This window comes from Triticum aestivum, chromosome 5A (genome assembly GCF_018294505.1).
Source record: "Triticum aestivum cultivar Chinese Spring chromosome 5A, IWGSC CS RefSeq v2.1, whole genome shotgun sequence".
NCBI lineage: Eukaryota > Viridiplantae > Streptophyta > Magnoliopsida > Poales > Poaceae > Triticum > Triticum aestivum.
The window spans coordinates 382,932,957-383,004,642 of NC_057806.1; the positions used below are offsets into that span (position 1 = coordinate 382,932,957).

Here is a 71,686-nt window from a genome sequence, read left to right on the forward strand (position 1 = left end):
CGACAGTGGCTATGAAGTGGGCGGTGGGTGGGAAGCGAAATTCTCCGTCATCAGCATCCAGTTTGAACCGGATATAATTCCGCTGTGAGCCCCCCGCTAAGGATAGTGCTCTTAATGAGTTTAACACGTTGCCCAAAGGCGAGTGTCGGAAGATGTCCGCGGAGCTGAATTCGACGATCGATGTCCGATCAAGCTCGACATGCACGGACGCACAAGATTCAGAACCTATAGCCGGAGATGAGTCCATGGTTCCAGTGACACAGATGTCACTTGAACTTAGGTCTGTGTGCGGCTCCAACGCCGCTGAGTCTGCGGCTTCCGCGACGGGGTTGAACTTCCTGTCCTCAGATGGCGCGATCTGCTCTGGATCTGAGGCCAGAGCAGCTATAGGTACTATCTCTTGGGTAGGGTTCGATGATAGATTTACGTCGTGTTCATCGTGGTGGTAGGGAGCAGCTATCGTGGTCTCGAATCCGTCGAAGATCAAGTCTCCGTGGATTTCCGCAACGTAATTCAAGCTTCCAAATCTGACCCGATGGCCAGGGGCGTAGCTTTCGATCTGCTCCAGATGTCCAAGCGAGCTGGCCCACAGTGCGAAGCTGCCAAATACGAAGATCTATCCGGGGAGGAAGACTTCCCCTTGGACATTGTTGTTGGAGATGGTCGAAAGTGCCATCAAACCTTTTGACGATGTCACAGTGGAACTCTTAATGAAAGCACCAATGTCGGTGTCAAAACCGGCAGATCTTGGGTAGGGGGTCCCGAACTGTGCGTCTAAGGTCGATGGAACAGGAGACAAGGGACAGGGGACACAATGTTTACCCAGGTTCGGGCCCTCTCTATGGAGGTAATACCCTACTTCCTGCTTGATTGATCTTGATGAATATGAGAATTACAAAAGTTGATCTACCACGAGATCATAATGGCTAAACCCTAAAAGTCTAGCCTATCTGACTATGATTATGAGGATCTCTGTCTATGGACCTAGCCCTCCAGTTTATATAGACACTGGAGGGATCTAGGGTTACATAAGGTTGGTTACAAAGAAAGAAACCTTCATATTTGGACGCCAAGCTTCCCTTCCACGCCAAGGAGAGTCTCATCCGGACACGGGTAGAGTCTTCGGTCTTTGTATCTTCACAACCCATCAGTCCGGCCCATGTCTAATAGGTCGGACGCCCGAGGACCCCTTAGTCCAGGACTCTCTCAGCTACGCCGCTCGTGGGCAGCAAGGCCCTGCCCCCGGGCCCAGCGGCGCGCAGCTCATCGTCTCGGGTACGCACGATGCTGCTCACCTAGCTCTGATTGCTAGAGTGTCGTGGATGCTCGTGGGCCATGCCTCCGCCACCATCCACGACCGCTCTATCGTCCGCCCGCACTGGGACGGGTGGTTCGGCCCCAAATGAGCCGATCGCCATGATCGCCTTCTTCTTGGGAGCCATCGCGGCGAAGGTGTCGATGAGTTGACTTTAAAACCGGATTTTCACAGCCTCAGCACCCCCTACCTGGTGCGCCAAAGATGTCGGGGCTCAGGAACGACACCTATGGGATCCCTCGAGGAGTCCCTGCTACGGTTGGCGGGGCGTGGGGCTGCGCAAAGAGCGGGTCTAGAAGACCAATACGGGGGGAATTTTACCCAGGTTTGGGCCACAAACAATGCGTAAAACCCTAGTCCTGCTTTGTGTGTATTTAGTGTTCTTGAGCTCTTGAACTAGTTGCGGTGCATGCCTAGTCCAAAAAGTCTGAATCCGTCCTTAGTACGTCTCGGGCCTTCTTTTATATGTCAAAGGGGTTGCCACAGTGGCACACAGGAGGTGGAAAGCATGTACAATGTATAAGTCTATTGCTTGGCACCATAGGACAAACGCATTTAATGCACTGCCGACGTGCCCTCTTGCTTTATCGGGGATGGCAAAGAAGCTCGTCCCGTCCGTCGCCGCCTCGCCTCGCTCTGACGCGCGTCTAAGCTGACACGGCATGCAGCGCCACGCTGGCTAGCTGGCTGCTGAGCTGGTGCAGTGGCAGGGTCTTCACGAAGATCGGCATGCCACCACGCAGGTGCTTGACTAGTTGGCCTAGAAGCCACATGCTGCCACGCAGGCGCTCGCCTAGTTGGCGGGTTGGCTGCCACGTCGGAACGGGCGCGGGGCAGCGAAACTCTGGCAAGTGCGGGCCTGATCTTGGCTCCGTAGATGCTCCCGGCAAGGGTCTTGTCGGGGTCTCATGGCCGTCCCTGGCAAGGGCCTTGCCGGGGGGGTCTTCGTCTGCCCCCGGCAAGGATCTTGCCGGGGGCCTTCGTCTTCTAGTTTCTATCTAGATTTGCATGCCTTCAGGCTTCACAAAGATCTGCATGCCACCATGCAGGCGCTCCCGAGCCTTGGTCTTGACATTGTCGATGGCGCCATAACTCTCAGGCTCAAGGGTGGCGGTCTTGTTGGTGTTGGGCAAGTTGCCCCGGCAAGGCTCTTGCCGGGGCCATGTAGGCCGTCCCAACAAGGGTCTTGCCGGGGGAAGTCCATCTTGCCCCTTTGCTCTTTGCGCCTCTGGCTTGAGTACTGCCATTGGCAGTCTTGTACCTTCGCTTCCTCTGCCCCGCCCAGCATGGCCGCAGGTGTGGCTACGACTTCCCGTGCACAAGTAAAGGGGTACATAAGGGCCCCTACTTTTGTACACCGACATTCTTAAAGGAAATATTCATAATTTAACATATAACTTGTTGTTTAACCAAACATCTGTTGCGCACACATATTTGCTTGCGCCTACTCTTTTTGATTATCACAGCAAGGGAAGATATTCGAGCCCACAACTTTGCCATCGAGGCGGCGGCAGGCCGAGGCATCCGCACCAAGAGCCTCCGTGAGCTACCACTCCGACTACTATCCAGACTACTGATCGGTTACCAAGCTAGGCCAAAAGCCTAAGCTTGGGGGAGTATGTGTTTCTCACCGACATTACATTCATGTTCACACATCTCATTCCAGTTGTCGGTATTTACACTTTTTCATTATATCATCCATGCTTAATTTTATTTTCTTACTTTCTTCTTGTGTGTTTGAGAAACCTTAGAAAAACCAAAAAAAATAGTTGTAGTTAATTTAGTTTCTATGCATGCTTAGTTGTAGAATTAAAAAGAAAACCCAAAAAGATTTCCTTGTTCTTCTTTTGCTTGTTGTGAGCTTTCCCGTGTAAATAGTTTTTCTCGTTTTTGCTTTCCCTTTTATTAGCCTATTCAAGAAAACCAAAAACTCCAAAAATATTTCAGTGTGTTTCTCTGAATTTCTTTTCTTTTTATTCGAGTCTTACCGAGGAGAAGACCACGATGAAAATGTTGAGTGGCTCTCATATGAATAATTGTTGATCTACTAAAGAGCCCATTTTACCTTGTCTTGTCCTGTGGAATAAAATGTTTGCAGATTCCAGCTTAGTCCATGACACTCTTGCACTATTATTATTTTCACATCATTCGGTCATGCAAGTGAAAGGCAATAATGACGATATTCGATGAACTGGCCGTGGTAGAGAGAAACTGGTATGAACTCGACTTGTTCTGTTTGTGTAAATATATTTAACCAAGTATCCATGATTCAGTCCATTATGATTAAACATGTTTGCAATGACAATTAGATATTATAGTTTCTCATGCCATGCATAAGTAGCTAGGAGTGGACAATGATTTATCTTGGATATCAACATTGCATTAAAATGATTGTGACGTAGTATGATGATATGGTATCCTCCTCTGAATGTTCGAGTGGCTTGACTTGGCACATGTTCATGCATATAGTTGAATAAAAACCAACATAGCCTCTATGATATTTATGTTCATGGTATTCATATCCTACTCATGCTAGTGTCTAATGTTACTTATGCATAATGCTTATTCATGACCGTTGTTGCTCTCTAGGTGGCCGCTTCTCAATCTAATTGCTAGCCTTCGCCTATACTAAGTGGGAATTCTACTTGTACATCAAAAGCCTTGAACCCAAGTTATTCCAGATGAGTCCACCATACCTACCTATATGCGGTATCACCCTGCCGTCCTAAGTAAATTTGCATGTGCCACCTCTAAAAACTTCTAATAAATATCCTTTTTGTGTGTCTGGATCATTCATGGAACGACAGGAGGTGGTCGGTATCTTCCATGCTAAGCGGGCTATTCTTAGGTCAAGTGTTTTTCACTCGCCATCGCACGAGAAAAGGGCGGTAATAGGGATGCCCAGTCCCAAACCGCAAATAGGAAAAACTTACAAATAATCAAACAAAAACTCCCAATGGAGTCAAAACCTTTAGTTTTATCGCCTAGGAACCGCCACTAGCGTGCTTAGCATGGAAGATATTGACAACTGATGGTCATGAAGTAAATGAGAAGGGTGCATGTCTCAAAATACCATTTACCTCTATTTTAAAACTTGAGCTCTGGCACCTCTGCAAATCACTACTTCCCTCTGCGAAGGGACTATCTATTTACTTTTATGTTGTGTCATCACCTTCTAAAATAAGCGCCAGAACCGGAGAGCATTGTTGTCATGATTATGCATTGTGTGTAGCTAATGTTGGGTGCATCATGACTGGATCTTTTCTACCATGAATTACAATGTTTAGTCGCTGCTTGAACTTTTGACGTGTTCTGCATTTAGGTTTTGCGGTCTCAAAAAGGGCTAGCGAGATACCACTATTGTCATATTATATCATAGTTGTTTTGACAACGTGTTGCCGTTTGAGATATCTTATCATTGCTCATTAGCTGATTATGTCATTGATATGAGTTAATATAATTTTTAAGAGTTATGGTCAGCATGGTTAGTTATAATGTTGGCTGAAAAACCCGGGTGTTGTTTAAGCTTATTTATGCAAACAAGAGCAAAAGAGTTTGTAAAAGTTTTTCTTTTTCACTTTCAGTTTATCAACTGAATTGCTTGAGGACAAGTAAAGGTTTAAGCTTGGGGGGAGTTGATACGTCTCCAACGTATCTACTTTTCGTAACGCTTTTCCTCTTGTTTTGGACTCTAATTTGCATGATTTGAATGAAACTAACCCCAGACTGACGCTGTTTTCAGCAGAACTACCATGGTGTTGTTTTTGTGCAGAAATAAAAGTTCTCGGAATGGAATGAAACTTTGCAAGGAATTTTCATATAAATAAAGAGAATTTCTGGAGCCAAGATCCACCGGAGGGGGACACCTGGGTGGGCACAAGCCACCAGCGCGCGCCCCCTGGCACGCCCAGGTGGGTTGTCCCCACCTGGTGGCCCTGCAGACCTCAAGACTAATACTATAAAATCACATATTTGGAGAGAAAAATGAGGGACAAAGAATTATCATGATCCACGAGATGGAGCCGCCGTCACCTCCTGTTCTTCATCAGGAGGCCAGATTTGGAGTCCGTTTGGGGCTCCGGAGAGGGGGATCTTCGTTCTTCGTCATCACCAACCCTTCTCCATCGCCAATTCCATGATGCTCCCCACCGGGAGTGAGTAATTCCTTCATAGGCTCGCTGGTCGGTGAGGAGTTGGATGAGATTCATCATGTAATCTAGTTAGTTTTGTTAGGGCTTGATCCCTAGTATCCACTATGTTCTAAGATTGATGTTGTTATGACTTTGACATGCTTAATGCTTGTCACTTTGGCCCGGATGCCATGATTTCAGATTTGAACCATTTATGTTATCACCATTATATCCATGTTCTAGATCTGATCTTGCAAGTTATAGTCACCTACTATGTGTTATGATCCGGCAACCCTGGAGTGACAATAGTCGGGACCACTCCCGGTGATGACCGTAGTTTGAGGAGTTCATGTATTCACCGTGTGTTAATGCTTTGTTCCGGTTCTCTATTAAAAGGAGGCCTTAATATCCCTTAGTTTCCAATTGGACCCCACTTCCACGGGAGGGTAGGACAAAAGATGCCATGCAAGTTCTTTCCATAAGCACGTATGACTATTTATGGAATACATGCCTACATTATATTGATGAACTGGAGCTAGTGCCATATCGCACTAGGTTATAACTGTCTCATGATGAATATCATCCAACAAGTCACCGATCCAATGCCTACGAATTTATCTTATATTGTTCTTGCTAAGTTACTACTACTATCGTTACTATTGCACTTGTTACAGAACTATTGCTATCACTATTACTGTTACCATTGCTACTGTCACTACTATCACAACTATCATATTACTTTGCTACTGATCACGTTGCTGCAGATAATTAATATCCAGGTGTGGTTGAATTGACAACTCAGCTGCTAATACCTTCAAATATTCTTTGGCTCCCCTTGTGTCGAATCTATAAATTTGGGTTGAATACTCTACCCTCGAAAACTGTTATGATCCCCTATACCTGTGGGTTATCAGCCTTCCACGACCACCTTCAATCATTTGCAAGGTTTAGTTACCCAGGGATTCCTTCCTGAGCAACGCGATCTCTCATGGCTCGCTGCGCAACCATCAGATAAGATTCTGAGGCCTTTGAACTGGAACCTAGTCGTCCATACATCCATCATCTATAGCGGCATGTCTCTACCACTACATCGCTTCGTTCAGGGGATCCTTACCTACTATGGCTTCCAACTCCACCATGTTACATCGAACGGGCTTTTACGTCTTGCCTGCTTCATCACTCTATGCGAGTGCTTTCTTGGAACAACCCCGCATTTTCCCTCAGGTGTTATTTTTTCTAAGCAAACCCACATAAGAAGAACGACAAGATATCGGATTGTGATAGAGTAGTTACTCAACCTCACCCGAGCTCCTGGTACTTTAAGCTTCCGATGTCCTGGATGGCGGAGTCGTGGCAGTGAGACTGGTTTTATGCCTCGAATCTCCCCAAGCCCTACAAGGAGACGGGCTTTCCTGCCTTTACCAGTGAACCGCCATAGGAACTACAACCTTGGAGCTTGGTGACCAAACTCTCAATTGAGAACACGAAGTTGGTGGAGGTTTTCTAGCTCAAGGACGTCAGGCTTATGGGTATAGATCCTAAAGACGTGGTTGCTGAGTGATATTTTTACGCTGATCACATGTTGTTAAACCGGATAATCATGGAAATCCTAAGAATGATATTGTTACTAATGACTACTGAACATGAGAGATCCCGAAATCCTTTGTCTAATTTGTTTCCATGGGAAAAGAGGCCAAACAGGAAGATACATCTTCATTTTAAAGAACAAGGGAAAGGGAAAAGGGAGGAAGGAAATTGGAGGTGGAACAAGGCTACAGGAGCACAAGACAAAATGTGGTACGAGCGCATGCGCTCATATCAGCTGCTGCTCCGACAGGTCCACCCAACAACATTTATAAAGGGCCCCATACCCGAATCACAAAGGGAAAGCACAAAACATCGAGGAGAGCATCCAGAACACCACACAAGCCAGCTTCCAACCCTAGCCACCGTCATTTCACATATCATCACCATAGCCACTGCCATCACAATCACCGCAACATCTCCCTTCCAAGTTAGTCATACTTGTAATAGTGTATCACATCCGGCAACCATTGTTAGACATATTATCAATAAAGCATTCATCTTTATGTCTTCTCAAGTGATTTCTTCTTGCGATCCGATCATCATGTATGAGTAATTCGGTAAGGCGGGTTGAGTCATAGCCTTGCAACCCTATGTACTTGTATGAGGGATCGATGTAATGAATCTGAATAATGAATGTCATGTATTGATACGTCTCCAACGTATCTATAATTTATGAAGTATTCATGTCATGTTTACAACAATTTTATATTGTTTTGGTATGATTTGAATGGAACTAACCCAGACTGACGATGTTTTTAGCAGAACTACCATGGTGTTGTTTTTTGTGAAAAAATAAAAGTTCTCGGAATTGGATGGAACTTTTTGGAGATTTTTTATGGAACAAATGAAGAATATTGGAGCAAAGAACCATTGGAGGGGGGCTGCTGCCCACTAGGCACCAGGGCGCACCACCCCCCTCTGGCGTGCCCTCGTGGGTAGTGGGCCCCTCGTGGCCCAATATACAAGAGGAAGAGTTGCAGTGCAACCATCTCTTTGCCGAACTAGTGCACCTATACAAATTACCATTGGATTTGGTGTGTTGGGGACACAAGAGACTCTTTGTTATTTGGTTGCAGGGTTGTTTGAGAGAGACCATCTTCATCCTACGCCTCCCATGGATTGATAAACCTTAGGTCATCCACTTGAGGGAAAATTGCTACTGTCCTACAAAACTCCGCGCTTGGAGGCCCAACACGAGTCTACAAGAATAAAGTTGTGTAGTTGACATCAAGCTCTTTTCTGGCGCTGTTGCCGGGGAGGTGAGTGCTTGAAGGTATATCTTTAGATCTTGCAATCTAATCTTTTAGTTTCTTGTTTTATCACTATTTTTGTTTATAAAAATAAAACTACAAAAAATGGAATTGAGGTTGCCTCATACTATTCGTCTTTATCATGTCTTTCTTGAAAATGATGGAAAGGAAAATTGTGCTCAATTGATATAAGAAGAATTCAATAAAATGTTTGGCATAAAAACCATGAATGATGAGCATGATTACAATGTTGCTAGTATGAATTCTTTGAATATCCATTATGGTAGTGATATGCAAAGCCATAAGCTTGGGGATGCTATGTTTGATCAAGATGATATTTTTAGTCCCCTAAGATTTGATGTGCAAATTTTTTATAATGATTGCATGCCTCCTATTTATGATGATTATATTGATGAAAGTGGGTTTGGAAGAGTGTTGTCAGATTTTGGGTTCCAGCAGACCCTTGAGGTTTGAACACTGGGGTGCGCGCGGAGATCTCTCCCCTACCGATCTACGTCCAATCTCCTCGCGTGATCTAAGTTGGAAACAACAAACAACACAAGGGACACGAGGTTTATACTGGTTTGGGCCACCGTTGTGGTGTAATACCCTACTCCAGTGTGTGGTGTGGTGGATTGCCTCAGGGGCTGATGATGAACAGTACAAGGGAAGAACAGCCTCGCGAGAGGTGTTCTTGAGCTGGTGCGATGAACTTCTTGGGTAAGTTCAGTCGCCTCTCTCTCTCTGCTAGGGTTCTACCAGATCTCTCGATGTCTCTCGACCTTCTATCCGATCTCCCTCTCCTCTATGGTGGCTAGCTCTATTTATAGAGGCCCTGGGCCTCTCCCCAAATAATGAGCGGAAGGGTGCCAACAATTGGCCATTTTGAAGGGGAACATCTAGTACAAGTTATCCTGACCAAAGGTGGTCTTCGGCTGCCAAAAGTACAGGTGATGACGCCGTGTTGGGCTCCACAGTGACCTCCGTCCTACCGCTCTGCTGGTCTTGGTCTTGTTGCACCGGAACGGTAACCTTTGCCCGATGCCTTGGCCTGTGCTTGCACCCTTTGCACCAAAGGGGAAACAAGGACACTGTGCAGGCCGGCACCCGCCTGGCGCCCGCCTGTTCTCGATCGTCATGGCTTGCGTCATGGGCTCCTCGCGAGGTACCCCTGCCTTGATTTCTCCGCCTCCTCGCGGACCCGCCTGATGAGGCTGCCTCTGAGGAAGTTTTCTGTTGTCCGCCCCACGAGGCTTGGCCCCTCGCGAGGGTCTTGAGCTTGAGCTGATGAAGATGGGTCGTGTTGGGCCCCCACTTGAGCCACGCCGCAGGCAGGCAAGTCTGGGGACCCCCGTTCCCAGAACGCCGACAGTAGCCCCCGGGCCCAAGGCGCGCCCGGGCTTGGCCTAGCAGGGAAGTGAAGGGGCAAGCGCGAAGCGCCGTGGGCCCCAATAGCCTGCGGCCTTGGGCGCCGCGTGGTGATTGATTGGACGTGGGTGTCTGCGCTTCCCACGATGCTTTGGCAACTGTCCATCTGACAAAAGAGGTGCCCCGGCCAGACTTACCTTCTTTGTTCTCGTTCGCCTCGCCCCAGATCCCCTTTCTCGCTCTCCTCCTTCTTGCTCCCGAAATCCTCCAGATCTATCTCAATCCTCCTCGTCCGGCACACCATGGCGCCTCACAAGTCCCCGACCGAGGCCTGGTACTCACCGGCTCTGGATTCCCCGAACCTGCCGGAGAAGAACTCACCCTCACGCGCCTGATGACGGTGGCGCAGGGCAGCAAGGGGGCGACTGTGCTCAAGGCCGGCTCCGACCAGCCTGAAGGCAGGGGGAGCACCTTCTATCCGCTCTTTGTGAGCGCCATCATCGCCGGTCTGGTGCCTCCTTTCTCTGAGTTCTTCTTTGTTGTTCTCCGCCAGTACAACTTGCAGGCTCTGCATCTCCACCCCAACTCTGTTCTTCTCCTGGCGATTTTTGCTTACTACTGCGAGGCTCACGTCGGGGTAAAGCCCTCGGTGGCCCTGTTGCATCACTATTTTTCCCTCCGGGTTTCTGGTGGCGATATCTCCGCATGTGCGAGCTTCATCGCATACTCCAATTCCCATGCCATCTCGAAGCCGGGGAAGAGGATCGAAGGCTTCCAGAGCAAGTGGGTCATGGTGGACGTCGGGCGCCTCCACCCCCGTCTGGTGTTACCTACGGGGCAGCCCAAGGCTGTCGACGCATGGTCCCATGCGGAGCTCGTCGACCCCCGTGCGAAGGCAGTGCTGAAGAGGATGAACGTGGACCTGAGGCCAAGCAACTTGGGGGCGGCGAAGCTGACTGGAGCCACGCTCCTGAGGGAGTTCTTGGAGCACTGGGTGGCTCCACTCCAGGAGCACTCGCTCCCGTTGTGGAGGCTTGGGGAGGCGGACGCCGCCTTGCGCCTAAGCTGTGAGGCCCTGGCCGACGAGAATCTGGTCGCAGCCCTCCATTCCTTGGTTAGGGGAGACGTGGCGAAGCCGGTGGGCGCCCCCGTCCCCCTGTTCCTTCGTGACGACTGGGAGAAGGTAGTGAACGCCATGCCCACCTTAAATGGTGACGGGCTGGTGCCCGCGGAAGCTCCCGAGGGTCTTGCGGCGCTGGCGATGGTGAACGTCTCCCCCGACAGCTCCAGCGAGAGCGAGGAGGAAGAAGAGGCGGAGGAGGAAGAGTCTGACTCTGAGGCGACTAGCGAGGAGCCGAGGGAGTCTTTCCCTCGGCGCAGGTCCCAGGCCCTCCGCTCCATGCCAGACGACGACGAGGCCGGCACCAGGCGAGGAGGGGAGGACTCCCCTTTTGTCACAAGGAAGGGCAGGTCGGGGCTGGTTCCCCCAGGGTCTGCTCTGGTCCCTGGGTGTTCTGAGGCCAGCTCCAGCCCTCCTGACATGCCCTCTGCTTCCGGGCCTCCCGAGGCTGACCCTAGCTGCAGGCTCTTGGGCTTCAAGTTTGGTTGGAGGTTGCTTGGGTCTGCGAGAGACGACTAGTAAGTGCTCGATTCGTGCTTTGCTTGGTTTCTGCCGCTGAGGCTTGACGTCCATATTCTTTTGTCAGGCCGGCGCCTGCGGAGAAGAGGTTGAAAGGGGCTTCTGCGGCCCTGCTTGGGGCGAGTCCACCTGCTGGGATGGCGCCTTCGTCCACTGAGGGGAAAGACGGCGAGGTTCACGCCTCCCCGACCCGATCGTCTTCGCGAGGCCGACCGGGACGCCTTGGCGAGGAGTCAGCCCCCGTGGCCCCGCTGACCCTGGAGTCGACTGCGCTTGATGCTGCAGCCGGGGCAACCAAGGCCCAGGGGGTTCCTTCCTGCCAAACCGTGATCACGTTGTCGTCCTCTTCGCCTGCTCCATCGGTTCCCGCTTCTTCTGTTCCCTCTACCGCCGTCCTGGACCAGGTCGCCAGCGAACTGAGCCAGCTGCGGGAGGATCTTCTGAGCGCGGACCCTCGCCTAGCGGCCGGGCGCCTGGAGCTAGCTTCTGGCTGGGCCCGTTCCGCTGCCTCCATCCGAACAGTGCTGAGCCAGGTGGTGGCGGCCTCCGATGGGGAGAAGCAAGCTGCCAACCAAGCCAAGGCCGCTCGCGACACTGCCCTGGGCGACGCTACGGCTGCCAAGGCTCGCTGCGAGGCGCTGGAGACCGAGCTACAAGGCCTGCGCGACGAGCTCGCCAAGGAGGTCTACGGCCGCCAGGAGAAAGAGAAGGATATGAAGGCTCGGGAGGCTGCCGTCAAGGACCGGGACGCCAAGCTTGATGACCGCCATGACAAATTGGAGACGCTGGAGCGGTCGCTGAAGGCGGAGAGGACCGAGCTAGACGCCAAGGCAAAGGTCCTGGCGGAGGATCGGGTGGCCTTCGCGAAGATGGAGAAGAGGGCTCGTGCCGCACTGAAGACGCTTTACGAGAGTGGCTTGGAGGAGCCGTTGGCCGGTGCGGAGGACGGCCCAGCCAAGCTGCTTCCCTTCCTGGTCCGTGCGCTTGAAGATGTCGTAGATGGCCTTGGCCCCACGGCCGAGGCCGAGGCACGTGCCCTGTCTTCTGCGGCGCTGACGCATGTCCTCAGCCACGTCTACCTGCGCGACCCCGACATTGACTTCGACAGCCTGCTGGAACCCATGAGCGGCGACCTTGCCGCCGCTGCCGCTGAGGCCGTGAAAGGCCGAGCCGAAGCTTTGCTGGGGAGGTTCCGCGCCTTCAGCGTCTTGCTCGGGCGCGGTGCCGCCAGCTCCGTGGCCCCGGGAGGCAGAGTCGTCCAGCATGACTCCACCACAGGCGGCGGCGCCACTGGAGAGTGATCCCTTTGCGGCTTCTGTCCTGTTTTTATTCCTGCAACATGCACCATGCCTCGCGGAGGCGTTTAAACTTGTGTTTGGCGTCGTGAAACGATCTATGGCTTGTAATATTTGCTTTGAATTTCCTGGAATTTGCATTTTTCTCCCCTACTTGCTCGCGCTCTACATCGGTAGGGCCCGGCCCCGCGCATACCTCACCCAGCGTTAGCCCCGACCGGAAACCAGGATGGGACTAAGGAGCAAGGGGCTACGTGGCAAGTTAGGCTCCTGAGTCGCGATGCTCAGGAGTCCCCCTTGACGTGCAAGCAACAAGTAGGAAAGGGGGGAACGAGGAGTAGATTAGTCGTTCTACATCGGCAGGGCCCGGCCCCGCGCATACCTCACCCGGCGTTAGCCCTGACCGGAAACCAGGACGGGACTAAGGAGTGAGGGGCTACGGGGCAAGTTAGGCTCCTGAGTCGCGATGCTCAGGAGTCCCCCTTGACATTCAAACGGGTTTCCATACCTTGAATCCGCTCGGGGAGGGGCGCGTGACGACCAGGTCCGAGGGACCTGGCTGGGTGGCGTGCGCTCGGGCAAGGCAGGGGCGTAGCCCCCGTGTCCAGCCCCTCGCGTGGCGCTCCCGAGGGGAGGCGTTGCGATGGTGCCGGACACTGAGCTCTGGGCTCCCTGAGGTTGGTACGGCCGTAGGCCGCCCTCAGTTGTTTATCACCAGTGCGAAGCATAGCGCTTTCGTATGTGTACGGGCATAGCCGCTCCTCGGTAGTGTCATCAGCCAGCGCGGAGCATGGTGCTTCCACTGGTACGTGGGAGGGGGCTCCCCTCCGGGAGGAGCCCTCGGGGCGTGTACAGCCCCGCCTTGATACGTGGTCGGCACAGTAGGGCTAGGAGAGGTGTATCTGGGCACTCGTGAGCTAGCGCGGGACTCACGAGGCCCTACCTCGAGGCGGGTTGCGCCCGGCTCTGGGCCTTTATCAATGGTGTGTTCCTGTAGGGTGGTTAGAATGCAAATGCTCTACGTCCTCAGGTCCCGGCCCTCGAGCTAGCTCAGCCGCCGCTGGTATGACAGGTCGTGATGCCGTGGGTCAAGGCCAGGGGTGAGGGCTGGAGAGCTAGTAGGAGCCCATGAGTCACGATGCTCAGGTACCCCCCCCCCTTAACGTGCAAGCACTTTGCATGAAAGCGGAGAAGTCTATGATAAGCAGCAGGTGACAATTAAGCGTGAAAGAGCAAATTCATTTTAAGTAGACGCGGGAAAAGCAAACGCCGCTGGGCCAGGCCCGAGCAGTTTGGGGATGATGCAGCCTAAGGGGCGCCCCCGACAAGGTAAGTAAAGAGCATAAGCAAAACAGATACATGCCGCAGGGACGGACCCACACGACCTGGGAATAATGCGGCCCTGTGGGCGCTCCCAGCTAAAAACGGAACTTAGAAAGATGTCACCTAGTGCCGTTGAAGATGAAGTGATGCTGAAGAAGCGGGCGATGCGCGATGAGGACGTCGACCCTCACGAGCCCCCAGGCCCAGGAGCCTCGGGAGGCTCCGGGGGCACAGGTGGGTTTTCGAGGGCCATCTCCATTTCCGCCCAGACCGCACAATGCCTGACCTCCTGAGCCTCCAGAATGCTCCTCAGTAGGCGCTGATGAGCGGCGACCGCGTTCGGCGGGCCAAAAGGCATGCGAATGTAGCTGTCAGGTGGACCCTTGCAATGCCCCACGCGCGAAGGCCAGAGGCGCTCCTGAGACGCGGCTCGGTTGAGCCCTGGCACGTCGATGCAGACGCGCAGCCCACCATCCTCGCCTGGATGTGGGGCCACGGTGGGCAAGCGGCGGCTGCTGCGCATGACTCTCGACTCCTGTAGCTCCTAGGTGTTTCTTTCGATGAACTCCTGAGGGGTTGGTCTTCCTTGCCTCGTACCTTCCTGAGGGAAACTTGCCTGGAAGCACCCCTCCAAGTGGTGCCCGAGCGCCTCCCTCGCGACCTTGGCAAAGTCGGTGGCTCTCCAAGAAAGAGCCCTCGAGCCCTGCCTGAGGAGGGCGTCGGGCGCGCCTTCCTATGTGAGAGAGGGTGGCACTCCCTGATTGGGCGTAGATCCTGATGCAACACCTCCGGAGGTGCCTGCCTCCTTATGGCTTGGGCCAGGAGAAACCTTCTTCTTCTTAAGGGTCGCCTCGGGAAGTCTTCCGTTCATATGGTCTGGGTCTTCAATTGCTGCGGCTTGGAATGCGCGCTCAAGTGAACACACTGCGTCCCTTTCTTCATAGGGTACGGTGATGACTCCACCGCTTCCTGGCATCTTGAGGACATTGTATCCATGGTGAGTCACTGCCATGAACTTGGCCAGGGCTGGGTACCCGAGGATGGCGTTGTATGGCAGACGGATGTGGGCGACATCAAAGTCGATGAGCTCGGTGCGGTAATTGTTGCGCTGCCCGAAGGTGACTGGAAGGTGAACCTGCCCTATTGGAATAGTGGAACCATCAGTGACTCCTGAGAAGGGCTTGGTCGGCTGAAGCTGATCGTACGGCACTTGGAGATTGTCGAATGTCTCGATGGACAGGACGTTGAGTCCTGCTCCGCCGTCAATGAGGGTCCTGGTGACCTGCACGTTGCTGATGACTCGGGAGCAAAGCATCAGGAGGACTCCGGCAGTTGCCGCGCACTTGAGCTGATCCGCTGAGCTAAACGTGATAGCGCACGCAGACCACCTGAGAGGGCGCGTGGCCTCAAGCTTGGGGAGGACTGCATTCACCTCGCGAGCAAACTGCTTGAAGATGCGCTGTGAGGTTGGGGCCTGCGTGCCACCCAAGATGCAAGCGATTGCGCGCAGCTCCTGGAAGCCCCCAGCTCCCTCGTCTTGATGTTGGTCTTCGTTCCTCCTTGGCGGTGGCGGCAGAGGAGGAAGGCCTGCGTTGCCGTGCGGGCGATCCTCACGAGGCTGATCTCTCCAGCCTCCCTCGCGAGGCTGGTCCTGCCAGCGATCCTCGCGAGGTCGGTCACGCCACCCTTGGCGAGGGCCACGATCTTCCCATCGTCCGCCACCTCTTCCTCCTCCTCGGCCATAGCCCCTGTCGTTGCGCTCGGGGCATCGGCCGACACGTCCATCTCTCACGGCCCTGAGCTCTTGACATTAGTTGGTGTTGTGGGTGTGGAGGTCGTGGTACACGCAGTACCGGCTGCCCTTGGATGACTCAGGCTGATCCCTTCCTCTCTTGGTGTCTGGTTCCGCTGCAAGCACGGCAGCCCCCTTGCGCTTCACGTCCTTGGCCTTGGGATTCTTCTCTTCTGGGTCGGCAGCCGGGAGTTCGAGGATGGAAAGGTGCCCTTCCTTAGCCCTGGCGCACCTGGTCGCCAAGTTGAACAGCTCCAGGGATGTGCACAGGTCTTCATGGATTGCTAGCTCCTCCTTCATCTTGATGTCGCGTACGCCATTGAAGAAGGCCGAGATGATGGCTTCTTCAGTCACCTTGGGGATCTTGAGGTGAGCGTTGTTGAAGCGCTGGATGTTTTTCTGCAGGGTTTCCCCTTGCTGCTGATTGATGCGGCGCAGATCGCTCATGGCCGGGGGCCGGTCGCGAGTGCCCTGGAAGTTGGCGATGAAGCGGGTGCGCATCTCGTCCCAGGAGGAGATCGTGCCAGGTGCCAGGTTCAGGAGCCAGGTGCGGGCCCCGTCCTTGAGTGCCATGGGAAACCAGTTCGCCATGACCCTTTCGTCTCCGTTGGCGGCTTCGATGCATAGCTCGTAGAGCTGTAGGAACTTCGTGGGGTCCGCCGTGCCATCGTAGCGAGGGGGCAGGTCAGGCTTGAACTTTCCTGGCCATGCGACGCCGCGTAGCTCGAAGGTGAGGGCACGGCAGCCTGCTGTGGCCACCGGTGCCTTTTGCTAGTGCTGGGCTTGTCCCTGGGGGTTACCGCGCCCCGCCGCTTGGAGCAGTGCGGGGTCTTGGCGTGGAGGTGCAGGGATGCGATCTTAGCGCGCCGGCGCTGGGAGCGCGCGAGCACCTTCTTGGGGACGAGGGATCTCTTGGCAGCTCCTATCTTGCTGCGCAGGTGCCGGACGTGGAGGGTCTCGCCCTGGGACTGCACGCCTTGGAGCCAGGGCGCCTTCTTTGGGAGGAGGTGGTGGAGGCACCTCCTGATCCTTGCCTCCTACGCGGAATGGAGGGCGAGGCAGCGAGAGGGACGACAAGGGGGGGGGGCTGCGGCGCTGACGAGCTCGGTGATGCGGGCGAGCCAGTCCACATAGAGGTCGTCGACGGGGCGGTAGTGCAGGAGCTCTCTTGCCAGGAGCAGCGCGGCGTGCGCGTCCGTGGGGGCACGATGGGCGTGGGACGACGAAGCGGCTGGAGTTAGCGACGGTGTGGCGGTGCGGCCCTCCCGCCGCACCGAAGGATGCTAGGACGAGGCCTGCTGCTCGTTCCCCGCCGGGCCGGTGGCGGCATTGGCGGCAGGTGACGGGGAACGACGAGGGCGTCCGCCGACGGGCGCCATTTGGGCGACGCGGGTGGCAAGAGCAGCTCGGCGCTCGGCGCGAGCCCGACGAGCGTCAGCCATGGACACGACGGAAGATCACACGCGAATAGCGGAAGAAAGATTCCGGCGCACCCCTACCTGGCGCGCCAAATGTCGGATTTCAGGTTTCGGCAGACCCTTGAGGTTCGAACATTGGGGTGTGCGCGGGGATCTCTCCCCTACCGATCTACGTCCAATCTCCTCGCGTGATCTAAGCTGGAAACAACGAACAACACAAGGGACATGAGGTTTATACTGGTTCGGGCCACCGTTGTGGTGTAATACCCTACTCCAGTGTGTGGTGTGGTGGATTGCCTCAGGGGCTAATGATGAACAGTACAAGGGAAGAACAGCCTCGTGAGAGGTTTTCTTGAGCTGGTGCGATGAACTGCTTGGGTGAGTTCAGTCGCCTCTCTCTCTCTCTGCTAGGGTTCTACCAGATCTCTCGATGCCTCTCGACCTTCTGTCTGATATCCCTTTCCTCTGTGGTGGCTAGCTCTATTTATAGAGGCCCTGGGCCTCTCCCCAAATAATGAGCGGAAAGGGCGCCAACAATTGGCCATTTTGAAGGGGAACATCTAGTACAAGTTATCCTGACCAAAGGTGGTCTTCGGCTGCCAAAAGTACAGGTGATGACGCCGTCTTGGGCTCCACGGTGACCTCCGTCCTGCCGCTCTGCTAGTTTTGGTCTCGTTGCACCGGAATGGTAACCTTTGCCCGATGCCTTGGCATGTGCTTGCCCCCTTTGCACCAAAGGGGAAACAAGGATACTGCGCAGGCCGGCGCCCGCCTGGTCTCGATCGTCATGGCTTGCGTCACGGGCTCCTCGCGAGGTACCCCTGCCTTGATCTCTCCACCTCCTCGCGAGCCCGCCTGATGAGGCTTTCTCTAAGGAAGTTTTCTGTCGTCCGCCCCACGAGGCTTGGCCCCTCGCGAGGGTCTTGAGCTTGAGCTGATAAAGATGGGCCGTGTTGGGCCCCCACTTGAGCCACGCCACAGGCCGCATGCAGGCAAGTCTATGGACCTCCGTTCCCAGAATGCCAACAAGTGTTAACTCTAGGTAGTAATGATCCCACTATTTTGGAGGGTGTTGAATCTTATTGTAATAAATTTAGAAGTGGATTTGGAGAGGTCATGACTTTATTTAGAGATGAATCCACTACTTTGGAAGAGGTTTCAATTGATTATGATAACAACGTTGCTATCTATGATGATTATGGTGATGACATATATGCTATAAAGAATAATGATAACCATGAAACTTGTCATCATGATCTTAATTTTCAATTGGACCATGCCAATCAAGTATCACATGATAGTTATTTTGTTGAATTTTCTCCCACCACTATTGGTGAGAAGAAATTTGCTTATGTGGAGAATAATAAAAATTCCATGCTTGCGGATCATGAAAAGAATGCTTTATGTTATAGTTATATTGTTGAATTCATTCATGATGCTGAAAATTATTATGAGAGAGGAACATTTGCTTTTACATATCTCAATAATATCAAATTTCCTCTCTATGTGTTGAAAATCTTGAAGTTTTGCTTGTTTTACCTTCCTATGCTAGTTGGTTCTTGCTTCCATAATTTGTTTGCTCACAAAATCCCTATGCATAGGAAGTGTGTTAGGCTTAAATTTTCTTGCCATATGATTCATGATGCTCTTGTTATGTTTGAATCCTTTGCTTTTATGTGAGCATCATTGAAATCATCATGCCTAACTAAAAGGCATTAAAGAAAAACAATTATTAGGAGACAACCTAATATTTATATCTACTATATTTTTGTGTTCACATGATTAGGCTACTATAGTAATCATATTTTATTTCTTTCTTTTCAATAAAGTGCCAAGTCGAGCCTTTGGGATAGTGTGGATGATAGTTGACTTGATTCTGTGCAAAAACAGAAACTCTTACGCCCAGTTCTGGAATTTTGTAAATTCACAGAAACGTGTTTTTGCGCTGAACTTTTTACAGATGATTGATATATAAATTCCCCATGTTGTTCTAACTTTTCAGAATTTTTAGAATTGCAGAAGTATGGTCATTGTCCAGATCATTATAGACTGTTCTGTTTTTGATAGATTATGTTTTCAATGCATATTTTGTTTGTTTCTTAGTTTCTATGGCTTATATTGCTCAATATAAATTGTGGAAATGATAAGGTACAGTAGGCATTGTGTGAAAACAATTATGAATCTTGTCTTTGACAGTAACAAAGTGAATGGTTTGCTTTTTATCGTACTAACCTATCTCACGATGTTTCGTTAAGTTTTGTGTGATTGAAGTATTAGTTTTGGGTGAGATATCGATATGAGGAGATAAGACCCTACGCTTGGGGATTCCCAAGGCACACCCAAGGTAATATTCAAGTAAGATCCAAGCAACTAAGCTTGAGGCTCTTTCGTCTCCAACACTATGAGTAACCTCACTTGGAGCTATATTTGCATTCGTCACATGATATGTCTTTTTCTTGGAGAATCATTTTATTTTGTTTGTATTTGATTGTTTTTATTTAGAATAATGTTTTGTATCTTTTACTTCAATAAAAAATTCAAGTATAGCCTTTGCCATGCTTATTTTGCAAGTCTATATGTTGCTGTTTGAAAACAGAAAGTTGCACGCTAGTGCGTGAATTCTTGAGAAAAGTCAGAATGTGATAAAATGTTGCTTTTTGAAAAAAAAGATATGATAAATTTTCTACAGTGTGGTAATTTTTTAGAATTTTTGGAGTTAGATAAGTATGAATCTTCTTGCATTCTTTACAGACTGTCATGTTTAGGCAGATTGCTGTTATATTTGCATATGTTTGCATGTTTAATAATTCTATTTGAGAATAGGAGTATTAAATATGCAGAGGATTTTAGTATACAATGTTAAATAATAATTTTAGTGATTTGCAACAGTAGAGAATAATAATATTATTGCATTGATTTATACTAACTTATCTCACGAGTTCTTCTTGAGTTTTTTGGATGACGTTTTTAAGATTAAGGGAAACCATGATATAAAAGGAATTAAGGAGGCACAAAAGCTCAAGCTTGGGATGCCTAAGGCATCCCAAGATAATATTTCAAGAAGTCTCAAGCATCTAAGTTTGGGGATGCCCTGGTAGGCATCCTTCCTTTCTTCATCAACAATTATCGGTTAGTCTTGGTTGAGCCTAAGTTTTGGCTTCTTCACACGTTGGGTGCTGTCCTTGGTGTGTCCTTTTATTTTATTTTTGCTTCCTGTTTTTATAAAATACTTAGATCTGATTTTTTTTAAATAAGAGAGTCCTCACATAGCTACCTATTTACTTAACTACTCCTTTGATCTTCACTTATATCTTTTTGGAGTAGTTTGTCGAACACTCTCATGCTTCAGTTATATTATTTTTAGAGTTGATAATAGTGATGACAATTTGCACAAGCTATAAAATTGGTCCCGAAGTGATGGGTATTCGAGAAGGATATAATAAAAACTTTCATGTAGATCATTGGATATGATAAGTTTGATTCCTTGCAATAGTTTTGCGATATGGAGATAATAATATGTGAGTCATGTTGGTGAGTAATTGTGCTTTAGTGGGAATATTGGTGTTAAGGTTTGTGATTCCCTATGCAAGCACGTAAAGTCAATAGTTATGCAATGAAGTTATATCCTACTTATGGTGCATTATTCAGTGTTAGTTATGTTTAATGCGTGTTTATGATCATCTTCTTTTTTTGGTTGGTCGCTTCTCAATCTATTTGTTAGCCTTCATTTGTACTAAGCGGGAATGTTTCTTGTGCATCCAACTCCTAAAATGCAAAGTTGTGCCATATGAGTCCACCATACCTACCTATATGCGGTATTTCCATGCCGTTCCAAGTAAATTTGCATGTGCAACTCTAATTTTCAAAATGAATTTCCGTTTTGTGTGCCCGTACCACTCATGAAGCGGCAGGGGGTGGCCAATATGTTCCATGATAGGTATTTTATTCTCATGATGAGTGTTTATTCACTTGTCATTGCACGAGAGTGTGGCAGGTAATAGGGATTCCCAGTCCCGAAATGAAAAATACTATGATAATAAATTCCTTGGAAATTGTTGGTATGGAAGGCACCCGTGGATATGGCTAGCCATGGATTGTGAAAAATGGTGAAAAGAAAATAAACTTTACTTTCTATTTGGGAACTGCCTATAATTTGTCTAGCATGGAAGATATTGGGAATTCTTGGTCGTTTTCGTTGACAGGAAAATCATGCCTCTCAAAATAATTTTATCTCTCAACTTAAGCCTTGAGCTCTGACACCTCTACAAATCTCTGCTTCTCTATGCGAAGGGCCTATCTATTTACTTTTATGCAAAAATATATATTTTGAGTCTCCATCTTCTCTTACAAAGCACCAACTAGGGAACACTATTGTCATACTTGTGCATTGGATGTAGCTAATATTTGAGTGTGTTTCATGAATGGATCAATGATTGAGCATAATGGGCTAGGGATAGCTTTCTTTAGCATTGATATTTTGAAAGACATGGTTGCTTGTTAGTATGCTTGTTCACTGATGTCTTCATGTCAAATTATAGACTATTGCTTTGAATCATTCAAGTCCAAATGTCCATGCTACAAAAGAAAAGAGCATGTGATAGGTAGCATTCCACATCAAAAATTCCATTTTCGATTGCTACTCTATCTTGATGAGTTTTATGAGAAAGAGTTGCGGTTATGATGCTACGAAAAGTGATTGAAATTATCATTGTTCAAACTTATGCACTATGCTAGCATTCACACTTCATAAATTATTTTTTTTATCATTTACCTACTCGAGGACGAGTAGGAATTAAGCTTGGGGATGTTGATACGTCTCCAACGTATCTATAATTTATGAAGTATTCATGACATGTTTACAACAATTTTATATGGTTTTGGTATGATTTGAATGGAACTAATCCGGACTAGCACTGTTTTCAGCAGAACTACCGTGGTGTTGTTTTTTATGCAGAAATTGAAGTTCTCGAAATTGGACGAAACTTTTGGAGATTTTTTATGGAAAAAAATGAAGAATATTGGAGCAAAGAACCACCGGAGGGGGCCCTACTGCCCACTAGGCACAAGGGCGTGCCATCCCCTCTGGCGCGCCCTGGTGGGTAGTGGGCCCCTTGAGGCCCATCTTAGCGTGAGACCAACGCCAAAAAATCCTATAAATAAAGAAACCCCTAGAAATAACCCTAGATCAGAAGTTATGCCGCCGCAAGCCTCTGTAGCCACGAAAAACCAATCTAGACCCTATTCTGGCACCCTACCAGAGGGGGAAATCATCACCGGAGGCCATCTTCATCATCCCGGCGGCCATCATGATGAGGAGGGAGTAGTCCACCCTCGGGGCTGAGGGTTTGACTAGTAGCTATGTGTTTGATCTCTCTCTCTCTCACGTGTTCTTGATTTGGCATAATCTTGATGTAACTTGAGCTTTGTTAATATAGTTGCATCATATGGTGTTTCTCCCTCTATCTTGTTGTGATGGATTGAGTTTTTCCTTTGAGATTTCACTTTTAACAGATTGAATATTTTATGGATTTGAGAACACTTGATGTATGTGTTGATATGAATACCCGTGGTGACAATGGAGTATCATATTGATTCACTTGATATATATTTTTTGGCACTCAAATCGCGGATTCCCGAGGTGACATTAGGGTAATCTATGCATAGGGGTTGATGCATGTTTTTGTCTGTGTTTCTCTGGTAGAAATCTCGGGGCACTCTTTGAGGTTCTTTGTGTTGGATTGAATATCGAATCTGAAATTGTTTGATGCATATCGTATAATCAACTCACGGATACTTGTGGCGGCATTGGAGTATCTAGGTGACATTAGAGTTGGTTGATGTGTATCATATGGTGTTATTTTAGTATGAACTCTTGGGCTATTTATGGCACTTATAGGGATAGCTCGATAGATCGATCGGAAAGGATATTTTTGAGGTGGTTTCGTACCCTGCAAACAATTTCTTCATATGTTCTCCGCTAGATAAGAACTTTGGAATGATTCTTCATCGCATGTTAAGAGATGCTTATATGATCCAATTATATTAGCATTGTTGAGAGATTGCACTAGTGAGAGTATGAACCTAGGCCTCATTTTCAAGCATTGTAATACCGTTTTTGCTCACTTTTGTTACTTGCTACCTTGCTATTTTTTATTGTTCCTATTACAAAAATCAATATCTACTATCATTACTACACTTGTATCACCATCTCTTCGCCGAACTAGTGCACCTATAAAATTTACAATTATATTTGGTGTGTTGGGGACACAAGAGATTCTTTGTTATTTGGTTGTAGGGTTGTTAGAGAGAGACCATCTTCATCCTACGCATCCCATGGATTAATAAAACTTAGGTCATCCACTTGAGGGAAAATTACTACTGTCCTACAAAACTCTGCACTTGGAGGCCCAACACGAGTCTACAAGAATAAAGTTGCATAGTAGACATCATGTATGTCTCCGATTGGTGGGGTTATCTCTTGTCTCTTCCTTGTTCTTCGATCCTGCAGGTACCTAGGATATTGGAGTTCGATCAATGAGGTGGTTAGGAGTAGGGAGGATAGGAAACGTTATTCTAAACACCAATTACATGAAGGTTTAGTACGGTAGCGAAAAAATAGAAGTCAAGATTGGACCGACGGGGAGAAAAGAAAGGACCGTAAGGCTTTGTCACAAATTCAACTCCATTTACATAATAGTATTTTACAAGAAGTATTGAGCGAGAAAACAGCCGCCGCTCTATGGTAAAGCTGGAAGGGATTGGCATGACAAAAGATCTCACTAGCAAGATGCATCTGAAGCAAAAAAAAATATTCCTGCACAGGTTACTCGAGGGAGGTAATGTTTTGAATCATTAGAACTTAAAGCGATTATATTCGATCTAGCTGCAATGGATGTTAAGTATGACGAGGAAGATATGACTTTAATGTTACTATGTTCACTGTCAAGTTCTTATGCCACTCTAGAGACACCATATTATACAGTCGTGATACTCTCATGCTTAATAAAGTTTATGAAGCTTTGAACTCTACGGAGAAGATGAAACTAGTGGTGCCTCATGATGGTTCAAGTTTATCCCAAGCCGAGGGATTATATGTTCGTGGCAGGACCAAATAGAAGAACTCACATAATGGAAACAAAGGCAAAAGTAAGCACGGCTACAGGGGCGAATCGTATTCCAGGGCAAAAAACAATATTGCAGATATTGCAAGAGAGACGGGCATGACATCTCTTAGTGTTTCAAGTTGCAGAACAAAGAAAAGAGTAATGGCACATACAAGCCGAAAGGTAACAAAGAAGGTGAGAATTCTGCTAATGTTGCTCGTGATGATAGTCCCGATGATGCTTTTATTGTTATTGTTGGATGTGCTGAGACCAATGATGATTGGGTACTTGACATTGCATATACTTTTCATATGTGCTCGCAGAGAGATTGATTTACTACTTTTGATTCTACTACTACTGATACGGGCTCCGTTTTAGGTTTTGATAATTCACCATGTAAGATTGAAGGCATAGGTTCCTTTCAAATCAAGATGTTTGATGGCACAATCAGAATTTTGACATATTTTCAATATGTTCCGAATATGAAGAGAGATCTTATCTCTGTGAGCGCCCTTGATGCAAAAGGGTAAAGTATTCAAGTGGAGATAGATCAAAGGTTCTCTTATTGTGATGAAAGGTGACTTAAGTTTGACCAATGGTATTTACTACCTTCGAGGTTCTACCATTTTAGGTAATGCTACTCCGTTTATTTCAAACAATTCTGATTGTTATGCTGCTAACCTTGGGCATATGCGCCTTGGACATATGAGTTAACTTGGTTTGGCAGATTAACTAAGAGAGGTCTTTTTGATGGATATGAAACTGGAAAATTGAAATTTTGTGAGCATTGTATTTTCGGCAAGTACAAGAGGGTGAAGTTCAACACTTATAAATTCTAGTACTGTGTTGGGCTAGCCGTAGTACAAACGGTGTGGGGCGCTGCGTTGACATCGACGCGTACGAGTACAACTCGTTTACTTGTCCTTCAAGAACTTCTATATATTGCCTCTCATATATACCCCATGTAGTCGCACCTAAAGACGACTAAGAGCTTTGTTCACGACACATCACGAGGTCGAAGAAGACTTTGACGCCCCAAAGGACTTGGTGTATCTTTCAATTTCAATTAAGAGTGTTTATGTACGGGTTTGTGCTACTTAATATATACTCCCTCTCGTACAGAAATATAAGAGCATTTAGATCACTACTTTAGTGATCTAAATGCTCTTATATTTCTTTACAGAGGGAGTATATTTTTTGTCTTTAGAAAAAACCTCAAACACCCAAAATAAACCATACAAGATAATAATAATTAAATGAAGTATCCAGTCATCAGGAAAAAGCCGCTGGTGTTGCAAGCCACATTGTGGCCGCCATTCTGCCAGAGCACACAGCCCCTGGTATCTTTGGAAATAGACGAGATCACGAGAGGGAAATATTCTGTCCTGGCCTGGCCAGCTGCCACCCACCCTGCACGAGGGATTTCCAAAGCTAGGCCAGCAGCAGGATGTCAACATTCCATGAAACTTCTCCATGACATCGACGTCTTCGCATCAGACAAAAAGTTTCCCTGCATAAACATCTCTCGTGTTTCTTAAACTAATCAGTCATCAGGAAAAACGAGCTAACCGCAATGACAACAGCTGGAATAGGGGGGTTGTTCTCTGGCGTGGACTGCAGACATTCCGGCCTTGAATTATTGTGAGCATATTTGCAGCTGCCGGCCATATGCAACATGCCACCCAGTACATGTACACATGCATGGGAGGGGCAGCTGTAAGTCGCCACCTGCTTTGTGCTTGCTGAATGATGGCTTTGACTATCTAAAATGCTAGCTTCTGCCTCCTGAACATGCTTACCTTACCTCATCTGGAGATTTGAGAAAATAACAAGCTGTTAAAATAATGTGAGAATGGTGCCAGAAACTAAGGGCCACTAGGGTTTTAAAAACATCGTAATATGAAAAACATGGGAATATGGTATCATGACATTTGGAATCCTGAGATTGAAAACACTAGAATCGGTAGCGGAAGTTGTTTGGTTGCATCACGGGAAAACCATGAGAATTTTTATATAGATATTGAGTGCATGTCATGCTTGTCAAGATACAAGATGGACATAGGAACATGAAAAATGTAGGAATAGATATCCTGACATTTGGAGTCGTACATGAACCAGGAAAAACACATGAACTTTCTATTGAGATCGCCGTCAAAAACTCCCTATTGAGATATGACACCTAAACTTGCTAGGAATTCTATGGAATCATGATGTTGGAGAAAAGTCAAGGGGAATTTTGGAGGGGTTACTCCTTTGAATCAAATGGGCTCTAGAAAAACCTCCTATGGGTTCGAATCCTACAAAATTGATTTAAAATTCGTTTGAACTAAAGAAGCCATAGAGTAGGAAAACAATCCACACAACTTTTGGAGAATTTATTCCTTTGAAATAAATGGATTCAAAAATTCCGAGTGGATTGGAATCCTACAAAAAATTCTTTGCACCAAGGCCATGCTGATTCCATACCTCTCCCTCCAGGCCTCCAGCATCTTCCTCACCGCTACTTTCACATAGGTTTTCGGTTATTCAACTTCTGCTCATACATGACAAAAACATCATTTTGCCTGAAGCAAATGTATATGTTCTTATGGAAACTTGCCTCCATCAATTTCTCAAATGTATCAGCAACAATAGGTTTGTAGGAAAGAAAACACTGTACACCTCCGATCCAAAATAAGTACTTCCTCCGTTCGGGAAAAGTTGTCCAGAGCTTAGTTCATTTCAAATTTTACAAAAAAAACCTTTCGGTTTTAAATCTAGTGCTAATCCCCCCTCACCTCTGCTTCTTCCTCCTTCGACCAAGCGGCCGCCGTAGCCACCGCCGGCAGCCGCCGTAGAAAGAGCGGGCGACCACCTCTGCCGACGCCCACCTGCGCCGTAGCCCACCTGCGGTTGCTCAACCGCTACGAACGTGGGCCGTCCGCACGGAGGCGAGCTGCCCCGCCGCTGCGAACGTGGACCGTCCGCACGGAGGTGAGCTGCCCCGCCGCCCAGCCGAGGCTGCTCCTCCAAGGCGACCACCTCGACGGGCGCCTCCTCCTCGTGGCCCTGCTCGCGTCCCTGGCCCTGCTCGCCGGTTCCTCACCCCCGCGGCAACCCCAGCCGCCGCTACCGACCCCGGTCGCCGCTCCCCTCTTGAAGAATTCAGCAGGCAGGGCAAGGCGGATCTTCCCCGGCGGAGAGAGGACCACGCAAACCTGCTGATGCCACAGCCGATTGCTTCTGCTGATTGCTTCTGCTGATTGCCTCTGGTGATTGCTTCTGCCCTCGAATGCTGATTGCTTCTGCTGATTGCCTCTGCCCTCGAGCACCTCGACTGCTGATTGCCTCTGCTGCTGCTGTTGGCTGCAGGTACAGTGCCAATTGCAGTATCAATTTCATTTTGTCAAAGAAGTACTCCATCAGCGTCAATTGCAGTGTTAATTGGAGTATTAAAATTCTCAATTGCAATGCTGATCTACTGCTGATGTTATCTGAAACTTACAGTGTTTTGTGTCTGTCAATCATACTCCATTCAGTGTCCTGTGTCAGAAATTTGGTGAAGTGAAGGTGAGGTGAACTAACTGAATTCACTAGCATAATCTGAATCAAACAAAGCATAGTTTGAATTCACTAGCATAATCTGTTGTAGAAACTAGAATGAGCCTTCTTTTTTTACCCGCCCCCGACCCCGACGCCTCTGGTACTCCGCCTCTGTTCCTGCGAAATCTTGATCACATTAGAGTAAATTGTTCATTTGTTCCTGCGAAAGCTTGATTGCAATCAAAATTAACAGGTTATACAAAGAGTTTAATTGATACAGAGAGTTTAATTGGATTACAATCGAAATTCATTGTCAGGGTCAAAATTCAAAGTATTCCATGCTTGTCCAATTGAATTAAAAACATGTCCCTAAAATTGGAATATTTGAATTAGCTAGGTTTATTCTTCTTCTTCTTCATAAACAGAAAAAAGATGAATATTGCTGGTCTACTTCATAAACAGAATATTCTTCAGTAAACACTTGTAAATCTAGAGTGGTTATAAACTTATTTTCTGGAATCATCAATGTGCATTGCTGGTACTAGAAATGCACATTGCTCGTATGTTCAGAGATATAGACAGAGCTAACCAAATGTTCAGAAGATCCTTACTGCAACCAAATCATATGCTAGCTACTGTCTATTGCTTTGCCTATGTTCCTTTATTTTTGAGAATGAGCTAGCTTCTGAAGAAATAAAATGGATACTGTATTAGTCAAAAATAAATGGCTCACTTGTTCCTGGCAGAAAATCAGGACTAAATGTTGTCATCGCCTCCTCTGTTGATTTGAAGCACCAGCAGTACGGCAAGAAGAGTTGGCAATTGAAGCAGCAGCGCCACGAATTGAAGAAGCAGCAGCGCCACGAATTGAAGAAGCAGCAGCAACACATCAATAGCAACAGCAGGCAATTCTGGAGACAAGAGGGACAACATATCAGTTGAAATAACAGCAGCAGATCAACAGAAATAGCAGCAGCTTGCCGGTGGCCCTACTGAATACAGCAACGCAGAGAGCATCAACCAAAATGAACTTTAGTCCATGAAAGTGCAGAGTTTAAGCTCTATTCAGCAAATGAAAACAGCAATACAGACTAACTCTCTTGCTCTCTTGCTCGATGGTCTCGACGAGTAATTTAGATTACAGAATAAGAATAAGAACAAGGGCTTGAGGATGTTCCTATGAATTTTGATGTGTCATGTTTCTTTAAGGAATGGCCATGCAACAGAAGAACTGAGAGAGGGAGTATATGACTTCTCTCAATAAAATTCAATTAAATTATGGAGCTGAATCTGACCTCCAGCTCTACAAACTGAAAATTATGGAGCTGAAAATTATAGAGGCTGTCTCATGCAGTAAAATTTAGTGAAATTTTACAAACTGAAAATTATGGAACTGGTTCTGATTTCCAATTCAGACTCCAGACACCACAGGCACCAAAATTGAGCAGGGAGCAGCGAGACCATTAAATTTAGCTAGACAAGATTTCATAGGAGAGAGCCTGTAGGGGTGTGTCCTCTGCACGTACCCTATGAAGAGGAGAGATCCGCCTTCATATCCGCCGGAAAAGGAAAGGTGAGATTTTGCTCTCCCCAATTTGAAATTTTGCCGGCGGCTCCAACATCTACATCGAGGCGCTGGTGGAGGCCGACGGCGTCTTCCGCGCCGCCCACGACTGCCTCTTCCTCTGGCTGGACGCCGCGCCGGGGATGCTGGAGTGGTACACATTCGGCCTCGTCGCGGGCAGGGATAGGGAAATGTGAGTATTTTAGGGAACAAATCGACGGGCAGGGATGGAGGGAGCGGTGGAGCTGGGGGTCGCGGCGTGGTGGAGCTGCGGGTCGCGGCGGCGCGGCGTGGTGGAGCTGCGCGGCGTCGCCGGTGTCGCGGGGGAGCTGCACGAGCGGAGATGTCGAAGGGGATGATGGACTGCGGGTTCGGTTGGAGTTTCTTCGAGGGTTTTTCTGCAAAAATGTCACGCGGACAACTTTTCCCGGACGGAGGGAGTATCATGGTTAAAACCACGACACTTATCTAGTAGCAAATATAGCATTTCCAAAGCAACAAAAACGTTAGACTGGTGCTGCCTATTTGGTGCATGGTGCCAACCAAGAGAAACTCACAGTACTGGCTATTAAACAAATACCAAGCACAATGATAGCACACAACAGAATGCCCTCGAAGTTATCATTCTTCCTTCGACAAAATATATCATCCTTCCCTGCGCTCAGAAGTGAACTTCGTCTCTTTATTTACAAGCTCGACGTCAAATGATAAATCGGAATATAACATCACCTCCACTATACCACAAACATGCCATTACAAGCATCGGGTCTCCACTTGCTGTCATCCGTTTAGTGAATCAAGCCTAACAGTCCGACAGAAAGCAGTTTACTGCTTTCCTTGAGAATCAGCACACTGAATCCCATGAGCAACACTAGGCATACAACAAACAACAAAGCAAGCGTATATCGAAGCAAAGGGACGTGTTCTATACACTAAATCTTGAGCTAGCTACACCTCTTCCTGCCATCCTATCAACACGGCGGCGGCCAAAGGGCAATCCAAAGAATGATCGAACCACGCCTCCAATCTCTGTCTTGCAGAGTGGGCATACTGCATTTATCTTGAGCCATTTATCGACACATTGCACATGAAACAAATGGTTGCAAGGAAGCTCGCGGAGCTCATCGTCATCTCCGTACTTAGTAAGGCAGATGCAGCAAACCTGCACCAATATTAGAAACTTTGACAGTTATAACTTGTAAATCATGCCGAGAAAGAGCAAATGTGTCCCATATGAGTGTATTAGAAACTGATATGGTAAAGTATTTGGAGAACTTGGGGGGCAGCAATTTGGCCTACACCTAGCTAGTAGTATTTCTTTTGAAAAGAAAAATAGCAAAACATTTTACAACGAGCATGCGTGTGTTTGAACCACATGCACATTCTCATGAACAAATAATATGTGTAGAGCTCTGCGCGAAATCAGACAGAGTGGTGGGCCCCAGCTTATCACATGCAGGATGTTCCTTGCTGATGCTCTAAGAGGGGACATGCTGTTGAATAAGGAGACAACTTGTGAGTCATGCTGAGAAAGAGAGCAAATGTAGCCCAGATGGTGAACATTGGAAATCGATATGGTAGAGTATTTGGAGAGCTAGGCCATGATTTAGTATTGGCCAAATTGTAAAGAGTGGACACACTAACAGATACTCCCTCCGTCCCAAAATATGTGTCGCTGATTCTAAATCAGTGACACTTATTTTTCAGCGACACTTATTTTGGGACGGAGGGAGTATTAATCTAGCCACGTGGAGTACATATTGAATAAGGAGATATCAATGCATGGAAGAGGAGTTCACATGCTAGCAAGAAAACTAGAATGATTTGAAGGTTCATGGGAAGAATACGTGGATATAGTAATACAGAGAAAAGTGTTCCTTGAAACCAAGAATATCTGTCAAAAGCACTTGAGATCAATCTGTGCTACACATTGAGAATAAAAATTATATTCCTATGAATTGTCTGGTGAAGTAGTGCACAAATATCATGAAAAACAATACCATCTATTAATAAATATTCTAAAGTAAGGTACACACAATAAATGTTGCAGCATAACACTGAATTGTTTGGTGAAGTAGTTCACAAATATCACGAAAAACAATACCATCTATTGATAAATATTCTAAAGGTACACACAATAAATGTTGCAGCATAACACTTGTGTTGAATGAAGCTATCGTTCCTAAACCATGGAGCATATGAAGCTCAATAGCAAATCCTTGCAGTATTTGTTGAATATCATGACACAAGAAAAGGATGCAGAATACTCACAGCATCTTCAGCAGAAACAACCCTTTCCTTTTTAGTTCCTGGGCCCAGGATGCCACCCTCACTAAGATTCTCGGAGCTCGAAGCATGATCAAGCACCCAGTTTTTGCTTCGTTTTGGTTTAAATTTGTAGGTTGGCAATGCATCAATTAGCTCTTGAGTAGCTCCTCTACTTTGACCCAAATCCTCTTGGAGGCGCAAAACGGAAATTAAGCATGGAAAGCAGCAGCATATCGCTGCACACATGATGAACGGAATGGCATACCCAACACAACTAAGTGCAAGGAACGCTAAACATAGCCTATAAAGGGGCAGCAAAATCAGTTGGGAGTTCAACAAAAATAATGGAATAAACACAGAGCAGTGCAATTACCTATACATATTTGGAGCGTCCTGAGCATCTGATGAAGTGCCACGCCCACCAAAAATCCACACATTGCCAACAACAAACCATATAGCAAAGAAACAGTCTACAGCTGTCTTGGAGTGATAAGCCAATATGCTAGGCCTATAAAACATAATCACATCAAATAACAGCATTCATTCACTTCAAATTTAACATACAACCAAGTACTATAAGACCCCACATCACCGAGTTCTACAAGTTACTAACCAAATAAGAATACTTTAGACAAGAGTAAAATAACACCGGTTTAACTCTAGTTAAAGAGGATATGTTATGAACTTATGATCCACATAGCTGCATACTTCTGTAAAGCACAACACAGAAGGGGCAATCATCAAACCAGTCTAGTCAGACATGTGAAGCAGGCATGGTGATATTATGCTATGGCATAGGGAATTGCCCTAGTCCGTGGAACAAATTTCTACTATGTCTTCCTATACTTCCATAAGAAATAAGCAAATGGAAAAGAAAATGAGAATATATGATAACTAAGTTGTAGAATATTTCCTGTATATAGGCATATTTCTAGTTCTTTTTTGGTGAGGCTTTATGTGGTAGTTACTCCCTCCGTTCCGAATTACTTGTCACAGGTATGGATGTATCTAGATGTATTTTAGTTCTAGATACATCCATTTCTATGACGAGTAATTTAGAACGGAGGGAGTATATGCTAAAAGATATGAACGCATAATTATCTGCTGTGCCACTATATTCTTTAACTTTGAGGTGATGTGGCACACTAAGATTGACACTGGACATGTCGTTCGAGTGGCATACACTAATTACATTGGTCCATATTAAGTAAAGATATCAGCAAGATTTTGCCCACAAAAGTGAACAGTTCTACAACTATTTGCCATGTGGAATAAAAAAGCCTATGAAGTTCTCCTTTCCAAATTCACAAATCTTGGAAAGCCGTCAAAAGGTGTTTCTTTTGCTGAGTGTTTAAGGCTGACAGGCTTACTGGCAAACCAAAAAAAGAACATATACTTGGGAGATAAGCATGGAAAGGAAGAAGTTCTGAAAAGAAGACGTTGAAATCTTTTCACAAAACACTCCTGTCCTGATTTACAGAAATTGTTGTGGTAGCTTTATACAATGCTATACTGTAAAATAAAACTGCACATATATTATCTTATCTCTACAAACTGATAATTGCATTTGCTTATTTTAAAGGTTTTGCTTAAGCTTTTATAATTTTTATTTAACTCTTATCTCAGATTCGTTTTCACACTGTACATTTTTATATACCTACTACATAATTTTAGTAAACAAGCGTAAGATCATACAAAACTAAACTAATTGTGTGATGCTCTAGAGGTTGCCATTTCATTCAACTTAACCATTAACTTCTTCCTTTCACCATTTCAGATTTCTGGAAAACACATATAAGACCATAAGATTTAAAATGCATAGGAGTGTGACTGCATAGAAGGATTCCTCGAGATGTAGAAGCTTAGGGAACTCAAATCAAAATTAACACGGAGTTAAATATCACCTTGGACAAGCAATTGTGATACACCCAAGATGCAAGACAGTGCCACTGGTACGCTGATTGCGTCCTTCTGATGAAGATGAAGTCAAAGTAGGATAAGTTGTAGGTGGCTGTTCAGGTTCTTCCTCTGAAGGTCTGTTTCGATGGACATAGCGCCAATATACAAGAGGAAGACTTGCAGTGCAGCCAACTGTATAACCAATTATCCATGCAACTAAAGGGGCATGGGGAAGTTCATGTCTTGACAAGATGAGGATGACAATAGCAGCTGTAATCTGTGCTACATACATGACAAATTCAAACGAGATCCATAAACCAGAATTCCAAAGACTTGTTCCACGACCATAGAAACTATCTCTTCTAGGAAATGATAAATTTCTGGAGCTGTAAGCAGTTGGTGACGTTGATGCTGAAGACACTGGCGATGGCGTTCGCGTGCTTGTTGAAGGCCGATCTTCCTGATGTGGTTCATCCGTATCACTGTGCAGATCTTGATGACTGGTTGATGTTGATGCGGTTTCCCCATGTGCTACATTTATAACATGCTCGTGTGCATCGCAGTTAGCATGCTCCATCAATAACTTGAATTTGAATTTACAGATTTCCAGATTAGCTCTAATCACACAAGAGCAAGTGCATAGTCATCATGGCTAACCATATCTCATTCCCCATATTTTTTGACTAGGGGCTACAAAATGGCCATGTTTTGGTGAAAATACAGCTGAGCAGAATATTGATTCTCAGTATAATCCACTGAATTTAGTTTGTCAATTAGGATAGCTTCAATTACTTCAAAGAAGATCCCAGTGCCTAGTAGGCTACAAAATTGAAAACAAAGAACCTGTCATAAACCTATTTCAATACATACACAAAGAATTGTAGACTTATAAATGCATTATGTAGGCGAAAGTATGATCAGTGGAGGCCAATTGTGAGAAATAAAGCAGTAAAGCGAAGCATATGAGGCATATAACGAGTCTGCATATAGCATTTCTTCAAATACTATCCTGTTTATTCCAGTAGACAGGAATATCATGATGTTTAACAGGCCATGGGCATCAGTGCAACACATGAACGTTCCCTGAAAGTCAAAGCGCCTGATGAATTTCAATCTGCATCATAAGTCGAATTTTGTTTCCCCCAGCCATTTTTTTTGTACAGCTAGTTGAATAGGATAGTACGAAAGTATTGAGCAATAATTTTTTTTTCTGCACAATTAATAAGGGCCTGACTCTTTATTCTAAGACTAATATAATCATACTAGAAAATCAATTCTGCTCAATATCACTCCTCTCCAACAACAGGGGCGGATCAAGATGGCGTGCCGCGTGGGCGCACCGGCACACCCAAAAATCGTGAGCCTCGGCGTGATTGAAAAAATCGCTAGGTGAAACAACCCCATACCTCAAAACCCAATCGCCTGGGACGGGGTAGAGACAGCGGGAACGCGACGTCCCGGCGAGGGAGGACGGGAACGGCGATGGCGGCAGCGCGCGTGAGAGGCGAGAGGCGGGGGCGGGGGGCGGGATTGAGGCGTCGGCGGCGACGCTGAGGTACGGCACGGCGGCAGCTGCAGCGCACGGTCGTCGACTATAGGAGAGAATTTCGCCACGCGGAAGGGGGGGCAGAGCGGGGCTCCCTTTCGCGAGAGCGACTCAACCCATTTCCTCCCCTCATCCTCGGTGAATGGTGGATGTCCTGTGCGCTCTTCCGTGCTCCCAGTCCAGTGATCCGGAGAAAGGTGGAGGGTGTTGTCCGCCCGCAATAATTGGTTACGGACGTGCTGGTCTATGGGGCTAGTCTGTGCAGGTGGAAAATGGTTCGGCGCTCGTCTTCGCGTGCCAAGAACGTGTCGGTCCGAGCTCTGCTTTTGTTTTACTTCAATTTGCGGCCAAAAGTAAGAGCAGTCTAGCACAAGCACAATCGTCATGTATGCGGTGGACTTTTTTTTAACATCAATATAGAGTACGGACACAAGCACTCATATATACGCGCATACACTCATTCATATGAACACGCGTACACACACCCTACCTCTACTAGTAGTACACCCGTGCGTTGCTACGGGCTACAATGCATACAAATAAATCACACAAATGGTCATATCCAAGGTCAAATCTTATTCCTCATACATCCGAGCATGTCAGGACATTAAGCAAGCTCCACAAAATTTAACCGTCTGAATAGTCCGGACCTCCCCCCCCCCCCCCCCACACACACACACAAATCCAACCCATATATTATCCCAACATGCGGTCCCAACACGAAAACCCCACCCCACGACGCATACTTACCTTTCTTGTCGGACATTCCACTTACCGCTCGGATTCCCGTCTTAACAGGACATTTCTCTCTGGGGCCCTCGTTATTAACTCTTGAAGCAACCAACAACCCTTCTATCCTAACCAAAAAATTGTACGGCTTGATGAAAATAATATATGGACCGCTCGCTCATGCTGTTTGTTGCAAAGAATCTCACATGAAATGTTATACATACGTCACATTGGTTCACTATCCTATCTATAATGCCGTGACAGTAGTTTAGAAACTCTCCTAGCACTCCAAATACCGGCAACAAAATCACCAAATATATAGCATCCGCAGCTACCATGAAATAGGACACTAAACAACATTTGTAGCAATCAATCAATTTATGCACCAAGCACACTGAGCAGAAGCAACAAGCTATCAAGATTTCTTCTACTCACAGAACTGACAAATGTGACTAACTCTGTAAGAAGCTTTGCCTTCAGAACCTAAAAATGGTGTAGTCCCATCACTACTTCAGCCGCTCTCTGATCTCAATAGAAAACATGGAGATCGTCTAAAAAACATAGTACACTTCGGCTGCACTTAAATAAGCTTGCTAAAAAGAAACTTCTCAAGTGACGTAAGAAAAAATATAAGTAACTTCCACTTGACAGTCGCATCATTTGACTTATAGATTTTCAGTTAGCATGGCAACTGAAGTGAGTCTATTGATTAAATTACATAGTTCATTGTTAAATGCTAAACACAGATTTAGAAGAGTTTCCAATACTCATCTGTCAAATATGCTACTGTATACTTAGAGCATCTCCAGCCCCCCCCCCCAGGAGCCTTTTTTCTCTGCCGGCGATGCAAAAAGGGCAAAAAATGGCCCAGCCGTGCCCCCCAAGCCCCCTCCCCCCAAACAATTTCAAAAAGGCTCACCCTGTATCCACTGCTAGTAGTGTCTATAAAAGAGCTCTTTTTCCCTACATCGGCGAGTTAATACTTTGATCTCTACCAACTGGAAGCACAGATAACTATATTTAAAAACAGGAACATCTGCTATCTTCATGAGTAAATAAACAGTAAAAAAGTAGATGACCAAACCCAAATATTTTCATGAATGTTACAGGTCATTTTTGTTAATGTGTAAGTACATCAAACATGTTCTAACAAGCAGGAAAATTGTAGAAACATTCAAATGATGAGCAGTTTCTAATTCCTATCATGGAATCACTGCATGATGCATTGCACTGAGCACCTTCTGTGTGATATGGAGATGGGCAGAGGCAAAGATCAAGGAATTAAAATTCAAAAAGAATAAACAAGCTATCAGCAAGCCAATAGAAATCGACACAGAAAAAATAAATAAGTTTACTTCAGTAGCCGATAGGGATCGACGCATTTGGAGACATAACTACCACAACAAAGGTTCCATCGTTGTAATAATAGCCTTAGTGCTGAATTATACTCCTTAAAATATGTCTCGGACATTTTCTTCAAGTACCTTGTAGGCAACAAGAATGACAATGATTCTAGGGAATGAAATTCTCTCGCAAATAATCTGACTTGTATTGTAAATTCACCTAGCTGTATGAAAATCAAAACCAATCATTAAATAGGTTATCCAAAGAATTGATAAACAGACTTTAAGAGCGAAAGTGTTTTAACCTGAACTTCCAAGAAATCATCAAAGCAGAAGTGGCTTCCCTCCCATCAATAAACTTCCAGGTGAACAGGAGAAGCATGACCATGGAGAATCATACCTGAATACCTTAATAGAGAATCATAACTGTCCTGGCAATAGCACATCTCTTTGTCCCTCCTATATTCTTCAATCACATCAGAATACTAAAATTGACCACATATCGTTTTCAAGAGAACAAAAATGATCGATCAAACAATTGGTCTAATTCAAAAGTTTGTGTCCTTCATTCTCATAATCGTCAGTCTTCTTAACCAACTTATTCTTGCAATACAACATCTTCTCCCAGCCCTCAACCCCATCCATCTTCATTCATAACACCATTTTTTAACCCTCTTTTCAAAATCAATCAGGTGAATATTTGAGAGCAGTAATTTGATCTCCCTCCTTATTGATTAGTAGACATAATATAACATTAAATCTTTCCATGTGCAGTTGCTGGCAACCTCTGTCATTTAGTGAAGAGGTGGTAGCTGTGGTGTCAGCAAAAAAATTAAAAATAATAATGCATTGATGTATTGCAAGTTTCTTGAGACCAATATAATAGCTTTGAAGATTTCCTACACCAATCCCGGTCTCATGGCATTCCAGACAGCCTATGTAGATGAAGCAAGTGCAACCATATCTTGTAAAAGAAAGATATATCAGCTTCACAAAGGTACTCCTGAAAATATCTCAATTAAAAATACACATCTCTCTATGGTTCCACCTTCATCATAATGTTACCGTCATATGGAAGAAAGATATATATTACAAATATCATCCATATGTCAGTCAAAGGCTGAACAATTACTATTATGAAATACAAAAATATTAGACGTGATGGAAGATGGTTTCAAAAACACCAACGACACGCACTCGTATTTTAAAGTCTTCATACTATAGAGTTATCTCCCCAAGTTATGTGTGCTAAATAATCACAACACTTGGATAGCACCTACACATGGGATTATATATTCAATTCACATAATCAGTTCTTCTGCTTCTATAAATTAAGAATTGCATAAAAAAGTACGTGTCTATCTAGTAGTACTCCCTCCGTCCGAAAAAGCTTGTTCCTCAAATGGATGTATCTAGCACCAAATTAGTGCTAGATACATCCATTTAAGGGACAAGCTTGGGACAAGCTTTTTCAGACAGAGGAAGTATAAGATAAGGATTTGAATTATTGACGCAAGGCCGGTGGAGCCGTGCATGGTCCACTTGCAAAGTGCTTTCGAGCATGACCATCGTGCACATAGTGCAAAGCTGGCTGAAGGAGTCAATAGATTGGATCCCGGCAAGACTGCACATACTTAACGTTGGCTGCCCCTACCTTGATTGATTCCCATGCTGGCAAGGTTGCACACATAGAGGAAGACTCGATGGATTCTTGCCGGCTAGAAACGAACAAAAGCAAGCACGCAGGTGATGTCTATTTCTTTGCAACAGATGCGTGTCGCCTGACGCAATGGGGGAGAACAATATGTATATAGTGATTTTACCTCAATAGATATTTTGGTAGCTCCACTTCATTAGTATGAAATTTGTGATGTTGAAAACCTGAAAAAAAGGAAAATAATGATCTCAGTGGCAATTGTGTCAGCTGTTGAATAGGTATGACATTTATTTCAGGATTACAACTGTTCTCTCCCATTGAACAATGGCTTGAATTCTTTCAAGAGAGAACCATACAGTAAAAAGCTTCAGAACACAATGTACTCTGAATCAGGTCATATTTAGGCCATATACATCGAGCTTATACTATCAAAAAATATCAGCTAGAAATCTAGCAACTATCTTCAAGGATCAAGAACATGAAAGAGGAATAATGACCAAAGAATATTGAATCAAGATTTTTTTACAATGTCATGAACCTGGTGCCAACGGCGTACTCGCAGCGGCCGATGAGCCTTTGGCCACTGCCTACACTGCGCTCGCGCACGCCGCTTCGCTGCTGCCGCAAGCACCGGCCACACTACCCGCCGCAAGCAGCTGAAATGATGGAACTCCATGCCATCATAAGCCATTCCAGATGTTGAATTAAGGCTAGTACGACATCCCATATTTGAGGATTGCACCCGAAAGATTGCACTCAACACGCCAGTTGAAACCAAGATTAATAATACAGATACAAAGAAAACAAAGATAAGCAGGAATAGGATGTTGATGGCCTGCTCATCTTGGTCCCTCTAGACCCAAAAAGTTCGTTACCTTTGTAGAAAAAAGATTTTTTGGTTCCCCTGGTATCTAGCACCAGCGACAATTTCCTATTGTGGCGACACCCCGACATGGCCCTACTTAAGCTCCTTCTCGTTCTTGCTTTGGTTCCGGTCCGGCAAACCATACCATATTCCAAATATTTTTACACTGTAGCATCCTAAAATTTCTCATGTCTTCCAGTACATTATCTTTTGTAGAATCATCATATATAGCTCTTAGTCTATGTCCTCCCAACCTAATGTAAAATGAACAAAATCAGATAACTATACATCAGTACACAACTTAGCATATACTCCCGCCGTCCCATAATATAAGAACATTTTTTAAGCTATATCATGGGAGGGAGTAGTAGACAGAGTACTGTTTCAAATAATGGTCCCTAAGAATAAGGTTAACGTTCCCAACCAGACTTGTGAGCATCTTCGAGCAACATACAAGCCACCGGAGTGTAATTGGATATCACAAGTGTCAAATCAATAGCTGAGCATAGCATCTCTACATGGACTAATAAAACCAAAATAAATTTTAACATACCGCCGGTCCTACAACAGTGGTTGATAGTGAATTTGGTAGACACCCATAAATGACAGTTTAGCAGTGTCTCCGACTCTCTATACATTTTGAGTCCCATGTTTTCAGCATTTGATATCTCCTTGGATACAATGAAATTTATGCTTCACAGGAGGATCTGCACAAAATAAATGAAAAACACTTAAGTTTCTCATCCTTGTAAGAAGAGGTAATTCTATCGAGAACTTACTAAGGGCATTCAATCAATTCAATTCATGAAAAGTTGTGTCCGTTGGAGCTTGTTATGCCAACTGAACCATGTTGACCGACCCCAATAAGCATATGCACTCACGTTCTCTACTCACATAACAGAGTTATGTCTGATTCTCCCGTTTGTTGTACTCCCTCCGTTTCTAAATATAAGCTATTTTAGATAATTCAATAGGGACTATATATGGATGTATATAGACATTTTTATTGTGTAGATTCACTCATTTTGCTTCGCATGTGGTCCATATTAAAATATTTAAAAGGTCTTATATTTAGGAATGGAGGGAGTAATTCTTTATCCCCGTTAGAAATTGATGGCCAGGGATCAAATGAGAAATGAATAGAACCTTGAAGAACAACATCAAATAGACCTTACTCATTCTCAGGTAATTAAAATCAAGGGAGGGTTCCTGTAGGATAACTATATTCACCTTCCAGTCTTTGCATCCATCACAGCCCCAAAATTGATTGACATAACCAGCCAGAGAACGCACCTGCCCTGCTGCCCAAAAGGAGGAATGCCAGACAGCAGAATGTAGAGTATAACTCCAGCACTCCATATGCAATTATCGGCTCCATATATCCGCTTCAGCACCTCCGGAGCCACATAATAGGCACTCCCAGGAATATCCCTGAACTTCTCATCTGCATTTCCATTATATCCCATTTAATCTTAAGCACTGCATGAGCTTAGTTGCCAGAATTTAATTCAGGTAGCACTATATATACAATTGTAAATTGTAGAGACAACATGAACTAAGGGAATAGTTGAGGTTTCTTCCCTTGTCCCTTCTCAAATAGTATGTTCAGTTAACCAATTAATTACTCACCGGCTTGAAGGAGACGAAGAGGCTGAAATCAGTGTGCTTGAAAAAACACATACGTGTACAGTTGTCCAACAAGTTGACTGAAACATGCATTACAATACATCGTCAATGGTTTTCTCCTTGCTTCATCTTAACCAACACGCAGCGCAATACATCATCAATGAAATGAGATTTCAACTCTCCAAGAACGCTACTTAATGAGTTTAAGAGGTTTCGGCCCAGCATTGACTGAAACTGTTTCCGAGAAATTAGACCTACACCGAGATTGAACAATATAAAGAGTATTCCCTGGAGTAAATACTGGCTCTAAAAATTGTCTAAACGAAATCGGTGCGTCAGAGCCCTGAGATAAACAGACCCAATAAAAAACTCCATACATTAACAACTGTATGATCTAGCTGGGTGCACAAATAGGTTTTAAAGAAACTCACAGGAACAATCTTGGAGAGCGTAAGTAGATATTCAGTCAAATTAAAAGGCGAAGTCAGAGCAGGGAACAGTTGATCCGAAAGACATGCCGTTCCAATGCACAAACATCCATATGCGTGTTCAGGAAGAAGAAAAGCACAAAGATGTCATCTCCTATAGCTAGCTAATGTACTATGGTAAAGATCGTACATACTTTGGGTGAGCGAGCATTGCATAAAAGAACAAACACCTTAAACTATAGAGGGCATAGACAACAAAGAACACCTAGATAGGTTTTAAAGACACCATTCCTCTCGAGCGCCAACCTCTTCCTAGTGGCGACCTACTCGAATATTTCATCGGGGCGGATGGCTGACACGTAAGCAGCATAGCGCTCATCTCATGTCTCCTTAACAATGAGGCGACATGGAGCAAGTGATGGCCAACATGAGCCGAGTGGGCGAGGTTTCTCCTATTCATATGAGATCTGGTTGTAACCATGCTTAGCATCCCAATCCTAGACAACGGGATGTGTTTTGGCATTAGAATCATGTCACTCATTGAGGAGGGTGGAATCCTCCTATGCGGCCTCCTCCGCTTCATGGCGATCCCACACCTTCTCATCAACGATACCGACGGCTTCCTATGTCGCTTCTCTCCTCTTCTTACAGGAAAACTAAGTCCAATCATGAGATGACATAAATGAGGATAATTTGGCCATATTCTCCGTCCTCCTTCACCCCTCCTTCTTTGGAAGCAAGACGATATTTGCCGAGCTGAGCCAATTGAAGTTTGATGTTTGGAGACTACTGAACTAGTGGATCACTCTCATATCGTCGTCACTAATTATGTGTCAACATTTCTTAAAGAAGTTCCCGGTGAAGCCGTCTAGTCCCGGCGCCTTGTCCCAAGCATTGCCGTCAATGGTGGCCTTGACCTCCTCCTTGGTGATGTTGTCATCAATGCCATTGAAGTCGACCACTTTGAAATTAAGATTCTCCCGGTTAATGTCCCCAGGCATAGGTGGACCCAAGGCACTCTCAAAGTGAACGTGAATGATTTCCTTGTTGGTCTTGTGATATGTAATCCACTCGTTGTTTCTATTTGAGCTGGTGGATGTGGTTCTTTCCGCGTCTTGCATTGATAGGCACATAGTGAACTTCAAGATTTTATTATGAGCAATTTTGCGGTACTTGGTAATCCTCAAAGATGGGCAAAATTACCAATGAAATCTAACCATTCATCTATGAGGGCAATTTAGTCCTTCTATATTTGTACTGTGGTATTTTTGCCTTATCCCTAATCAATAGCCCTTCACCAAACGACAAGTTCATGATCGATCGAGTTCGAAGGAGAATCCCCGCTCGATTAGAGATTAGGTTTTCAAGATTTTATAAAACATGAGATTAAATTTTTCCTTTTTGGGGGTAGAGAATTAAAACATTCTTTTGATCAATGGACTTAAATGAAAATAAAGATTATTTTTTACCAAAGCACATTATAAATTATGTGTAATATTTCATTTTCAATATATGAAGGTAACCTTTTTATTTACCCCTAAACACATGCTACTCTGCTTGGATTTTTCAGGTGATATATACTCCTATTTACTTGTGTTGTAGTCTTGTAGAGTACCAGTCAATAACTCAATAGGAGTATCAGCTAGAGATTGAACTAACTGTAGTGAAAGGTTCATATATGTTTCAAGGTACCGTAAAAAGGCTCATTATTTATTATAGTCCATGATGGAGAATACATAGCTTATTACGGCATTCCTTTTATTTACTCGCCCAGCCCCTCTAGCTAGTTATAGATAGGAACGTGCATGAATCCTTGCATGGGTGTTGCCATGCAAGGAACGAGGGACTACTGGACTATATATATATATATATATATATGTACTGCGGAGCAATCACAGTTAGTATGGTTTCTGTCCAATGACATTCCCGGCGGGCTCGTAGTTGCAGGTGATGAAGACGCCGCGGTTGTTGTTGCAGACGACGCGAGCGCAGCCGATGCTGGTCGACGCGCGCCACACCACCTGCGTGTAGTGCCCACACACCTTCCCGCCCGCGCAGGTGTTGGACCCGTAGTCGTAGTCCTTCTTCTCGTCCACCCACAGCTTCACCGCGTCCGCCGCCTTCCAGTCCGCGCCGGCCGACCCCCAGAAGATGTTCTCCCCGTAGGGCCCGCCCGAGTGCTGGAGCTTGCAGTCGTTGATCCTCTGGTTGGCGTAGCTCTGGGCGAACCCCTGCAGCTTCGTGCTCCAGCTCACCGCGCCCACGCCGACGGCGGCGCGGGCGGCGTTGTGAGGCGAGAGGTAGTCCTGAGGCGAGTTCTGGGCTTGGGAAAGGTTAACCATGGCGGCCGCCATGGCTAGGGCGAGCAAAACGGCCAGCTTGGGCGTCTCCATTACTCCCTGGCTCGCTGTCCAAATGGTTTCTACTATGTATGTGCCTGCACTATAGCTAGCTGCGTATGTGTAGGCCGTGGCTAGCTGGCTTTGCCTTGCTTTTGTACGTATAGCTTGAGTATAGAGGGGGTTTTTATAGTGGATTTGTACGGGAAATTTCTGCAGTTTGCCTGGAAAGTCTAGCACCATGGCAAGGAATTTTCTAACAGTGGCAAAGAATTCCACGAACAAGACATGCATGAGGCAACTCGATCGAGCCTGTCATTTGGATCTTTGTTACGAACAGCGATAGCTAGCCCATTCAACTTTCATGGTTAATTCTACGCTCCTATCCAGAAGGAGAAGCGATGAGGCCGTGAGTGGCTCACGTATGTAACGTACGCATATGGTTCCAGGAGGAGCATGCATACTTGGACTATTCCATTGTTTGCCCTCAAAGTTGATAGGCCACGAACGCCGGAGATCGTGTACTGCCGCAACTGCAAGAACGTACGCATTACTGGATTCTTCTAGGTTGACGTCACTTTCTGTAGGAAAATGGGACGCGAGCGTGAAATATAACAGCGCCCCTCTCCCCCTCTCTCTCAACCTTACTAACACTTGTAAAAAAGGTCAAAAAAATATTATTTTCAAAAAGGTCAAAAAACACTAGTAAAAAAAATTTACGCGGAAGCAACTGTATTGCCTGAGTCATGGGCAGGGACAAAATTCAGGCATAGTGGAGGCGAAGTGTTTTTTTTTTTGACCCTGTGAATCTATGACCGACCGTTAAAATAAATATTTACAAATACAAAGGCAAAGGAAACAAATCAACCAATACCAGCTTCAGGAAACATCATCAAAATAAAATTACAAGTTCTGTTCTATCCAAAGACAGATCTGCTCTGTCTTCTTCTGTTTAGCTCTGATCTGACAGACCCAAAGTCCTTCTTTGAGGTAATACTTCCAACCCTCAATATGTACTACAGTCTAAACAACTTTAAAGATCTTATCATTTCCGACACACAAAATACCCCAGCATCCCATAAACCGATATACCCCTCTTTCTGTTTGGAACGATATGATCCCAGCAATAGGGACGCTGCTTCATTGCCGTAATTGCACCTGCAGTTGGGTCATTGACATGTGGGCCAGCTATCTGTTAGGCCCACATGTCAGTGACCCAACTGCAGGTGCAGTTACGACACTGAAGCTCCATCCCAGCAATAGAGGGAAAATGGACAGTTCCAGAAAAGATGAATAGATGTTTCATCAGTCTTATCAGACCAGAGAACATAACTATAACTGTCAAGGTGCAAAGTCATGCGTTGGAGCATGTTCCTGGTATTATTCTTATCATGCAGCAAGAGCCAAAAGAAGATTTTATGTTTGGGTCTGCATGATGTGGCTCAAATGTCCTTAAAGATGTTGTGAGCAGTGTTATCTCACATAATGTACTAGTACATTCTCATAGAAGAGTAAGATTGAGCATTTCCTTGTAAAGACCAATAGTCATGTCCCATAGAGAGTGGTTTGTGGAACTGTTGGAAGCTATTCTGAGGTCTTTGGTGTAGGTGTTCTTGCAAAGTCTGGAACTGTTGGAATGCTTGCGGAGAGAGTGGTTTGTGGAACAAGTCTTCAGTTTGGAGAGTGTTTAGGGCCTATCGCAAGGATCTGTCCCTGTTGATGGCAAATGAGTATAGCTCACGGAAGCCACCAACCATCAGTCCAAAAATAAATGGTGTTGCCAGCACCAGGTTTACATACTGAAAATTGTTTAAAGATGGATAGAAGTCTTCTCGGAACAGCTTTCCACCAAAAGGATTCAACCATCCCATCACTAGGAAGAGAGTGTGAATAGTGGGTTTTCCAGATGATGTTGACTCATGGAGAATTATACTTGTTGAGAAACTTGTGCATGAACTTCATGAGCAAAGCTTTGTTATGAGCGGTGATATCTGGCACTCCTAATCCACCTTGAGCCCGGCTGATTAGTGACGTCATCAAAACGCTTAGCATCCACTGTCAGTGTTCTGTGCGAAATGTCATATTTTGTAAAGTGGTAGTTTTCCAAGAGCTATGAAGCTAAAGTGGTGATCTTGTGCATTTTACTGGGGTGAGTTTGGTGTTGAGGCATTGTCTAAATCATCAGGTTGTAGGCTTGTACTCCCTCTGTTCCGAATTACTTGTCTTGGATTTGTCTAGATACAGATGTATCTAGACTCATTTTAGTGCTAGATAACCCCGTATCTAGACAAATCTAAGACAAGTAATTCAGAACGGAGGGAGTAGCTAAGAGCAAACTCTGGTATTCTTTCTAGTTCTAATATAATAGTAGAATGGGTAGAACTCTTGCCACCATTTGAAAAAAAAAAAACCAAAACTCCTGGACTTTCTAGGAATTACCGGCAACTAAATTTTCATCATATGGATTATAAAGTTGGTCTTGCAAGAAGTGGCGGGCTCTAACCCAAGCCAAGAAACTTTGTGTGAAGGTATCATAGCTCTCACACTAAAATCGACTGGCTAACACGACGCACAGAAGAAATCTCAACAGCAATCAGTGGACAGCTTCTGAAAAACCGCACGCTTCCATCAATCAAGATATTTCCCCTACACAAGGAGAATGCAACAATGATAATGTTTTGTCAATTCCAAGGAACTGAAATACTTGAACGTTTCCTACAATCAGAGAAAATAAAACATTTAAATTCATGGAACGAAATGCAAAACAGCTCAAGATTGATCGTTGATCACTTAATACAGTTCATACTTGAGAACAAAATAAACAGATCGCAAGACTGCTGGTTCATGGTAAGCAAGCTTGGATCGTGGGAGGCCATGGCAGCTGGTACATGTACTCTGGCCCGTAGTACTTGTTCTCGTCGTGAAAGCGCTTACACTCCATGGTGTCGAGGTCGATGGAGATGAGCCCCACGCCTTTGTCTGTACACAACACAACAGACCCCTCCGCCACCGAGGCCATCTTCTTCAGCATGTCGACGCTCAACTCATCGTCACCTTCAACCTCACGGATCAACTGCTGCAGTTGGACCCTTTTCTCCAGCACCCATTCATCCCTGCCCTCTGCTTGTATGAAGACCTTGAGCTGGCTGACGCCCCGGTGGGCAATGCGCACCTTGCCACCGGCGCAGCCTACAACCTCGAGCCTGAAGTACCACATGTCTTCCGGGAACAAGGAACGAGAGAATTCCTTCGTGTCTTTGTCAAGGACAATGATTTCGGCTTCTACGGTCCTCCAGTAGACATAGCGGGCGAAATTTCGAGCGAAGTATAAGCTGCTCTCGGGCCTCACGTGGCTGTCTGCCGTGATCCGCGCCATGGTCCAGAAACCCTCGCTGCCGGAGGAGAATGAACACGCCCTGGCAATGCCATCCAACCGGAGTGCCACCATTATTCTGAAATTTGACAGGCTGATGCGCTCACCAGTCTCGTCGCCGTCGCCGTCGAGCAGGAAGGCGCCGCAGCAGAGGCAGCCCTCGAGCCGGTCCGGGCATGGGACCACCCTGCTGCGCCGCGTCAAGGGCTCGCAGACGAGGAGGTCGTGGAAGAGATACGGCTCCTCCTCGTCCTCGGCGTGCGTGCACTGACTTAGGAGGATGAGGCCGCCTCGACTGTCGGCGATGTCCCAGGAGCCGCCGTCGCAGTCCGGGAGAAAGTCGAGCGAGAAGTGCCGAGGGAGCATGTCGACGGTGTCTGCCGACGGCGAGAGGGAGAAGACGGGGTTGCATCCAGGCGGACACGACCCATGCGTACGCTCATCGACGCGGTAGTGTCCGGCGACGACAGGGGAGGCGCGGAGAGATCGGAAGCGGCCGAGGAAGGCCGAAGGCGCCCTCAGCGATGATGCGGCGCCAGCGCTTGCACGTACATGCGGCACGGACGAGGTGGAGTGAGGAGGGGAGGCTCAGGAATACTAGTTCGAGTAGCTCGTCGGGGACGCCGTGCTCGTTCGCCGGCGGCGGCGCCGAGATCTCGCTGCTGTCTCCCTCCATATTTGCCACCGGAAACCCCAGGCCTGGGATGCTCTGGCGGCGGAGGAGGAACCCTTGGAAGCTTTCGGGGGCGACTATATAGTAGTACGAGTACCACCAGATGCCTTTAAGATCTGACCCACCATGGCCTTTTTAGCCCATCAGTGGTTACCACTGTTTTCCGGCCAGCACTGGAATGCTCTTATTCTCTCAGCCCACCACGAAATGTAGGAGGCAATGGCTCTCCTCTCGAGCGCCCGCTCCCCGCCACCCATCGTCGCGGGCCTGGCCGCCGCTCGCCCGGCGTTCGTGGATGCGGTGTCCGGCCGCGTCCTGCCTTGCGTGGCGCTCAGGGACTCCGCTGTTGACCCGGCCCCGGAGTATGTGGACCGAATCTCCGGCCGCATCTTCCCTTGTGTGGCGTTAAATGCGGCGGTGCGCGGTGCGCCCCCCTTGGTAAGCTCAGTCTTGGCTCCATCCTCCCGTTCCGGCCCTCTACCTTCGCATCCGGAGACAGCAGGCTCCTCCCCCGCCCCGTCCTGGGCTGTGCTGGCTGCGCCCCGCCATCCCCCCATCAGATCTATTATTGTGGCTCCGAATGCGGGGATTCTCTCTGCGTCGGCGATCTCCTCTGTGCCGGCCGCTGGCTCCGGGCAGGCGCGCATGCCTGCTTCCCGCCAGGAGTGCCCCTCTCCCGTTGTGGGTGCTGTGAGCGCCATTAATCCCGAGGGGGAGGATGGGTGGGAGACGGCGTGCTCTCGGCGTGCTCGGCGCCTGGCGAAGCGCCAGGCAGATCCTCCGCGGCAAAGTCCAAAGGATTCGCTCCGTCTCAGGGAGTGTGCTCGGGCTGCCGCTGTGCAAGCATTCAAGATGCGTTTTGGCAATTGCTGCTTCCGCTGTCTCGCCTCTCGCCACAAAGCTTTTGAATGCTGCGACCCCGCAATTTGCTACACTTGCAGAAAGACTGGGCATCTTGAGCGCTCATGTCCAGTTCGTCTTGCAAAAGCCAAAGCCAAAGCTCCAGCACCTGCTCGTCCCGCCTCCGCCGCACCGCAACGCAGTTCGTCTCCTCCAACACTGCCCCTCATTTCCAACTCCTCTGCAGCCGGTCAGTCTGTGTCACCGTCCCTTCTGCCGGAGCCCGCTACGCAGCTTATGTCGCTCGCTGCTGGTCGGAGGCCTGTGCGGTGGGCCATGGAGTTCATCCCCGGTGCCCCGGAGCGGAGGCCGGCCACGTCGAGCTGTACGGTGATGAGCACCCCGACGATGGAGGAGGAGGCGTATCAGCTAAGGACCATGTCGCTGCTCCTCACTGCCGTGGGTGACCGCTCGGCCATCACGCCGGACATGATTGCTCGTGTGGTGGCGCATGAGCATCGGTTCGACCTCCGGGACATTTCCGTCGCGCCGTGCTTCCCTGAAGACTACATCATCACCCTGGCTGACCGTGTCCAGCGCGACCTGGTCTATGAAGGGCGTGTGATCGAGGTGGCGGGGGTCCGTTTTCAGCTCCGGCCATGGTTCCCGCCGGTGGGCGGCAACAAGGTATGGAGGTTCTACTGCAGAGTAGTGATTGATCGTTTGCCGTTGAATGCTTGGGATTAGGACACCGTCCAGGAAGTGGTTGGGAAGAACTGCTGGCTTGATTTGATTGAGCGGCAGTCCAAGACCAAGAGGAACAGATCTGCTCTCTTTGCTTGGGTATGGACATGGAACCCGGACATGATACCAAGGGCGTCTGATTTCAACATGCTGCAGCGGCAAGATGTGATCAGGTCCAGAGAGTCGAGGCCGGAAGGAGTGCCGGTGGAGGAGGGCTTGGAGGGGCCGGACTTCCTGGTGCTCATCCACCTTGGTGTGGTTAAGGATTACACTCCCCTGTCTCCTTCGGCGAGCCCAGATAATGGAGTGTGTGAGTGGCCTCGCACGTACAATCACAAGGGGTGGAGAATGGGTGTCAAGGATGGGGAGGGCCATCCCCGAGCTGCTCCTTCTGCTGGCTTGTTTCGTGCGGACCGGCGAGATGATGATGGCCACGATGATGGAAATGGAGGAGGCTTCAGGAAGCGGGGGAAGATAGGAGGTGTTCGCCGGAGTTTTTGGCAGGGGGTGCGTGATCAGGCAGGCTGCAGGGAGACTTCGGCGTACGCCCCGGCGCCTCGCCGGCACCGCCGGCGGGATGAAGGAACCAGCGAAGTGCCCGTGGTGCAGATGGCTGCTGATCAGGTACAGCATGAGCGAGGTACTGACAATGGTCTCACTCCTACTGCTTTAGAGACAGCGCAGCATCAGCTGGTGGGCCAAGAAAGAGTGTTTGTCTCCCCTTCCTTGGAGGTGTCCCAGGTCCAAGAGAGCACCACCTTTGCCCCGATGAGACAGGCCGACCAGCAAAGCACGGACGAGGAGCTCAGTGATGCGCGCAGTGTCGCCACTTTGCTAGACCAACAGCTGATGCAAGACAGCCAGGGACCATCCATGCTGCCTCCTCAGGATCTGACTGCACGAGCGCTTGGGAACTCCCAGCTTGTAACCGATGGTTGGATTGGAGACCTCATGGGATGGGGATCTGGCTCTGGTGGGCTTATGCCTCTGTTCTTGCCGCCCAGACAGCAGCAGCTGCAGTATCCGTGGGATTGCAGTGTGCCTATAGCCAAGGACTTCACTATGGGTGTGACTAATGTTGACCATAGTTACCCGAGCTTTGAACTACCTCCGCTGCCACCATCTCTGAGCCGCTGGGAACTGACGGACGCGACCTCGCCACGACTGTGTACACCGCAGATGATGACTATCTAGGAGTCGGCTGCCTTCTCATTTGGCCCCTCCTGGTTACCAAACTAGGTTGAGGCCCAGGCGTATCTGCCGGTTAGAGAGCCCAGCTGGGCTGTTGGATCGGAGGTGATTTTTGGGCCTGGGGTGGCTGGTATTGGGAGCAGGCCTGGCCTGAGCGAGTCGGCGCCTTGGTCAGATAGTACGGGAGGTTTTGCTGATCATGGATTACAGAGGGAGCATGCCCAGTGCTCTGTTGAAGAAATGCGTGCGCGGAGGGCGCTTAAGGAGGCCAATCTCTCTGGCCCTGGTCTCATCTCTGCGATTACAAAAGAGATTGCAAGATTGAATATTGATGAGCGGCGGCGGTTCATTAACAAAATAGCTGCTCTGCTGTCCTCCTCCATCCTTGGCACTCCTCCAGCCTTGTCTTCTCCACCACCTCGCAAGCTGAAGCAGCGGTTGCTCTGAGTCGTTTTAGCTTCTCGTCAGAGCTCGCGCCTGCAACACCTTGGCTCCAACTTATCTTCTTCAAGGCGTGCTCAGGTTGAGATTAGCACCCGGCTTGGGTTCATCAAGCGTCCCGAGGACTTCAACGACGACACCGTGCTCGAGTACATTCAGTTCTTCCGCGCCCCAATGCCACCGGCTAACGTAGCCAAGCTGGCCGAGATCGCGGGCTTGTCCTCGCCTTCTCAGCTTTCACTGCCTGATGCTGAGCTGCAAGCCATCTTGGATGAGCTTGCTGGGCGCGCAGCTTGAGCGCGTGGCCTCTTTAATTCGCAGACCTTTAGTTATCATGTTTAGTTGTCATTTGAACACCTTGCTGTGTGTTGTGGGGCGCTGTTTGGCTGCTAGGAGGGTCCTTGGGCCCTTCTTGTATCTGGTTCCGTTGGGCATGTCGTGCCTAGACTTCATTCAGTGGATCACTAAGTTTATTAATGAGTAGCCAATTATCTATTCTTAGCTGGAATGTGCGCGGTCTGAACAACCAAGCGCGCAGGGCTGCAGTTCGCGCCATGTTGGATCAGCTTTCTTGTTCTATAGTCTGTTTACAAGAGTCTAAACTAGCTGCTGTAGCCGATAGTGATATTCTGGAGATTACTGGTAGTGCTTTTGATTGTCACTCCTATCTGGCCGCTGATGGTACGCGCGGAGGTATACTCCTCTACTGGCGCTCTAGCTGCTTTTCTACGACTGCGATCACGGTGCGCACCTTTTCTATCACGGCTGTGTTCACTCCGGTGGGGCAGAATACGCCGTGGACTCTCACCACCATTTACGGTCCTCATGACTATGAGCGTAAGAAGTCCTTCTTGAATGAGTTAGCAGATATCCATAACGCCATGAATGGGCCATGGTTTGTAGTTGGTGATTTCAACCTTATAACTGACCCCAACGACAAGAACAACGACCGCATTTGTCGATGTTGGATGAACAAGTTCCGCCACACCTTAAACAGATCAAGCCTTCATGAGCTGCCCTTGATTGGTAGGAAATACACTTGGAGCAACGAGCAGCAGACTCCGACTCTTGTCAAGCTCGACCGTGCATTTGCCAACGTAGATTGGGAGCTTTTGTTCCCGGCCGCCAAGCTGCTACCTCAAGCTTCCTCCATTTCTGATCATTGCCCACTGCTCCTTCGCAATGACGGAGTGCTGAAAACCAATAGGAGGTTTAGGTTTGAGTCCTACTGGCTATTTGTAAATGGGTTCAAGGATCTAGTGGCTCAGTCCTAGGCTGAGTCGGCTGGGGGGAGATGCCCTATCGCCGCGCTCAATGTTAAACTATGGCGACTTAGCAAAGCTCTTCGGGCTTGGAGCAAGTCAATTGTTGGGGATATCCAGAAGCAGATGCATATTGTTAATGAGATTAACTTGCAGCTTGACATGGCTCAGGATCACAGGCAGCTATCTGCTGTGGAGAGCAGTCTTCGAGCCGAGCTCAAGTCTCGCTCCCTCGGGCTTGCAGTGCTGCTCAAAGTAAAGCTCCGTCAGAGAAGCAGAGTGTTATGGCTAAGGGCGGGAGATGCTAATACTCGCTTTTTCCAGCGCAAAGCGAACGCCAGGCGCAATAGAAACACAATTCACATTCTGCATGGGCCAAACGGCGTTGTTACAGATTGCGTGGCTATGTCCGAGCTGGCCCGTCAGCACTTCATGTGCATTTTTGGTGCCGCGCAAAACATCTCCTCTGGCCTGGACTGGGAGGAGCTGGGCCTGAGTCAGGTCGACCTGTCGGATATTGAAGGGGAATTCACGCTTGATGAGATTAAGCTGGCCTTAGACGACATGCCGTCAGAAAAGGCACCAGGCCCGGATGGATTCTCTGGGGGCTTCTACAAGCACTGTTGGGACATTGTTAAGCTTGATGTTCTCGCGGCTCTAAACCAACTGCACAGAATGGATAGTAGGGGCTTAGCCCAAGTCAACAAGGCTCTCATTGTGCTTATTCCGAAAAAGCATGGAGCGGATAACCTCTCTGACTTTCGGCTAATTTCATTGGTTCACAGCATTATAAAGCTTTTTACAAAGCTTCTTGCTTGTCGTCTTGCGCCGAAACTGCCGGAGCTTGTTGATCCCTGCCAGAGCGCATTCACTAAGAATCGCAGCATACAAGAGAATTACATCTACATTCAGAACACAATCAGATTTCTGCATAAGTCTAAGAAGCCAGCCGTTCTTCTCAAGCTTGATATTGCGAAGGCTTTTGATTCTGTCTCCTAGGAGTACATCTTAGATATGCTGCAAGCTAGAGGGTTCGGTGCGCGGTGGAGAAGCTGGATTGCTATGCTCTTACGCACCTCCTCTTCTCGTGTCCTCATCAACGGCCATCTGTCTGAGGATGTGATCCACCATAGAGGCCTAAGGCAAGGCGAACCCATCTCCCCTTTCCTATTCATCTTGGCCATGGACCCGTTGCAGCGGATGATGAATCTTGCCACCGAAGAGGGGCTCTTGTCGAAGCTACCAGGAAGACGGCGACTCATGCGCTGCTCATTTTATGCCGATGATGTCGCTCTATTTATGAAGCCTTCTGAGAATGACGCCCGTATGATCAAGTTACTGCTCGATTGCTTCACTTCGGTCTCAGGCCTGCATACAAATACCGCAAAAAGTTTGGCTCTGCCCATTCGCTGTGCTGCTCTGGATCTCCAACGAATCTTGGCGCCGCTTGGGATTCCCATCAAGCAATTTCCGACGACCTATCTTGGCATACCTCTTTCGCTCCGTTGCCTGACTAAGGTGGACCTTGAGCCACTGGTCCTCAAGTTTGGGAACATAATGGCTCTTTGGAGGGGCGGCATGATGGCTAAGAGTGGGCGGCTCACACTCCTCAAAGCAAATCTGGCCTCTCTTGCCGTTTACCTAATGACGGTGCACAGCCTACCCAAGTGGGTTATCAAGCGGCTAATCCAACTCTGTCGCGCGTGGTTATGGAATGGGGAGAATGTTTGCAACAGTGGTCATTGTCGAGTTGCATGGAATTTGCTGTGCCGCCCCAAAGTTTTGGGAGGCTCAGGTGTGATGGATTTCGCTAAGTTCGGCGTGGCGCTCCGTCTCCGCTGGATGTGGTTAGCTTGGAAAGACCCAACTAGGCCATGGGTGTGTGGGCCGCTGCCATGCAATTCGAAGGAGGAAGAGCTTTTTGCAATGGCAACGGAAATCTCACTTGGTGATGGTGCACGGGCCAGATTTTGGCAGGATAGATGGTTGAAAGGGCAGTGCCCCAAAGTTATTGCACCATCCCTTTTTGCTGCCTCCACAAGGAAGAATAGGACGGTTTGTGAGGCTTTGGCAAACGAGCGGTGGCTCCTGGACCTTGCAACGGGTCTCACGGCAGACATGCTTCATGAGCTTGCAGCGTTGGCAGGCTTGCTGGATGACATGGAGCTTCGGCAGGATCAACCGGACACCATCCGATGGAGGTTCGCGTCTGACGGCAAACATACTACCCGTTCAGCCTACTTGATTCAGTTTGAGGGATCGATCCCCCTTAATGGCCATCAGCTAATTTGGTCTGCATGGGCGCCGGGGAAATGCAGATTCTTCATATGGATGTCTTTCTTGGTAAAATTCTCACGGCTGACGCTCTCCTGCGTCGGGGTTGGGAGAACTGCTACTTTTGCCCTTTGTGTGTGCGCAACCTGGAAACCCCCCTCCACCTCCTCGTGGATTGTCCGTGGTCTAGATCCATCTGGGACGGCATTGCGTCGATGGCCAATTTGCCGTCACTGAACACGGCCACATGGAGCGCCACCTCCGCCTTCAAGGACTGGATGTTGGAGCGCAACGCACTGACGCTGCCGGCGAGAAGAAAGGGCTTGATCTCTCTTGTTCATCTGACGGCGTGGGAGATTTGGCGTGAGAGAAACCGACGGCTATTCCAGCAGGAGGCAATGACTAAAGTTGCATTCAAGTGCAAGGTCATGGATGAAATCAAGATGTGGAACATGGCTGGTGCTGGCATACCTTTTGACCCGGGCTGAGTTGGCATCAGTAGTCTTCTTTCTTCTCCTTTGTTTTCTTCTTTTGGTGTTGTCCGCTTGGGCGTGTTTCTTGTACTCGAGTTCTTATGATCAATGAATTTGACAAATCAACTGTCAACATTCAAAAAAAATGTAGGAGGCAGATCGTCAAGATTTTCTAAATGGCCGGTTACTGGTACTGAGACGACCCGTTAAGTCTTAATTTTTATTTTTATTTTGTTTTCAAAATATTTTTATATAAGACATTTTTGAAATATGGTTGTGGACGTGGTGTCATTGGTAGATTCAACTCTTCTTGACCCCAACAAAACAAGTATGGTTGTGGACGTGGTGTCATTGGTAGATTCAGCTTCTCCACTATCTTGATGCTTGCAGCGTTGATCAAATTCATGTGATCGATTGTCATGGCACATGATCTCTCTCTCTCACCACCACATGCGTGTGAAAAAGCCCGGTCCAACGGCCTTCCTCCTCCAACTGAAATCCATAGCTTAACTTACTGAATGACGATTGTCGGTGTCAAAATCGGCGGATCTCGGGTAGGGGGTCCCGAACTGTGCGTCTAAGGCGGATGGTAACAGGAGGCAGGGGACACGATGTTTTACCCAGGTTCAGGCCCTCTTGATGGAGGTAAAACCCTATGTCCTGCTTGATTAATATTGATGATATGGGTAGTACTCCCTCCGTTCGGAATTACTTGTCTCGAAAATGGATGTATTTAGAACTAAAATACATCTAGATGCATTCATTTCTGCGACAAGTAATTCTGAACGGAGGGAGTACAAGAGTAGATCTACCATGAGATCAGAGAGGCTAAACCCTAGAAGCTAGCCTATGGTATGATTGTATGTTGTCCTATGGACTAAAACCCTCCGGTTTATATAGACACCGGAGAGGGTTAGGGTTACACAAGGTCGGTTACAAAGGAGGAGATACACATATCCGTATTGCCTAGCTTGCCTTCCACGCCAAGTAGAGTCCCATCCGGACACAAGACGAAGTCTCCAATCTTGTATCTTCATAGTCTAACAGTCCGGCCGAAAGATATAGTCCGGCTGTCCGGAGACCCCCCAATCCAGGACTCCCTTAGTAGCCCCTGAACCAGGCTTTCAATGACGATGAGTCTGACGCGCAATATTGTCTTCGGCATTGCAAGGCGGGTTCCTCCTCCAAATACACCACAGAAGATTTTGAATACAAGGATAGTGTTCGACCCTGCAAAATAAGTTCCACATACCACCACAGAGAGAACAATATTTCCACAAATCTAATCTGCTGACTTGTTTTGGCAACATGACGTTATGCCATGGCCCGGTGATTATTCGAGCCGTTTCCTTCAACTAGCCCCACACATAACGCGAGGCAGTTTTTTGACACGTCTCGTCAAAGTAGAGATCGTGTTCCCCTAATTATGGGATTCTCATCAATACGGTCATGGGTAACCCAACCGCGTTTAGGACTCCTAGATTATAGGCAAGTCCCAAACGGCCACGGAGAGGACGCTTGATATTCACCCTCTTTATAAAGGGACAAGGCTTTTACTTTTTCCCCTCCCGTGCTCAATCGAATCCTTCCCCCACCTCGAGTTCTAACACCCAAAGCCCAGGTCAGGTGCTCCGGATCTTCAATCATGTCCTGATCCAGCCTTCAAGGCCGATGGATGCCCTCCTCCGTTACGGAAGAGGATATCAAGAAGTTGAGGGAGGCCAGATACCTGACCGCCTAGGTTTCGCATTGGCTGCCTGCCCAAGGGCAGGTCGTCCCTACTCCTGAACCCAATGAAGACGTCGTGTTCATCTCCCACTTCCTCCGAGGTCTAGGCCTCGCTCTGGATCCCTTTGTAAGGGATTCGATGTTCTATTACGGGCTAGACTTCCATGATCTAGCCCCGGACTCCTTTCTCCACATCTCGGCATTTATTGTTGTGTGTGAGGCATTCCTCTGCATTACCCCTCACTTCGGCCTGTGGCTCAAGACCTTTGACGTGAAGCCAAAGACAGTCGAAGGGCAGCATGTAGCGTGTGGAGGCGTATTAATAAGCAAGATCTCTGGAGCTCCATGGCCAAAGGGTTCCTTTCCAGAGGTGTCCGGATTATGGCAACGGGAGTGGTTTTACATCACGGCTCCCAGAAGTGCCAAGTGGGCAGCTGCCCCTGTTCCACTTGGGCCCTCCACCACAACTGATGTCATGGATTAGCAGAGGGCTGAGCTGGGGTCCAGCCAAGGACGTGCCTGTACTGCAGAGCCGCATTCAGGATCTCTTCGAAGGAGATTTCAATCTGGTCATGGTGGTGCAAGTCATGCTGGTTCGATGAATCCAGCCATGCAAACACCGACCCTTCCGCATGTGGGAGTTCAACCCAGAAGGACCCCGCTCTATCCAGAATTTCCTCGGCCTGACGCACGAGGAGATGTATAAATCATTCTTCGGACCCCAAATAGAGTGTCCGGATACTACCGAGGATGTGGGCCTAAGCAGCAACCGCACCGCCGAACAGGTAAATAATCCTCTAGCCGAATACGCCATCTTTTATTTACCATGACACCATTCTGAGAAATTGCTCTTTGACCAGGACTGGCTAACAAAGGCAAAGATGATTCGGTGTTCGCCCTCCCTTCCTGAGGGTTTGGAAAATTCGGTACTGGAAAAGATGCTCGAGCTGGCACCTTGCCCAGAGCCCTCAAAGGAAGATAAAGGGGGGAATAACGAGGGCGAGAGCGGGCCCCCATCGCTACCAATTCCAACCGAGGGAATGAGCGCCTCCGTGAAGGAGGATAACCAAGGGGAAGAATCCGACCTTCTCTCGCTTCGGGGAAGGAAGAGGACTGCCTCTGAAGATCCGGAAACTAATGTTTCCAAACGGGAGAAGAAATCTCCACCAGAGGGTCCTGCCTTGGAGGGTGCTCTGCCGCATAAAGTCCGCGCAGGGATCAGCCCTCCAATGAGCTGTAAGTAATCAAAAAGTACTTTAATAGTGAAGATATACTACCTTACCTCTGAGGAAAATAACCGAAGCCTTTATCTTGCAGTTCGGACCTTAGCCCCTCTCAGCAGAGCTTGTCTTCGGGGGGTCTTATTCCGGAGATGATGGAGAGCGAAATGCCTCCCCCGGACTCCCCCGCTCAAGAAGCAGGCGACCTTGAAGTGTCGTCACGGAGGACCTCTCCGGATCTGATGAGGCCAGAAGATAATCCTATAGTCACCCAAAGTCCCCAGCGTCCGGCTCTCGAGGAGAGCAAACAAAAGAGTCCGGCACCATCTGGTATGCGGTCGGACGTACTGAGGGAGCTGTTGGAGCGAGCGGCCATCTCAGAAGAACACCATACGTTGATGGGTACGGTGATGGAAAGAAGTTCGTCCCCCGAAAGTGGATTACATGAAGCCTTTATGAGTCTACTGATGGGCTTTGAGGTACGTGAAATGATATACTTTTTAATAGTATCGCACATGTTTAGGTGTGCCCTATGTAGATAGTAGCCCCTGAGACTCTGGTTGTCATCGAGAATGGCGGTGAACAGAGGATCATAGTCCCAGGTAATAACCAAACTGCCTTTATGTGCAGGTGGTGGAAGCTCCGGTGGCTAGCCGGACTAATGAGTTTGCCGAACTAAAGCGGCAACTTGATGCGGCAGACGCCGACATCGAGCTTGTTAACAAGCGGCTTGACGAGTCACAGGGTAAGTAATGTTTTCTGGTGAATGTCACATAGTAAGAGCAACATGATGCCAGTATATTTAATATGTTGTGACTGTAGATGGAACTGCCACCTTGGAGACCCTTCGGGCGGAACTTGCCCGAGCCAAGGAACAAGCAAGAATTAGCAATGCGGCTGCTTTGAAGGCGGCCGAAGAGTTAAGAGCTGAGAAGGCCGTGCATTGCGAAAGCAAAGAGAAGATGGCCAAGATGGCCGTAAAATTTAAAGACACCGCTGACCGTTGCCAGTTCCTTGAAGAAGAGAACCGAGTGAAGGCAGCGGACCTTGAAAAGGCCACGGTGGAGACCAAAGACACCCGCTCTGCTATGAGGGAGAAGAAGGAGGAGCTGCGTGAAGCCGGGGATATTGCGGCTGGGAAGCCCTTTCTGCTGCAGAGGAAGTTCGGAGATCCGCGGTATGCCCCTCTAGATCAGCTGTGGAGTTCGGCAGACGCATATATGGACTTGGCAACGAGCGCTGTCGATGTGGTCGAATACTTTCGAGATCAGACAGATCGTGAAGTGGACAAGCTGTTCTGGTCGCAATTTAACGTTCCAGAGCGTCCGCTTCCCTTGACTGATCAGCTAGCCGAATGGGCCGAACTTAATAGATTGTCCGGACTTGCCACGAGGTCCGTTGTAGATCATCTGTGGCCGGGGAAGCCGAAGTCGAACAACTATTTCAGCTTAGTGCAGCAGTTCCTTGGTGCGGTGCCGCGCATCAATGCGATGAAGAGGTCAGCGTGCATAGAAGGCTCGCGGATGGCCCTTGCCCGTGTCAAAGTATACTGGGCGAAGATGGATGCTACCACTATTGCGGCGCAGGGTTCGGCCATAGGCCGAGTGGCTGCCGAGCACTATTTTGAAAAAGTTCTTGAGGGTGCTCGTTTGATAGAGGCCCAGTGCTTGAAGAATATTATGTTTGAGTGACATGTATTCCCATTGTAAACACAATGTTTTTATGAAATGTATTAAGGCTGTATTTATACTTTTGCCTGAAAGTAATACGATGCCTCTTGTGCGGTCATTTATGTATATATGTATATAACCTGAAAGATTGCAGTCGTCGGCTTCAACCCCCACGCATATAATGCGGAGGTTCTCGTAGAAGACGCGTGTTCACACTTAACCCAACGTCTTGGTCCTATTAAGGAGGTGACAGCGCAGCGAACGAGGCAACCAGACTATAATGCTTTAACACTTTCACTTAGCCATAGGAGTTTGATGGTGGGGCTACTATATAGCCCCTGGTGGCTCCGCACTCTCCCGAACTCAGGGTGCGTATATGCCTGGCCGGGAAATGGCCCTTCATTAAAGCGGAGGAATTCTAACATTCTGATAGGTCATCGAGTGGTTGACCAGTCTCGCGCTATATCATGACAGTCAGTTTTCGGCTTTCTCTACTGAGGTGCTTGTCCGGATGAACCAGGGCGTAATCGCAGTAGTTCTCCTGGTGCTGCCTTAGCCGATAGAGCGGAACGTAAGGCACCAAAACACAGGAGCCGGGCAAACCCAACATTTGACCAAAGACATGATTCGGAGCTGATGCATATAAGGCCAAACTCGCGACGCCGAACACTCCCTAAGGTATTCGGTCTTTATGGTATAAATCGGGCCTAAATAGTGCCCTTTGTAAGAAGCCCCTTGTGTCCAGGTACATGCATTATTCTGACGTGGCCACATGCCAAGACGTCAGCATCCTTCTCAATTGTACTGAGAATCCGAGGGATGTGTATCAACAAGAGACAGTAAAAAAGGTTTACGCACGGTCTTAATCTAAAAAGAATCCTTGGAACGGGTCCCTGCTGCACGTCTGCGCCTATGTCTCCGTTGTGCCGTATCCTGGACGGGTGTAGCACGATGGTCATCTGTAAAAGAGAGAAACTTAGGTGAAAAGTTGTCGTGCAAAAAGGTAGTTTTAAAGAAACCATGTATAATTTGAGATGAGTAAAAATTGCCACTTGTCTGCGCATGTTGAGCCCCTTGTATTTGTAATAGGGGTGTTGAGGGAGTCCTGTATTAGGGGGTGTTCGGATAGCCGGACTATACCTTCAGCCGGACTCCTGGACTATGAAGATACAAGATTGAAGACTTTGTCCCGTGTCCGAAAGGGACTTTCCTTGGCGTGGAAGGCAAGCTTAGCGATACGAATATGCAGATCTCCTACCATTTAACCGACTTTGTGTAACCGTAACCCTCTCCGGTGTCTATATAAACCGGAGGGTTTTAGTCCGTAGGACAAGATACAAAACAACAATCATACCATAGGCTAGCTTCTAGGGTTTAGCCTCTCCGATCTCGTGGTAGATCTACTCTTGTACTACCCATATCATCAATATTAATCAAGCAGGACGTAGGGTTTTACCTCCATCGAGAGGGCCCGAACCTGGGTAAAACTTTGTGTCCCTTGCCTCCTGTTACCATCCGACCTAGACGCACAGTTCGGGACCCCCTACCCGAGATCCACCGGTTTTGACACCGACATTGGTGCTTTCATTGAGAGTTCCTCTGTGTCGTCTCCATCAGGAAGGATGCCTCACCCCGTCTTTAAAGACGGCACCGTTGCTAAGGGAGCTTTGGCTGTCGGCCAAACCCTCCGGCTAGGTGGTTTTCTTATGACTGCCTGTTCGGCTTCTACGCCGACGATGACCTCTCGAGCCACCGAAAACAATCTTCATGTCAGCTCGGAACTCGCCAAACAGTTAGATCCAATGGAGCTCTCCTCCATAAACGAGCTCTTGGATCGCATCGCCGCCCTGGGAGTCGCTACGGATTACGACCAGATTAGGCCTAAACCCGATCTGAGAGATATTAACTCTCCCCAAGTCACCCATCATGTTGTCGTGGTAGAGGGACAGTGCGGCGACACTTCATCTATCTTAAGGACTAGCTACGTCTTGATTCCCGATCCCTCCAAGCCAGATACCCGCGGAGGGGAGGATATCACTCAAGACCTGAACTTAGAGTCAGGCGACGGGTTGGATTCATTGGACAACATCCAGGAATCCAAATTTTTGAGTTCGGAAATTCCTCGGCCTCTAAGCCTCAGATTGGGTGAGGCTTCGGATTTAATTACACCCACCCACCCAAACATAAGCGATCTATCCCAAATCAGGCAAGAGCCCGATGAAACAGTACATCATTACTGGGCCAGATTCCTCCTGGTTAGGAACAGGATAAGGGACTGCCGTGAGGAAGACGCAATCTCAATCTTCTGCAATAATTGCACGGACAAGGGAATCCTCAACGCCATAAGCCGCCGTGATATTGCATGCTTCGCTGACTTAGCGTCCATTGTACGAAAGTACTATGCGATGGAAAGCGCCTGGAAAACCAAAATAAAATTTTGGGACAATCCGGCCCTGAGTACAAACCCAGTCCGAAATAAAAGGGTGCATCATCGCCAGACACCCGGGTCAAACACCAAAAAGCAAAAACCCTCTACAGGGCATGGAACCATACTGGAAGGATGGCTTAATGGACCCTGTAAAATTCACAGTACAGAGGATGCCACACCAACTCACAGCCTTAGAGCATGTTGGATACTCCGGCAGGTGGCCAAAATTGGCGAAGATCTCCTAATTCCGGAGGCCACAGAAAGCCACCCCAGAGACACCAATACGGTATTAACAGTCTTTGAGACTTTCACATCAAATAATATGCGAAAAAGGACATTCCACAGCCTTGCCGAAGTCTACGAAGTAGCAATAATAAACCCATGGAGTGACACGGCTATTACCTTTAACGCCAGTGATGAACCTAAATTCCGAACAGCCCGAGCACCAGCCGCATTGGTCCTCAGTCCAATAGTGGGCGGCTTTCGTCTTACCAAGGTACTCATGGACGGCGGCAGCGGATTGAACCTCATTTATGAGGAAACCCTTCAAAAAATGGAAATAGACTGGAACCGCATTGAGCGAAGCAGCACAACCTTTAGAGGAATAATCCCCATTCGGGAAGCGCGCTGTACAGGAAAAATCACACTAGATGTAGTGTTCGGCACGCCGGATAATTATAGGTCTGAAGAGGTCACGTTCCATGTGGCTCCATTCAGCAGCAGTTATCACGCTCTGCTAGGGCGGGAAGCGTTTACAATCTTCCAAGCAATGCCCCATTACGGGTACATGAAGCTCAAGATGCCCGGGCCTAACGGGATCATCACTCTCGCTAGTGATCCGGACATAGCACTCCGTGCCGAAAACAAGACAGCCGCACTGGCCCTCAAGGCACTATCCGAAGCCCTAGCGGCTGAGGAACTGACTGCACTGCGCTCCACGGTGAACAGGGACGATGTGGCACTCGACAAAAGATCCAAGTCCACCTCCTTTAAACCAGCGGACGAAATAGTCAAATTCCAGGTCCATCCAACGGACCCCAATAAAACAGCTTCCATCAGGGCACAGTTAAACCCCGATGTAGACGCCGCACTGCGAGAGTTCCTATGAGAGAACTGGGACATTTTTGCCTGGCACCCTTCAGACATGCCAGGAATCCCACGCAGGCTGGCCGAGCACAGCTTAAATATCCTAAAAGGATTCAAACATGTCAAACAAGCTCTTCGGCGTTTTTCCGAACCTAAGACATAGGCCATGGGAGAGGTGTTGGAAATATGCCCTAGAGGCAATAATAAATTGGTTATTATTATATTTCCTTGTTCATGATAATCATTTATTATCCATGCTAGAATTGTATTGATAGGAAACTCAAATACATGTGTGGATACATAGACAACACCATGTCCCTAGTAAGCCTCTAGTTGACTAGCTCGTTGATCAATAGATGGTTACGGTTTCCTGACCATGGACATTGGATGTCATTGATAACGGGATCACATCATTAGAAGAATGATGTGATGGACAAGACCCAATCCTAAGCCTAGCACAAAGATCGTGTAGTTCGTATGCTAAAGCTTTTCTAATGTCAAGTATCATTTCCTTAGACCATGAGATTGTGCAACTCCCAGATACCGCAGGAGTGCTTTGGGTGTGCCAAACGTCACAACGTAACTAGGTGGCTATAAAGGTACACTATAGGGTATCTCCGAAAGTGTCTGTTGGGTTGGCACGAATCGAGACTGGGATTTGTCACTCCGTGTAAACAGAGAGGTATCTCTGGGCCCACTCGGTAGGACATCATCATAATGTGCACAATGTGATCAAGGAGTTGATCACGGAATGATGTGTTACAGAACGAGTAAAGAGACTTGCCGGTAACGAGATTGAACAAGGTATCGGGATACCGACGATCGAATCTCGGGCAAGTATCGTACCGCTAGACAAAGGGAATTGTATACGGGATTGATTAAGTCCTTGACATCGTGGTTCATCCGATGAGATCATCGTGGAGCATGTGGGAGCCAACATGGGTATCCAGATCCCTCCGTTGGTTATTGATGGGAGAGTTGTCTCGGTCATGTCTGTATGTTTCCCGAACCCGTAGGGTCTACACACTTAAGGTTCGATGACGCTAGGGTTATAGGGAAAGTATGTACGTGGTTACCGAATGTTGTTCGGAGTCCCGGATGAGATCCCGGACGTCATGAGGAGTTCCGGAATGGTCCGGAGGTAAAGATTGATATATAGGAAGTATGGTTTTGGCCACCAGAAGTGTTCTGGGCATCACGGTAGTGTACCGGGACCACCGGAGGGGTCCGGGGGTCCACCAGGTGGGGCCACCAGCCCCGGAGGCCTACATGGGCCAATAGTGGGAAGGGACCAGCCCCTAGGTGGGCTGGGGCGCCTCCCACCAAGGCCCAAGGCGCCTCCAAGAGGGGAAGGGGGCAAACCCTAGGGCAGATGGGCCCTAAGGCCCACCCCAGGTGCACCTCCCCCTCTCCCCCTTGTGGCCGCCACCCAGATGGGATCTGGGGGCTGCCGCCACCCCTAGGGAGGGAACCCTAGGTGGGGGCGCAGCCCCTCCCCTCCCCCTATATATACTTGAGGTTTGGGGCTGCCCAACACATGTGATTTGCTCTCCCTGTTGGCGCAGCCCTACCCCTCTCCCTCCTCGTCTCTCGTAGTGCTTGGCGAAGCCCTGCTGGAGTCCCGCGCTCCTCGACCACCACCACGCCGTCGTGCTGCTGCTGGATGGAGTCTTCCCCAACCTCTCCTTCTCCCCTTGCTGGATCAAGGCGTAGGAGACGTCACCGGGCTGTATGTGTGTTGAACACGGAGGTGCCGTCCGTTCGGCACTAGGATCATCGGTGATTTGGATCACGACGAGTACGACTCCATCAACCCCGTTCACTTGAACGCTTCCGCTTAGTGATCTACAAGGGTATGTAGATGCACTCTCCTTCCCCTCGTTGCTAGATTACTCCATAGATTGATCTTGGTGATGCGTAGAAAATTTTGAATTTCTGCTACGTTCCCCAACAGTGGCATCATGAGCTAGGTCTATGCGTAGTTTCTATGCACGAGTAGAACACAAGTTGTTGTGGGCGTCGATTTTGTCAATTTGCTTGCCGTTACTAGTCTTATCTTGATTCGGCGGCATCGTGGGATGAAGCGGCCCGGACCGACCTTACACGTACTCTTACGTGAGACTGGTTCTACCGACTGACATGCACTAGTTGCATAAGGTGGCTAGCGGGTGTCTGTCTCTCCCACTTTAGTTGGATCGGATTCGATGAAAAGGGTCCTTATGAAGGGTAAATAGAAATTGGCATATCACGTTGTGGTTTTCGCGTAGGTAAGAAACGTTCTTGCTAGAAACCTATAGCAGCCACGTAAAAACTTGCAACAACAATTAGAGGACGTCTAACTTGTTTTTGCAGCAAGTGTTTTGTGATGTGATATGGCCAAAGGATGTGATGAATGATATATGTGATGTATGAGATGATCATGTTCTTGTAATAGGAATCATGACTTGCATGTCGATGAGTATGACAACCGGCAGGAGCCATAGGAGTTGTCTTAATTTATTTATGACCTGCGTGTCAATATAAACGTCATGTAATTACTTTACTTTATTGCTAACCGTTAGCTGTAGTAGTAGAAGTAATAGTTGGCGAGACAACTTCATGAAGACATGATGATGGAGATCATGATGATGGAGATCATGGTGTCATTCCGGTGACGATGATGATCATGGAGCCCCGAAGATGGAGATCAAAAGGAGCAAAGTGATGATGGCCATATCATGTCACTATTTTGATTGCATGTGATGTTTATCATGTTTTTGCATCTTATTTTCTTAGAACGACGGTAGTAAATAAGATGATCCCTCATTAAAATTTCAAGAAAGTGTTCCCCCTAACTGTGCACCGTTGCGAAGGTTCATTGTTTCGAAGCACCACGTGATGATCGGGTGTGATAGATTCTAACGTTCGAATACAACGGGTGTTGACGAGCCTAGCATGTACGGACATGGCCTCGGGACACATGCAAAACACTTAGGTTGACTTGACGAGCCTAGCATGTACAGACATGGCCTCGGAACACGGAGGACCGAAAGGTCGAGCATGAGTCGTATGGTAGATACGATCAACATGAAGATGTTCACCGATGATGACTAGTCCGTCTCACGTGATGATCGGACACGGCCTAGTTGACTCGGATCATGTAATCACTTAGATGACTAGAGGGATGTCTATCTGAGTGGGAGTTCATAAGATGAAATTAATTATCCTGAACATAGTCAAAAGGTCTTCACAAATTATGTCGTGGCTCGCGCTTCAGTTCTACTGTTTAGATATGTTCCCAGAGAAAATTTAGTTGAAAGTTGATAGTAGCAATTATGCGGACTAGGTCCGTAAACTGAGGATTGTCCTCATTGCATCATAGAAGGCTTATGTCCTTAATGCACCGCTCAGTGTGCTGAACCTCGAACGTCATCTGTGGATGTTGCGAACATCTGACATACACATTTTGATAACTACGTGATAGTTCAGTTAAACGGTTTAGAGTTGAGGCACCGAAGACGTTTTGAAACGTCACGAAGCATATGAGATGTTTCGAGGGCTGAAATTGGGATTTCAGGCTCATGCCCGCGTCAAGAGGTATAAGACCTCCGACGATTTTCTTAGCCTGCAAACTAAGGGAGAAAAGCTCAATTGTTGAGCTTGTGCTCAGATTGTCTGAGTACAACAATCATTTGAATCGAGTGGGAGTTGATCTTCCAGATGAGATAGTGATGTTTCTCCGAAGTCATTACCACCAAGCTGCTAGAGCTTCGTGATGAACTATAATATATCAGGGACATATATGATGATCCTTGAGATATTCGCGATGTTTGACACCACAAAAGTAGAAATCAAGAAGGAGCATCAATTGTTGATGGTTGGTGAAACCACTAGTTTCAAGAAGGGCAAGGGCAAGAAGGGATACTTCATGAAACGGCAAATCAGCTGCTGCTCTAGTGAAGAAACCCAAGGTTGAACCCAAACCCGAGACTAAGTGCTTCTGTAATAAGGGGAACAACCACTGGAGCAGAATTACCCTAGATACTTGGTAGATGAGAAGCCTGGCAAGGTCGATAGAAGTATATTGGATATACATTGTGTTAATTTGTACTTTACTAGTACTCCTAGTAGCACCATGGTATTAGATACCGGTTCGGTTGCTAAATGTTAGTAAACTCGAAATAAAAGGTTGCGGAGTAAACGGAGACTAGCTAAAGGTGAGCTGGCAATATGTGTTGGAAGTTTTTCCAAGCTTGATGTGATCAAGCATCGCACGCTCCCTCTACCATCGAGATTGGTGTTTGCGTTGAGCATAGACATGATTGGATTATGTCTATCGCAATACGATTATTCATTTAAGGAGAATAATGGTTACTCTATTTATTTGAATAATACCTTCAATGGTCTTGCACCTAAAATGAATGGTTTATTAAATCTCGATCGTAGTGATACACATGTTCATGCCAAAAGATATAAGATAGTAATGATAGTACCACCTACTTGTGGCACTGCCACGTAAGTCATATCGGTATAAAACGCATGAAGAAGCTCCATGTTGATGGATCTTTGGGCTCACTCGTTTTGAAAAGTTTGAGACATGCGAACCATGTCTATTGGTGTATATGCATGAGGAAACTCCATGTAAATGGACCGTTTGGACTCACTTGATTTTGAATCACTTGAGACATGCAAATCATACCACATGGGCAAGATGACTGAAAGCCTCGTTTTCAGTAAAATGGAACTAGAAAGCAACTTGTTGGAAGTAATACATTTTGATGTGTGCAGTCCAATGAGTGCTGAGGCGTGTAGTGGATATCGTTATGTTCTTACTTCACAGATGATTTGAGTAGATGTTGAGTATATTTACTTGATGAATCACGAGTCTGAATTATTGAAAGGTTCAAGTAATTTCAGGGTGAAGTTGAAAGATCATCATGACAAGAGGATAAAATATCTATGATATGATCATAGAGATGAATATCTGAATTACGAGTTTGGCACAGAATTAAGACATTGTGGAAATTGTTTCACAACTAATACAGCCTGAAACACCATAGTATGATGGTGTGTCCGAACATCATAACTGCACCCTATTGGATATGATGCATACCATGATGTCTCTTATCGAATTACCACGATAGTTTATGGGTTAGGCATTAGAGACAACCACATTCACTTTAAATAGGGCACCACGTAATTCCGATGAGATGACACCGTATGAACTATGGTTTAGAGAAACCTAAGCTGTCATTTCTTAAAAGTTTGGGGCTGCGACGCTTATGTGAAAAGTTTCAGGCTGATAAGCTCGAACCCAAAGCGGATAAATGCATCTTCATAGGACACCCAAAACAGTTGGGTATACCTCCTGTCTCAGATCCGAAAGCAATAAGGGATTGTTTCTAGAATCGGGTCCTTTCTCGAGGAAAAGTTTCTCTTGAAAGAATTGAGTGGGAGGATGGTGGAGACTTGATGAGGTTATTGAACCGTCTCTTCAACTAGTGTGTGGCAGGGCACAGGGAGTTGTTCCTGTGGCACCTACACCAATTGAAGTGGAAGCTTATGATAGTGATCATGAAACTTCAGATCAAGTCACTACCAAACCTCGTAGGATGACAAGGATGCGTACTACTTCAGAGTGGTACGTAATCCTGTCTTGGAAGTCATGTTGCTAGACAACAATGAACCTACGAGCTATGGAGAAGTGATGGTGGGCCTGGATTCCAAAATGGCTCGAGGCCATATAATCCGAGAGAGGATCCATATGAAAACAAAGTGTAGACTTTGGAAGAACTACTTGATGGTCGTAAGGCTGTTAGGTACATATGGATTTTAAAAGGAAGACGGACAATGATGGTAAGTATCACCATTAAGAAAGCTCGACTTGTCGTTAAGATGTTTCCGACAAGTTCAAGGAGTTGACTACAATGAGACTTTCTCACTTGTAGCGATGCTAAGAGTCTGTTGGAATTATATTAGCGATTACTGCATTATTTATGAAATCATGCAGATAGGATGTCAAAACATTGTTTCCTCGACGATTTTCTTGAGGAAAGGTTGTATGTGATACAACCGGAAGGTTTTGTCAATCCTGAAAGATGCTAACAAGTATGCAAAGCTCCTGCAATCCTTCTAAGGACTGGAGTAAGCATCTCGGAGTTGGAATGTATGCTTTGATGAGATGATCAAAGATTTTGGGTGTATACAAAGTTTATGAGAAACTTGTATTTCCAAAGAAGTGAGTGGGAGCACTATAGAATTTCTGATGAATATATGTTGTTGACATATTGTTGATCAGAAATGACGTAGAATTTCTGGAAAGCATATAGGGTTATTTGGAAAGTGTTTTTCAATGGAAAGCCTGGATTAAGCTACTTGAACATTGAGCATCAAGATCTATAAGGATAGATCAAAACGCTTAATGGTACTTTCAAATGAGCACATACCTTGACATGATCTTGAAGGTGTTCAAGATGGATCAGTCAAAGAAGGAGTTCTTGCCTGAGTTGTAAGGTATGAAGTTAAGACTTAAAGCACGACCACGGCATAAGAAAGAGGAAGGACGAAGGTCGTCCCCTATGCTTTTGTCATAGGCTCTATACGGTGTGCCATGCTGAGTACCGCACCTGATGTGTGCCTTGCCACATATCTGGCAAGAGGGTACAAAGGTAATCTAGGAGTAGATCACCAGATAGCGGTCTAAATTATCCTTAGAGGAATAAGGATATGTTTCTCGGTTATGGAGGTGATAAAGAGTTCGACGTAAAGAGTTACGTCGATGCAAGCTTAACACCTATCCGGATAGCTCTAAGTAGAGATACCGGATACGTATAATGGAGCAACAATTTAGAATAGCTCCAAATAGAACAGTTATTTGAAATGGCACCAAATGTAGCGTAGTAGTTGCATCTACAAGATGACATAGAAATTTGCAAAGTACATACGGATCTGAATGCTGCAGACCCGTTGACTGAAACCTCTCTCACAAGCATAACATGATCAAACCCAGAACTCTTTGGGTGTTAGTCACATGGGGATGTGACCTTGAGTGTTAATCACATATCGATGTGAACTGGATTATTGACTCTAGTGCAAGTGGGAGACTGTTGGAAATATGCCCTAGAGGCAATAATAAATTGGTTATTATTATATTTCCTTGTTCATGATAATCGTTTATTATCCATGCTAGAATTGTATTGATAGGAAACTCAGATACATGTGTGGATACATAGACAACACCATGTCCCTAGTAAGCCTCTAGTTGACTAGCTCGTTGATCAATAGATGGTTACGGTTTCCTGACCATGGACATTGGATGTCGTTCATAACGGGATCACATCATTAGGAGAATGATGTGATGGACAAGACCCAATTCTAAGCCTAGCACAAGATCATGTAGTTCGTATGCTAAAGCTTTTCTAATGTCAAGTATCATTTCCTTAGACCATGAGACTGTGCAACTCCCGGATACCGTAGGAGTGCTTTGGGTGTGCCAAACGTCACAACGTAACTGGGTGGCTATAAAGGTACACTACAGGTATCTCTGAAAGTGTCTGTTGGGTTGGCACGAATCAAGACTGGGATTTGTCACTCCGTGTAAACGGAGAGGTATCTCTGGGCCCACTCGGTAGGACATCATCATAATGTGCACAATGTGATCAAGGGTGATCACGGAATGATGTGTTACGGAACGAGTAAAGAGACTTGCCGGTAACGAGATTGAACAAGGTATCGGGATACCGACGATCGAATCTCGGGCAAGTATTGTACCGCTAGACAAAGGGAATTGTATACGGAATTGATTAAGTCCTTGACATCGTGGTTCATCCGATGAGATCATCGTGGAGCATGTGGGAGCTAACATGGGTATCCAGATCCCTCTTTTGGTTATTGACCTGAGAGTTGTCTCGGTCATGTCTGCATGTTTCCCGAACCCGTAGGGTCTACACACTTAAGGTTCGATGACGCTAGGGTTATAGGGAAAGTATGTACGCGGTTACCGAATGTTGTTCGGAGTCCCGGATGAGATCCCGGATGTCACGAGGAGTTCCGGAATGGTCCGGAGGTAAAGATTGATATATAGGAAGTATGGTTTTGGCCACCGGAAGTGTTCCGGGCATCACCGGTAGTGTACCGGGACCACCGGAGGGGTCCGGGGGTCCACCAGCCCCGGAGGCCTACATGGGCCAATAGTGGGAAGGGACCAGCCCGTAGGTGGGCTGGGGCGCCTCCCACCAAGGCCCAAGGCGCCTCCAAGAGGGGAAGGGGGCAAACCCTAGGGCAGATGGGCCCTAAGGC

General features: G+C 47.3%; 3 protein-coding genes across 4 annotated transcripts; all 3 read right to left on the bottom strand.

Annotated features, from left to right (window-relative positions):
• Positions 1 to 26,702: 26,702 nt before the first annotated feature.
• LOC123103503 (uncharacterized) lies at positions 26,703 to 29,238 on the bottom strand. Its single transcript, XM_044525111.1, has 3 exons — positions 28,476 to 29,238; positions 27,705 to 27,919; positions 26,703 to 27,565 (listed from the first exon to the last, which is right to left on the bottom strand). Exons 2-3 carry the CDS (start codon positions 27,818 to 27,820, stop codon positions 27,124 to 27,126), a joined length of 558 nt encoding a protein of 185 aa, XP_044381046.1. The 5' UTR covers positions 27,821 to 27,919; positions 28,476 to 29,238; the 3' UTR covers positions 26,703 to 27,123.
• A 667-nt stretch (positions 29,239 to 29,905) lies between these two features.
• LOC123103502 (E3 ubiquitin-protein ligase At1g63170) lies at positions 29,906 to 35,173 on the bottom strand. 2 transcript variants are annotated; one of them, XM_044525109.1, is made up of 5 exons: positions 34,880 to 35,173; positions 33,479 to 34,293; positions 31,948 to 32,082; positions 31,578 to 31,875; positions 29,906 to 30,468 (listed from the first exon to the last, which is right to left on the bottom strand). In XM_044525109.1, exons 2-5 carry the CDS (start codon positions 34,048 to 34,050, stop codon positions 30,232 to 30,234), a joined length of 1,242 nt encoding a protein of 413 aa, XP_044381044.1. In that variant the 5' UTR covers positions 34,051 to 34,293; positions 34,880 to 35,173; the 3' UTR covers positions 29,906 to 30,231. The 2 variants fall into 2 exon arrangements, with proteins under 2 accessions (XP_044381044.1, XP_044381045.1); XM_044525110.1 differs by lacking the exon at positions 34,880 to 35,173 and having other exon boundaries at positions 33,479 to 33,750; positions 33,792 to 34,001.
• An 8,174-nt stretch (positions 35,174 to 43,347) lies between these two features.
• On the bottom strand, positions 43,348 to 44,161 carry LOC543437 (pathogenesis-related protein 1). Its single transcript, XM_044525112.1, has one exon. The coding sequence runs from the start codon at positions 44,058 to 44,060 to the stop codon at positions 43,566 to 43,568; it is 495 nt and encodes a 164-aa protein (XP_044381047.1). The 5' UTR covers positions 44,061 to 44,161; the 3' UTR covers positions 43,348 to 43,565.
• Between the last annotated feature and the right edge of the window lie 27,525 nt (positions 44,162 to 71,686).

Coding starts and splice junctions, on each gene's coding strand:
- LOC123103503 (XM_044525111.1), bottom strand. CDS start 27,820: ATGCTTTGTTTGATTCAGATTATGCTAGTGAATTCAGTTAGTTCACCT. Junction 27,566..27,704: donor ATTGACAGACACAAAACACT/GTAAGTTTCAGA, acceptor CTGTACCTGCAG/CCAACAGCAGCAGCAGAGGC.
- LOC123103502 (XM_044525109.1), bottom strand. CDS start 34,050: ATGGAGCATGCTAACTGCGATGCACACGAGCATGTTATAAATGTAGCA. Junction 32,083..33,478: donor ATCACAATTGCTTGTCCAAG/GTGATATTTAAC, acceptor TATGTTTTATAG/GCCTAGCATATTGGCTTATC. Junction 30,469..31,577: donor TTGTTTCTGCTGAAGATGCT/GTGAGTATTCTG, acceptor ATATTGGTGCAG/GTTTGCTGCATCTGCCTTAC.
- LOC543437 (XM_044525112.1), bottom strand. CDS start 44,060: ATGGAGACGCCCAAGCTGGCCGTTTTGCTCGCCCTAGCCATGGCGGCC.